Below are 72,089 nucleotides of genomic sequence, written 5' to 3' on the forward strand. Positions count from 1 at the left end.
GAAGGAGCCTTCGAAATGGGACAGGCCTAGTCTCGGCACTGTGACGTAACCAGCCGACGAAGGATGCAGACCCTGAATTGAGACACAGCCAGTGATTCTGTTGTAATGTTCTCATGTTATGATTTGTGTGGCCATCCAGAGGTTGACATGTTGAGGAATATTACCAAGACAACATCAGAAAACACGCCTTCTTTCAGATACCGGATGCTCGGATCTGGGGTGAAGAAATATCTATGTGTCACGCATTTTACTTGGCCTTGTCACATCAGCATTACTGATCAATGTAATCATAACATAACATTCATTTCAAACTTCAGTCATTCAAGCACAGATTAATGAAAGCATTTCATTTATATTATAATTATTATAAGTGACAATAAACAAATGTTTATTTAATGATTATTTAACTTAAGTTTTAAAAGTTCACATTTAATTTAAGAATTCATTCTTTGATTTAGCAACTAATCCGACCTGTGAGTGTTCACTTATTCAGAGGCATGACGGATCCTGTAGAACAATAAGGGAAGCTTGAGCCTTGAGGAGGGATCACCTCGACTTTTATATCTGGTCTTTGGAACTTCTAGAAGGTTCTGGTGGGTGGACATGAGGGCTCGGTTGGACAAGGCCAGATTATAATACAGGCAAACTGGGCACAGGCCCAGGGGCCCACAGCCACAAGGGGGCCCACGCGAGCAGCAATTTATTTATTTTTTTATTTATTTTGTGCAGCAGTCTTAACGTTGGGGGAAAAAAAAGTTGTCAAGCAATTAAAATTGCACCCACATTTTCTAAGTTAAACACATCTCTTTTAACAGTGGTAGTTTTTGCCTCTTTACTGTTTCCCTGCTTCAGCCCTCTCCCCACTACGCCTGCGCAGCGGCCGCAAACACCCTGATGCACCTGCAGCCTCTTGGAGATTTTGCTGCTCTAAACATTAGAATAAGTATTTCATTTTCTGTTCCTCACTTCTGATTACCTTCAATGGTGTCTGTCTGTTACAACCACCAGGTACAAAAACTAACTTGTTTTTATTTGACAATTTTTCTGTCCTGTCTCTGTTTGTTATCTTCCTGCATCTCTTCTCAATCCTAAAGAAAAACTTGCTACCTGGCTTCATATATATTCACCTTATGAGTTCCCTTTGAACTGCAGTTAAAAAAGATCTACTGACCGCAAATATAGCGGAGTGCGCGCCATGTGCTGGCACGCACCAGTGAGGTGAAATCACCAGAGAACAAAACAGGTGATGCACTCCGCTCTGCAGCAGTAAAACGCATCAGGCACAAATAAAAGACAGAAAACATAAAAGGATATGAGCCGACATGAACGCTTGCATGTTAAATTTGTTTTTGAGGTGGCGACACCTAATTTCATACTGTTACTATGGCCCTGCTCAGGACGCAGATGTCTGGAGCGCATCGACAATCAGAACTCAGCACTTCTCAGCTCCAAAAAATCCTCGCAGCATCCACATAGGTGATGTAATATAAGTAGAACCAGGATCGTTTTTGGGCTAAACAATAATCCACAGTCCATCTTCCCTAATGTGTTTGTGGCCCTGCGGATTTTTCTAACTCTACCAGTTACAAATTGTGAAGGGAAACCATCATTTTCACAAATGGCAAGAATGAAAAAATGAACTGAGAACAACGCAAAATCAACAGCACCTCAGTGCACTGTCACTGATGGCTATTGGATCTCAGCTTGTCAGTAATCTGGACTTTGATGGCATTGTAAATGAATTGAATAATAGAAAGGCCAGAAAACAGTTTTTCTGAAGGCAAGAGAGGAGACCATCAAGAGGGAAAAAAGAGGAGGAAGGAGCCAGGAGTCATGAGGAGGAAGGAGACAGGAGGCAAGGCAAAGAAGGAAACAGGAGAGAAGAGGAGAAAGGAAACAGGAGACAAGAAGAGGAAAGCGACAGGAGACAAGAGGAGGAAAGATACAGGAGACAGGAGGAGGAAAGAGACAGGAGACAAGAGGAGGAAGGAGACAGGAGACAAACAAAAAACGTGCAGATATTTCATCTTTGCAAGCATTTCAATAACTGCATAATCTTTTAAATAATCCTCCATTACCTTCTGTTGTAGTTGGACAGTCGGATCTCTTTTACAGCAGACTCACTTAATTTTATTTTGATATTATATTTTTAAATGGTAATCTCTCTCTTTATTGTGAAAAAGGTTCAAGAGTTGTGGTACTTTACCTTTAGGCTCCAAATTGTAACATTATTCATTGAAAGACCAAGTTCACTTTTTATTTTCAACACATTTGCAGTGGTCTTTAGTATGCCTCATCTGTCTAAAATGCCTTGTGAGTCAATCTCTAAGGGGAAAAAAATATCTGGTGCTCCTGTGTCAGGAAGTAGAAGTTAGTTGGAGGAGAGGGAAGCAGAAAATGGCAGGATTTACTGGAAGCACCAGCGGCGCAGAACTGCAGCGGAATGTCACTGCTCAAATAGAATTCGTCAGTCTTTGAAGTGTTTCAAACCAGTCACAACGTGACAATTATTAGACATGCCCAAGAAGTGGCACGGCACATCGCGCTGCTAAGGATAGGATCGGGTTCCGTTTTTCCACGAGCCGCATCTGGAATGCCTCTATGGCTGCAGCTAACATAGGGCTAGACAGATAAACCTCCAAAATTATTTTAATATTGTCAATTAAAAACGCAGCAAAGCATCATTGTATCTGCAGTTATTTACTAGTGAAGCAAAACAAAGTTGATGAGCAAAAAAACACCCTTGAGGCCAACTGCAAGCCAATTGCACAAGTCTCCATCAAACGTGGCATATTTTTTGCCATCTGCCGACTCACCCTCGGTGGCTGCAAGTTGGGTCCAGGCCACTGGGCTCTGACGGGTCTCTATGGGTTGACCGCCCTTGGGTCCTGGGATGCAGAATTCAGGGCTCGTCCTGCCCTGGGAGGTGTGGCTGCGGGCGGGCCAGGTGACTTGCCATTACCATTTCCTTGGTCTTTGGCATGGCTGCTGGTCCTCCCCAGTTTACATTTACCAGCCAATGGAGAGCCCCATTGTGGTTTGCCAAAAACTTCTCTCGGCACAGCGAGGCTAGCACTGTGGAAAATGGCTGACTCAGCAAGTCAAGCTGCGGTTTCTAAAGCCTGATTCATGCTTCTGCGTCTGCGTCAGTATAGAGACATGCAACACCATTATCCGTCCTTGTGGGCCTGTTGGAGAGCCCCGCAAGGACGGAGTCGAGCTCTCTTTTCTAAACATCTGTCCATCGAGACAGAGAACGCAAGCTTGTGATTGGTCAGGGCACCGCTGTCATCTCCACCGCCGCCATTGCGCCCTCAAAAACATAAAGAGAGCCAAGAATAACTAGCGACAGACACGGAGAAGCTTGAAGAATACCTCCCGAAAAAACTCTTAAAATATGAAGGCTTAATTCCCCCATGACTGGAGGAGTGAAAAGATACGCAGCAAGCTTCTTATTTGTGGATGGAAATGACAGGAAACGTCGGATTAGAGGTGGCAAGCCCTTGAAGAGGTGGAGGAGAATGAGAGACAAATTTGTCCGTGTTAAAAAGTCTCTTATGTACAGAAAACACAATATAAATACACTATCTTGGACCGGATACATGACAGGATACCACAGGACAGCGCTACACCCTCTGTTGTCCTGGCAGGGAATTGTTTTACAACACTCCCCAGTAGACGAAGTATGAGAGCCAAATGCGTCCGTCAATCCGTGCGTGTCTGTCCCTTGCGGAGCTGACAGAGAAGCATGAATCAGGCTTAACCCCAGAAGATGTCATTATCCTTCTCAGAAGATGAGCGATCAAAACAAGCGTGGTGGGGTTGTTTGAATAGGAGAGCTCCCAGACACTTTTTCTGTGCAGAATTAAAAAGAGGAGTCTGGCAGGTCAGGCTAATTCTTCAAGAATTCTAGCCAAGCAACATTTGCTCACCCCATTGGAAGATTTTTTTTACTCAAAACAAGACAATTTGGATCATATTTAAGAATATTTACCTCATTTGAAGTAATGCTGTTTTTCTAGAAAATTTATTTTTTGCTTGTGTTGACTAAAATAAATGTCAAAAAATGAGGCATTTTTACTTTCTAACAAATATTTTTTTGCAGTGTGCGCACACACATACACACATGCCTTATACTTTATGCTGTCTAGAATCACCCAGGTACAAAAAGTAATTACCACAACATATTTAGGTAAGATCAAAATTCTCAGTCATCAGCTTATTTTGTCTTTATTTTCAACAAAATAACTAACAGTAAATATCGCATCCCTTCATGTTTTTCATATTTTTTATGAGTTCTCATTGCGCTGTGGTGCTCAGCTTTCAATAAATATGTTTATTAAGCTCATAGTCTGCTTTCTTTGTTTTGCAGTTTAAGAACCAATTGTCTTCTTTAAACATCTCAGTAATTATCTCTTGGATTTCACCATGCTTGTAATGTCAGCATAAAACAATAATGTGTCTGACATGCAAAGTGTATGCTAACATCTGTTCATGAGCCATCCGATGGCCCCCTGTGATATTCACTTCCTATTGAGATAATTTCCAATTGATTCTTTATGAGTCATTTCAAAGCTAATGACTTGTGAGTAGTGAGATGAAGAGGGGACCTGTGAGAGAAGACACCCTGACTGACAGACACATCACAGAGGAGTCTCATACGCAGTGACACCAAAGGGATGAAGGCAGAGCCGAGTGATCAACAATCTGCTGAGAGTTGTGCGTAAAGAACTGCAATCACACAGCTCTTGTCCATGATTAGATTCTAAAGTGCCAATTATAGTGCATCAAAAAACTAAAATGAGAGGTTGACACTCTACAATAAAGCAAATAATTTCCAGTTGGATGAACAGAAAAATGTTAATATGAGGGGTGGAAGATGGGGTGAGGAGGATCTCAGATTAAGGAAGTAGCTAATAAGGTTTAATGGTGCGTGTCAGGAAGCCACAGTATGCTGGGGAAACACAGCTGGCTTCATTTTGTAAACTATTTGATATACACATTTGTCCCGCTCACAATTATCAACTGCTCTTAAGCCACTGGGGACAGTTTACAGACTCCAATCATGAGTGTTTTCTCTGAGCTGTTCAATTGTCAAGGAAAAAGGCATCCATGAAGTACAAGTCAAAATGTATGCAGAGTTCAGTCCAATATCTAACAAGCACTCAGGAAAAAGGTGGACCTCATCATTAATAACATATCATTGGCTTCTTCCATTCCTCTCTCCAAGCAGTATAACTGAGAAACAGCATTATCTATACACCCAAATTATTACTCTTAACCCTTTAAGCGCCAAAGTTGCAGAATTGCGACAAGCAGCAATGTTGGATTTAATAAGCCACAGCAGCAGAAATGAGCCCTCATGCAGTTAATATGTTACACTGCGGGGTGGCAGACATCTGTAACTTCAATCCAAGCTGCATTTGTGGGTGTGCTACTATTCAAATTTTTCGAGTATTTAGAGCTTGAACCACGCCCACCAGTCGCAGAGTCGCGGAGGTTGTCAGAGCAGTCAGATCGAGTGAGAGCGAGTGAGTGGTTGAGGGAAAAAACACAATGCCAAGAGGAATGTTCAGTGTGGACGAAGCTCTTCGTCTAGTACTGGCAGATTTGGATTCGGAGGAAGAATATTTCCTTTCCGAGGATGATCTACTGACTTCTAGCGAGACGGAAAGTGTGGCTTCAGCGCGCAGCAACAGAGAGTCCGTCAGCGACGACACGGTTACACAAGCAGCCCATCCAGCCCATACCTTGTCCGATGTTCCGCGTCAGGCAAAGAGACGTGGCAGGAGGCTCGTACCGGGTCTGATCCTTTTCTCCACTGTGCCGGGGGGGTGGGGGGTGGGGGTGGTGGTGGTGGTGATCGGGTGGGTAAAAACTCTCCGCTGGTGATCAATTCAGCCCCGGGGGTGTAATCCGCGGGAATTAGAGCCAGAGGGGGAGAAACCACTGGGTCAGGGAAAGACAGGTGAAGGGGGGGCCTCAAGCAGCTAGTACCAGGTCTGATCCTTCGCTCCACCGGGGGGGGGGGGGGGGGGGGGGGGCAGTGAAGCTGTGTTGGTGGTCCAGGAGAGGTCCTCCCTGATGTGCGCCCCCAGGAACTTCGTGCTGCTCACTCTCTCCACCACAGCGCCGTCGATGGTCAATGGGGGGTAGTTGTTGTGGCCTCTCTGGAAGTTGACAATGATCTCCTTGGTCTTACTAACATTTAGCTGGAGGTTGTTGTCTCTACACCAAGTGGTCAGGATCTCAACCTCTTTCCTGTAGTTGGTCTCATCGCCCTTGGTGATGAGCCCCACCAGCGTTGTGTCGTCCGTAAACTTCACAATGTGGTTGGAGCTGTAGGTTGGTGCGCAGTCATGTGTCAGCAGGGTAAAGAGTAGAGGACTGACCACACAGCCTTGTGGAGCCCCCATGCTCAGTGTGATGCTGTTCGAGACCTTGTTGCCCACACGCACCACTTGCGGCCTCTGGCTGAGGAAATCCAGCAGCCAGTTGCAAAGGGAGGTGCTGAGGCCCAGTCTGTCCAGTTTACAGATGAGTTGTTGTGGTATTATGGTGTTGAATGTTGAGCTAAAGTCTATGAACAGCATTCTCACATATGAGTCTTTCTTGTCCAGATGAGTTAGGGCTAGGTGGAGGGCAGAGCAGATTGCATCCTCTGAAACAAGCTGGGGATGGTTTCTTTGGTACAGGTATGATGGTGGCAGTCTTGAAACATGATGGGACAGTGGCTTACCTCAGAGAGGTGTTAAAGATGTCTGTGAAGACATTTTTCAGCTCCTCTGCGCAGTCTTTCAGCACACTACCAGGGATATTGTCCGGACCTGCTGCTTTCTGGGCATTGATGGTGATGAGTGTCCTCTTCATGCTGGCAACAGACAGGCACAGAGGCTGGTCGTGTGGAGGTGGTGGTGTTTTCTGTGGGCGTGTGTTGTTCTGTGTCTCAAATCGTGCAAAGAAGCTGTTCAGGTTGTTGAGCAGAGTGGTGTCGTTCTCACAGCTACACGCTGCAGGCTTGTAGTCTGTAATAGCCTGGATGCCTTGCCATAGGCTCCGTGCGTCCTTGCTGTCATTGAAGTGGGAGGTTATCTTGTGTGTGTAGTCCTGTTTCGCTTTCCTGATGCCACGGGACAGGTTTGCTCTTGCGTGTTCTCAGGCCTATTTCATCCTCAGCTCTGAAGGCATTGTCTCTGGCCTTTAGCAGCCTGAGGACATCTCCTGTTAGCCATGGCTTCCGGTTTGCTCGAGTTGTGATGCTTTTCCCCTGTGTAACGTCATCAATGCATTTGGTGATGTATGAGCTCACCGTATCTGTGTACTCCTCGATGTGTATGATGTTGTTTTAGGCAGCTGCTTTCCTGAATATGTCCCAATCAGTTGACCCAAAGCAGTCTTGAAGAGCAGAGGTGGCCCCCTGTGGCCACACTCTTACGTCTTTCGTAACCGGTTTGACAACCTTCACTCTCTGTCTGTATGCTGGCATTAGCATAACAGTGAGGTGATCAGAGGTGCCGATATGGGGGAGGGGAATGGCTTTGTATGCTCCCTTTTCCTGTGTGTAGACCAGGTCCAATATGTTATCTCCCCTTGTTGGAAAATGTACATGCTGATGAAACTTTGGGAGAACAGTTTTAAGATCAGCATGATTAAAGTCTCCTGCGAGGATGATGAAACCGTCTGGGTGTGCTGTTTGTTGCTCACTGATGGCCTGATACAGTTTGTTCAGTGCCACATTTCTATCGCTGTTGTTGCTAGATGGATGTATATAAGTAGCGACCAACAAGATCGAACTTACCTCCCTGGGCAAGTAGAAGGGGCGACACTTCACGATCATGAACTCCGCCAGTGATGAGCAGTGTTTTTGTACTACAGTGGCATCACGACACCACTCGTCACGGACGTAAACACAGACCCCACCACCTTGGGTCTTGCCTCCGTCTACGAGAGCCCTGTCGGCTCTGTAGCATGCAAGCTGCTCCAGCTGTGTAGCCAAGTCCGGAATGTTGTCATTAAGCCATGTCTCAATGAAAACTAGCACACAACAGTCATTTACTCTGCGATTCGCTGATCTCAGAAGTCGTATGCTGTCCATTTTATTGTCCAGAGATCGTACGTTGGCCAAGAGGAGCGACGGTATGGCTGGGCGAGTTGGCTTAGCCTCAAGCCTGACTCGGACACCTCTGCGCTTGCCCCGCTTCCTTGTCCTAGCGCACCGCTTTCGACGTCTCTTGCCCAGCGAGGGGTAGCAGGCGAGTCCTGTGGGTTGTTAGGCCAGCTAGCAGGCCAGCTAGCAGGCTGTCGCAGAAGTCCTATTTCTCTTAACATCTCAACGTTAGTGTTCAAAACTTGGCAGATCTTGCTTCTCCGAATGTGTAAGAGAGCCTGACGACTGTACACATATTCCGATGTGGACTGGCAAGAAATTCTTGCAGAAAGACACTTACTTGACGAACAAAACGCCGCATTTTCAGGAGAGTGTGAGGTTGCTGCGTCTACACGTGCCGCCATCATATTTGTCTGTAACATTCAACAAATGTGCATTCAACAAGTGCAGTTGATGATGAAAATGTAGGTGCCACACATTACATTGTTCGTCAGCTGCTGACCCCATATACAGGGAAGGGGCATGAGGTGTATATGGACAGCTATTATACTTCACCAGCCATAGCTCGTGAGCTGGCAGCTAACGAAATTGGTATGTGTGGCACTGTAAACTGCAACAGGAGGGATGCCAAGCAGCCTGAAACCAGCCCAGTTGCCATTGAGAAGGGTAGATGTTCCCATGTTCATGTGAAATGATAAGCTGCTGGCATGTACATGGCATGACACGAAGCGTCTCACTCTGCTGTCCACCATTCATGGCAACACATGCACAAAAAACGCATCCACACAAGGGAAAATGTGACTGGGTTTCAAGAAATGGAGAAACCAGTGTGTGCTGACAGATACAACTCATTTATGGAAGGAGTAGACAGCAGCTTTGACTCATCCCTTCTCGTGGGATTTCTTTTGATGCTATACATCTTAAGCCCCCTTCAGACAGGCCATGAAAAACGGAAATGTTCCGGACTCTGTCCATAAGACCTTTGTGTCTGAATACAAACATCCGGATAACGAGTTCCGGAATTTAACCGGACGAAGCCCCTAGTAACAGTTCCGGAATTGTTACGGAAAGGGTGGCTGCTTCAGACTGGTGAGGTAAAGTTCCGGACAAGGGGGAGGGGGAGGAGGAGGGGACCGGGGGACGCTGTGCGCACCTAGGTAGCTCGCTGCTGTAGCATGCGGTGAACCACGGCAGCTCGCCTCCTACGGTACCGCCTAGACGCGCGACGGAGCGCTTCACACCGCTTCAGTGATTCCTTTAACCATTGAGCTTCATCATCCAGGTCTCTTATGCGTCTTTGTGTGCGCAGAATTATGCTTAAGCGCCTCGTGATTTTTATCTTGAGAGGCGCTATAGAAATTATATTTTCTTCTTCTTCTTCTTAACATAAGTCCAATTCTCCCACCCCCACCCCACCCCCGCCGTCGTCAGACATCTGGAACTTTTCCCTGCTGTGTGAAGGCAGCTGAAAGGACAAGTTCCGGTATAAAAGTGGTGTGTCTGAAAACACAGTTCCGGTTAAAAACCGGATTGAATTATCCACAAATGTTCCAGAATGTCAGTCTGAAAAGGGCTTTAGTCTCCCCTCCCCCTACTAACACAGGTCCGTTGCAACAACGTAGTCGCAACGTATTTTCTGACACCTGTGATGTTGCAGGAACGTCGCATGTTACGTAGTAGCGACTTCCAAAGTGAAATTCCGCTACGACGTTGTCAGAACGTCACATAGGACATTGTCGCGACATATCCACAACTTTACTGCAATGTTGTGACAACATCACTATTATAACGTTGTGACAACATACCAACTAAATGTTTGTGGCACGTTGCAGAGACGTTTTCATGTTAACTTTTTTTTTCACCTTTATTCATTATTTACCACAGGAAATTATATTGCAAAACTAATGGCAGATTAACCGCAAAAACAACCAGAATGGAAGAACAAATGTATAAAAACCTTAAAAACAAGTAATATAGGACAGCGGTGTCTTGATTTCATTTAAAAGCTCTACTGCATATGTTTTCGTTTCGGAACCACTGGAGGAGATAATGCAAAGGATTCTCCAGAGAATCAAGAAAATTCTGGACAACCCTGAGCATTCTCTTCACAAGACTTGAGGATCCTTCCTGCCAACAGCCATTGTAACATACAACAACTCTTTGAAGACTTGATTATTATTATTATTATTCTGAGCTACTACAGCAGTCAATTTCCCTCTGGGACTAATAAAGTATTTTTGAATTGAATTGAATAGTAAGCAGCAGGATCAGATGTAATTTCACAGGATGGACAATAAACTGACTTTTCAGCTTTTTATTACATAAAGATTTGACATTTGCATACACAATTTAAACAAAACATTTTTATAGCACCTCTCAAAATAAAAATCACAAGGCGCTTAAAAAAATGATCAAAAATATATAGATATATAAATAGAAAAATCAAAAATTGCGAACAAAACTGAAAAATAAAACAGAAAGGGTGCAGGTTCACTTAGTCCTCCTCAGAAGAATGGGCCTCCATTTGTGTGGCACGATGCTGTGCTTCAGCCTGAAGGGAAAAAAGGAGGTATACATTAGTGAGCAATTAGCACATAAATGTCTCCAACAAGCTTTCAGTCATAAATCAGTTACCTCTCTTCTGACTTTCTGGGGAGCATGCTTTAGGACTTCCATTATTTGCACCTCTATGTCCTTATCTGTGGAGTCTGGAAGCGAGGTCTTCACAGCACGTGGGAACAGACAGGTGATATACAGGAAACATTAAGATTACTGAAACTGTTTTACAGTTGTGACAGACAGCTGTAAAAAGATTTAATGAAATTCTATAAAACAAGTCCAGTAAAAAGCATCAACTCACAGTTGATCAGCCTAAATATTTTAAGGTTACACAGCTTGGCTTTCTGCTTCTTCCCATGCAGGCTGTATCCACACCAAACAGCATTGCTGGCGACAGCCAGCATGGTCCTTCTTGTATTTTCTCCCAGCTTCCGTCCTCCAATGAGGCTTAGAAAACGGACCTTATGAATTGTACAAAGTTGATCAAATAAAATATCAGATTTCATTAAAACCATTTTCTGAATGTCTACAATTGTTTACTTACAGCTTGCTGGAAATATGCCTTGTCCTGCAAGTTATTGTCAAGCAAGGTAAAGTCCTCCGCATCTTTACAAGGCTCCAGGCGCAGATCGTCTTGAGTTTGGCTCTCAGAATGCCGAGAAGCCACATTATGGAGCAGCTTCTCCATGGCGTGCATTTTTCCCTCCATCATGTTCACTTTGATCAGCAGTGACTTGCAGATATCTTGGACAAAAGAAGAATCATACATTACAACACAAATAATAGATTTAACTTATAAGTGGACCTTTTAAGAAGGGGGAACTCAATCTCACCTGTGATTGCAGCAATATTCTTTAAAACATCAGCTTGATCTGAAATGATAAAATGATAGGTTCTCAAAAAAAAAATCTACCAAAACATTTTAATACACCACTCTAGGTTTTGGTAGAGGTATTTTAAGTTACTTGCCTTCAGTGGCTTTTTGCCTTGGGGTGACTCTTTGCCTTGGTGTACTTGTGGCCATTAAATCTATGAGTTGACAAAACACATTTTAATAGTCGTAGTGCAAAGTTTTAAAAGGCAAATATACAAATCAGTTGACATTTTAGTTACAGCAGAAGATAAAATGTGTACCTTCACCGTTGAGGGACTCAGCTGGCAGTGTTGTCCTCTTTGAAACAGGAACTGAAGGGGGAAAAACATATCAAAACTAAATTAAACAAATAATTTGCAGTCTAAAGTAGCTGCTGGGCAGTCTAGAGGACAAATTGAAGTATGGCCTGAATAAATTAGATGAACATAAAGGAAAATATACACACCATCTCTGCTGGATGGTTCTATCAGCAGCAGCATTCTCTCTGCCATGGGAACTGCAAAAAATGAAGAAAAAAAAAATAAAAAAATAAAAAAAACATTATTGGGCTAGAAAATTATTATGGAGCTCTGCACCCCACAAAATAAAATTAGATTTAGTTAAAAACACAAGTTCTAGCAGTAGAACATCGGCTCAAAACTAACCTGTCGTTCTCTCAGTAGAGCATGGACCTGAAAGCAAACAGATGTTTTTTTTTTTTTTTTTTTTTTTTGCAATTTTATATTATTAAAAAGAATATACAACATGTTTATGACAGAAACATTACCTGCTTCATCATCGGAGCTGGACAGGTACCGCTTATTGTTCTTAACCTTTCGTTTGGTCACCTCTCTCTCACTCTCGGCTTGGGAATCTTCCAGGTATTGCCTGGCAAGACGCTTGGCTTCTTCATATTCCTCGTAATAAGCATAACAGTCAAGTTCATATGAAAAGCTTAGAAGGAAACCATTTATATTTGATGGCCAAGTAGTAGTTGCAGTACCACTTTGGCGCTGAAATAGCTTTACTCTATGTTGAGTCCAATCAGGAGATGGATGTTCCACATTTAGGTTCCTGAATGTGGTTTTGTTTGCTGTCCAGTAACAATAATGCACCTAAGATTTTGGAAAAGAGATTAGTTTTCAACCAAGTTTACACAGGCACATAGCCACAGGAATTTCTGAATAAACTGCATGTTCAAAAAACAACAAACTCACCCATTGTTTATGAAAATTTAGCTTTTGACTACACATCTCAAACTAAAGCAATACTTTGTGTTACAATGTTTAATACTAGCTAACTAAACAATTTGATTCTCGTTCTTCTTTTGCTAGTTTGGAAGACTGGGTTGCCCAAGTCCAGTCCTTGGGATATTTTAGATACATTCTTGCTCAAATGGCTAAAAGTCCATCACGCCCCCTGCCCCAAACACAAATTTCTAACGCTCCATTAATGTTTAGCTAAACATGGCCATCTCTCTACACAAGATCTCAATAAAGTCGACAGACACAGTGAAAAGGCTTGCTTAAACACCAATAAACATTACCTAATTATTAAAAACCACTGAGCCGCAAAACGTTTAGGGCAGAACATTAGCCCAGAGGTTTACTGATCGAGCAGACATGTGAGAACACGTGTAATGACCGCTTAGCAATGGGGCTACCTAGTGGCTAACGGTAGCTGGACTGCTAACTCTACAAATACACTGGTTGTAGTTATATCAAAAGAATAGTTACAGAGTCATCTTGCTTGAAATTAGATTGATATTTTTCTAAATCAAGCGAAAAGTCCAGTTAGTTTGTTTGATTTTACTTGAACAGACCGAATAAACTACAGTAGGTAAGCTACCATGCGGTAGCTATTGTTTGAGGGCAGATATATGCTATTGCCTTTTGTAAACCAAAATTAGAACTAACAAGCACATGATAAAACTTTTTCTTACCTGAAGCAAGCGAACTAAGGAGTGAGTGGTTGACAAATAAATCCGAAGTAGCCAAATAGCAAAGGCAACTAACTGTTAATCTTGTGGAAAAAAACAAGGGATGAAATAAGAACAAAAAAAGAGGCAGAGTAAGCTGATTGGAAGATGGTCTGGAACATGTGATGACCATAACAAATCAGAGAACTGGCTGGAAACAGGGTTGTTGCAACAAGCCATTCCATTGGAATGCAGTGAGGCCAGTAACATGTAAATTAGCTTACATTTCCTTGCTGGTAGATTTTAGAAAGTAAACATTTGTAAACGGCAAAAATGAGTTTTTCAGTAGACAACGTTTAGAAAAGTTTTTTCATAAAATAAAAAGTCCCATTTTTTTTATTAGAAAGACATTTTAGCTATAAACATGATTTAAGTACTGCAACTACTAATTGTTTATTTAATTATTGTCAAAACTCTAATAATAATAAGTGTTATTTTTCATGGATAAGCTGAAAATCTAATTTGATAAAATCTGTAAAATTTTATTTATTCTGGAACTACAGTTATCACGTTGTAACAACGTAGCAGCAACGTTGTTATTCAAAGTGCCGAATAAGTTGCAGAGAGGACATTTAACAGAGGTTGTAAAGCGACTTTAGGAGGACGTTGTAGTGTGACGTTTCAGCAATGTACCAACAACGTCCCCTGTGGAACGTAGTAACCTAAACGTACCAGCTACGTTGTCACGACGTCACAAACGAAACGTCGCAAAATGCGACGTTGTGGCGACTTTCTGTGTTAGCTGCCACACCTGGTGTGGAGTTTTGTGCCTTGCTCTGCCTGAGTGTTCGCTGCTCCCGGGTTCGGGGGTTTAAGATTTTTAGTGTGTGCCTGATCAAGCCCGGTGGCTGCCTGGTGGGATGTGGGTCCATGGGCTCTGCTGGGTCCCCGGCGAGGGTTGTCGCCCCTGGGTCCCGGGTTGCTGGGTCCCGGGCTCGGCCGGCTAGGGGGTGGGAGGCTGCGGGCGGGCATGTGGGCTTGCCGCTGATATTTCCCGGGACTCTGCCGGGACTCTGCCGGCTGCTGGTTGTGGCCCCCCGGGGCAATCCTCTGCACCTCTCGAGGGGGGCAGGGGCTTTTCTGATCGCAGTCTCCTTGGGGTCCCTGTGCTCTAGGGCAGCTCCTAGATCTCTTGGACTTGGAGCTCCCTCCATCTCCTACACATCTTTGGGGGTAGATCTGTGGCCCCTCACACTCTCTATTGGACGCTCCTATAGATAAACCTTATATATACATGCGTGTGTACACACACAGGTGCTCACATGGTGCTCTCATAAGTATGGACTTGTCTTAACACATGTCAACACATGTCTTAAGGCTGTGGTTGGCACTAAATGCACTGTGATTTATTATCGTGTGATTGTTCAATAAAACAACGTTGATTTTATATTTCTGCATTAGCTATAATCCAATCCAATCCAGTTTTATTTATAAAGCACTTTAAAAGACCCAGCACAGGAACAAAGTGCTGTACAGAAAATACATTAAAACAATTGACTAAACAGAAAACAGCAAAGATAGATAAATAAATAAAACACATGATACATAAAAATAAAATAGCCCTATATTAAAAATAAAAACTTGATAAAACCACATTGAATCACCTAAAACAGCTAAAATAAAATAAAAAAAAGAAACCAACATCTCATAAGGTATCAAAAGCCAGGGTAAAGAGGTGGGTTTTCAGGAGTGCCTTAAAAACAGACAAGGCCTGTCTTATCTCTAAAGGAAGTTCGTTCCACAGTTTTGGAGCTGCTACAGCAAAAGTGCGATCTCCTCTAAGTTTACGCTCAGTCCTGGGTACAATCAGGAGCAGCTGATCAGCAGACCTGAGAGAGCGGGAGAGTGTGTAAGGCTGTATCAGGTCAGAGAGATAAGAGGGGGTGAGGCCATGAAGACCTTTAAAAGCAAACAAAAGAATTTTAAAATGAATCCTAAAAGAAATGGGCAGCCAGTGAAGTGAAGCTAAAACAGGGGAAATGTGCTCAAACTTTTGAGTGCCAGTTAAAAGACGAGCTCCGGCATTTTGCACCCTCTGTAGGTGACTAATACATGATGCACTGACCCCAATGTAGAGTGCGTTACAGTAATCCAGCCGAGTGGTTACAAAGGCGTAGATCACTGTCTCAAAGTGCTGCCGTGAAAGAATTGATTTTATTTTTGCCAGCTGCCTATAAAAAACCAAACCATTAGACAAATAACTGCTATGACATACTGAACTCACTAGAAAATATTTTTCAATATTTTACACGATAACTACTTGAAAAATGTAGGTCATCTACCTAAAGCTGTAACACCAAAACTACAAATAAGCTAGGTTTTGAAAACAAACACGGTCACGGAACAATCACCCCTCCCCTTGGGTATCTTTCCTGAGATGCTTCTGCTGGAACCGTAAACCCACATTGCCAGAGTAAATGAGAACGTACTGAACATTTCTAGGTCCTAACCTCTTTTGTTGTCCATCTCTGTCCAGATTGGTGACTGTGCATCCTCCTGTCTTCCACTGCCTTGGGGGGGTGCCACAAGGTTCCATTCTCAGGCCATTGCTTTTTTCTATCTACCTTCTGCCTTTGGGCAAAATCCTGAATCAGCATGGCCTGAGCTATTACATTTACGCTGATGGTTCCCGGTTCTGGAACTGTGCTGCTCTGGGTGGCTGCATGTTGGAGTAGCTCTGTTGACTATATGTAAGTTTTGACTTTTCTTGGACATTTTTTCTTCTAGTTTCTCAAGAAAAACTGTATTTTTTGGACATTTTACTTTTCTGTGTCTGGTGCTGTGAAGCTTGGAGGATTTTTACTGCTATTTTTTTTCACTTTTTGAGCATTTGTTATGATGTGTAACTATGGCAACAAGCTATTAACAATCGGGAGCAGCTGATTAACATTGAGAAGGCTGAAATAATGGCTGTGTCTCAATTCAGGGTCTGCATCCTTCGTCGGCCGGATTCGTCTGCCTTTTACGTCACAGCGCCGCAACTAGGCCTGTCCCAATTCGAAGACTCCTTCAAATGTAGTCAACGAATCCGGCCTTCTTTTCGCCTGTATGAAGGATGGGTCCGGTGTATCCTTCAATGGTTTACATTTCCCAAGATGCCTTGCGGGCCGGATGGCAGAACTTTTAAAAACAATGGCGGACAGTGAAGCGGGAGCTGTCGGAGAGGATTGTGCATGTAAATGTCAGTATAAACTTGAAAACTGTTAGGTTAAGGACTTTTTGTGATGCATGAACATTATTTTAGTTAGAAATGTTACAGTAAAAGTGCTTGTATTGCGGTCTCGGCTCGTATGTTCGGCCGCTCTGTGTCGTACTTCTCCCGCTACGTTTTCCCCCTGATATAATAGGAGTTTGTATTTTAGGGACAAAAGAGAAAACCAGGGAATTTATTAAGCTTGGGGCGAAGATGGACCACATGATCACTGGAGCAAAGTATTTGGTGGCTGTGGTATGGAGGTACAATAACATCTCATATTTTAAAAACTGTGGTTTGAGTTTATTTTTTTCTGCGAAAACATGAAAGGAATAACCCGTTGTCCTCTTTTCTCTATCTTTTCTCTCCCTGTTTTTTTCTTACATGTTTGTTAAGACTACTCTGGAGAAAATGGTCATCCATGGGAAGGTGACAGCGATAACCAGCTTCTGGAGCTGATCAGGGAGGACATGAGGCTGCAGAGGGAGGCAGAGCAGCAGAGGGCACAGGAGAGAAAGGGAGAATTTTGACAGGCTTTTTAATTTGCTAGAAAAAATGGTTAAGGAAGATTAAACATGTACATATAAAAGATATATCTAAATAAAATCAATTCTGTATTAAACACTTGAATTTTATTTTTGTTTACAAATGTGAATTGTTTAATATTACAGGGTATCCGCTGGGTCTTGAAAAGTCTTAAAAGGGGATAAATCAGTTTTGGTCAAATTAAGACCCTTAGAAAGTATTAAAAACTATTGTCACATCTTTGCTCAGGCTCAGCTTGTCGAAATAATTTTCTCTGAATTAGCCCTCCGACAGTCAAGGAAATGATTAAAAAGATTAATAAAACTTTGTTCTCCAACGTTTAAAGTTCCTTCTCCCTTCTGGTCAGCGGTTCCACGGTTGCTAGGTGACGGAACGTTTCCGAGGGAGTGGCGGGAATTCATGAAGGCTAGGCCTGTCCAAATTCACAGCCATTAACATCCGGTCTACTAGGCCGATTGAGAACCCCGCCCACGTCGGCCGAGTAGGCTGGGTCCTTCGAAGGATGCAGACCCTGAATTGAGACACAGCGAATACCTCAACTGAAGCCACAAATCCCAAATGAGCTAAAACGCAAGAAGCGTGGGTGCAGAGCGGGAGCAAAACGGAGACTGCGAAAGAGGAAATTCAAACCATCTCTTCCATCGATCATAATGGTTAATGTGAGATCACTGGCCAACAAGATGGATGAACTGCAAGCCCTTTCAAGGACTCAGCCAGAGGATCGGCAGTGTAGTGTTATGTGTTTCACTGAGACGTGGCTGCAGGACCATATCCCTGATTCCAGTGTCTCTCTGCCAGGATTCCTGACTGTACGAGCAGACAGAGATCTGAAGAGGAGCGGGAAACGAAAAGGAGGTGGAGTGGCAGTGCTTGTCAACAACAGATGGTGCCATCCATGTCATGTTTCAGTGAAATGTCGTCTCTGCAGCCCAGATGTTGAACTCTTGGCAGTAAGTTGTCACCCATATTTTTTGCCAAGAGAGTTCACCAGTGTTTTCTTGGCAACCGTTTATATTCCACCTTCAGCCATTGCTTAAAATGCATATGATGCCATCAGTTACGTTGTCACTAAGCTACAAACCCAGCACCCCAATGCATTTGTGGCTATATCTGGTGATTTTAATCATGCCTCGCTCTCTGCTACACTTCCAACATTTCAACAGTTTGTCAGCTGCTCCACCAGAGAAAACAAGACATTGGATTTTTGTTATGCAAATGTAAAGAATGCATACATGTCCAAAACAAGACCTCCTCTGGGACAATCAGAACACAATCTTGTTTTCTCTGCTCAGAATACAAACCACTTGTTCAGAGGCAACCTGTGACAAGAAAAACTGTGAGAAAATGGTCACAGGACGCTGAAGAAGCCCTGCAGAGTTATTTTGAGACCACAGATTGGATGACTCTCTGCCAAGGATATGCAGTGAACATAATGCCATGACTGGATGTGTCACTGACTATATAAACTTCTGTGTGGACAACATCATACCCACCAGAACAGTGAGATGCTTAGCTAATAACAAACCCTGGATCACCAGTGAACTGAAGAATTTGCTAAATGAGAAAAAAAAGAGCCTTCAAGGAAAGAGACAGGGAATTATTGAGGAGTATACAGAAGCAACTGAAGATCAAGATCGGAGACAGCAAGGAGGCATACAGGAAGAAGCTGGAGAACAAACAACAGGGGAACAATATCAGAGATGTCTGGTCAGGGATGAAGAAGATCACAGGCTTCACACAGAGGAAGGATTGCACAGATGGCAGCCTGGACACAGCCAATGAACTGAACAAGTTCTTCAATAGGTTCAGTTCAGGAACAAACCCAGCATCCTCCTCACCTATCCTCAGCCAATCAGACATCCCATCCTCCTCTGATCCAACATTTTCCTGTCACATGCCAGCTCTTTTGTCCTCTAACACAGTCATGGACTCTTCTGGTTCTATAAATCTGTCTTCAACCAAGTCAGGAGATGCTGCTGCCCCATTTACCTCCCCCTCCCACCTATCTGTCTCTAGAAGTCAGGTGAAGAGGCAGCTGGAGAGACTGAACATGAACAAGGCTGCAGGTCCAGATGGTGTCAGCCTCAGGGTACTGAAGGCCTGTGCAGAGCAGCTCTGTGGGATTCTGCAGCACCTCTTCAACCTCAGCCTGGCCCAGGAGAAGGTTCCAGTCCTGTGGAAGACATCCTGCCTTGTTCCAGTTCCAAAGAAAACTTGCCCATCAGTCAATGACGACTACAGACCGGTTTCCCTGACATCCCACATCATGAAGGTCCTGGAGAGACTCCTGTTGGTTCACCTGAATAAGCAAACTAGAACATATCAGGACCCGCTGCAGTTTGCTTATCGCCATGGAGTTGGAGTTGAAGATGCCATCATCCAGCTGCTTCAACCAATCCACTGTCATCTGGACAAAGCAGGCAGCACTGTCAGGGTCATGTTCTTTCATTTCTCCAGTGCATTTAACACAATCCAGCCTGATGTACTTTGCCAGAAACTCCAGAAGACACAGGTGGGGGCCTCAACTATTGCCTGGATTAAAGACTACCTGACAAACAGACCACAGTTTGTGAGGCTGAAGAACTGCACATCAAACCAGGTGATCAGTAACATTGGAGTACCACAGGGGACTGTACTCTCACCATTTCTTTTCACCCTGTACACCTCAGAGTTCCAGTACAAATCAGAGACATGTCATCTACAGAAATACTCAGATGACTCTGTAGTCGTCGGGTGTATTGGAGATGGACAGGAAGCTGAGAACAGAGAGCTGGTGGAGTGCTTTGTGGCATGGTGTGGAAACAATCATCTGACCTTGAACGTGAACAAAACAAAGGAGATTATTTTAGACTTCAGAAGAAACAGGGCGGAGTCAAACACTGTTTCCATCATGGGAGAAGAAGTGGAGGTGGTTGAGGAATACAAATACCTTGGAGTTCACCTGGACAGCAGACTGGACTGGAGAAAGAACAGCGAAGCCATTTACAAGAAGGGACACAACAGACTGCACTTCTTGAGAACACTTAGGTCCTTCAATGTCTTTAGCAAGATGCTGCAGATCTTCTACAAGTCTGTTGTTGAGAGTGTAATCTCTTCAGCCATCGTCTGTTGGGGTAGTAGTATCAGAAGCAGGGACCTGAAACGGCTCAACAGCCTAATAAAAAAGGCTGGTTCTGTTCTGGGGACGACTGTGGAACCACTGGAGGAGATAATGCAAGACGGATTCTCCAGACAATCAAGAAAATTATGGACAACCCTGAGCATGATCTTCACAAGACTGTCCGACAACAGAAGAGTGTCTTCAGTCAGAGGCTTCTTCAGTTTCGCTGCAACACTGACCGCTACTGGAGATCCTTCCTGCCAACAGCCATTGTAATACACAATAACTCTTTGATGACTTGATTATTATTATTATTATTATTATTATTATTATTATTATTATTATTCTGAGCTACTACAGCAATCAATTTCCCTCTGGGATTAATAAAGTTCCATTGTGAGGTCTTGCTTTTATCAGCTTTGCCGCCTTACTCGCCTCAGATAAATCTTGAAACGTAGGCATTTGAAGTCAGTCATCCGTGCCTTCATTACCTCTCGCCTGGACTATGCAAACGCCCTCCTAGTTGGTGCGCAGGTCTCTGCCCTGAATCTGCTGCAGGTCGTCCAGAACTCTGCTGCCAGGTTCTTGACAAATACGCACCGGCGTAGCCATATTACCCTTGTCCTGGCACATCTTCACTGGCTCACTGTCATTTTCAGAGTGCAATTTAAGTTATTGACTTTTGTATTTAAAGACCTTGCATCTCCATATCTCTCTGACCTGCTCACTCCCTATGTACCCACACGCACGTTGAGTTCGGCTGACCTCCTGCTGCTATGTATGCCCCGGATGCGATACAAATCGTGGGGTGAACGAGCATTTGTGCATGGTGCCCCAAAGCTATGGAACTCATTGCCCATTGGAGTTCAGCAGGCTCCATCACTGGCGGTTTTTAAATCTCGTTAAAAGACCCACTTTTATGATTTGGCTTTTTAGACAGTGCATCATGTTTTATCTGCTTTGATTGTCATTTTTATCTTCTGCTTTATTTCCTTAGATTAGTTGTGTTTTTTTTAACCAGTGCAGCATTTTGGGCAGCTCCCATGCAGCGTTTTAAACGTGCTATATAAATAAACTTTGGTATGGTATGGTATGGTATGGTATGGTATGGTATGGTATGGTATGGTTTGGTATGGTATGACTTCAAATGTGTTTTTCTTTTTGGGACTCTGGTAGTTTGTCCAAAAGTTGAAGTCGTAGCAGCTGGCTGTTTCACATTCTGTGATATTATTGACATGCAAACCTTTCATACCAGTGGTGTTCTGTTGCTAAATATGTGAGTGATGAGTGGAGGGCCCAGGGGACTGCGGAAGGTCCAATAGCTGCTTTCAGTTCAAAACGTGTTATTGGTGGAGGTTTTTAGACTAATGCGAGATAACCATTTTATTTTATTTTATTTTTTATTTTTTCATATTTTAATCTTCACCATATATTTATAGATATATGTTAGATTGTTAAGATGCATGAAAAAAATGTTGTTAATTTGATTTTCAAATCTGGCATTGCAGTTTTAAGAAATTAAAGTTTTTTCGCTGAACTACAGTTGCCAGAAAGAGCAACTGGGCAGGGCCTTGGGGATAGGGTCCTAACTTGTATGCTGTCGGGACGAAGGTAGGAACATGCGGCAGTGCATGGCCCAGAATCAGGGGCCTCAGGTGGACCTTGGCTCCTCTGAAATAATAACAACTCTGTCCCATCACAGGGAAAAGGGATGTTCAGGAGGGGGAGGACCCAACCTTACCTGGATGTCTTACATATTCTGGAAGTTGTGCAAATGCAGGGATGGGAGTAGATATTCTGCTTGGATGGGGCTGGGTTGGTACCCTCGGACTCCATGGGGCTCTGTGATGCAGCTGCTTTGGGCCATGGCGAGGTATGCTGGGGTCTCCATACCCTGGGGGGCATTTTGGGAACAGAGGTGCCTATTGGGGCCAGTGGGGGTGCTAGATCCCTGGAGGGCTTAGGCCAATCAGCCATTCCTCCCCATTCCCATACATTTTTCTCCTCCTGCTCCTTCACATCATTACACAAACATGCACATAGGACCTTGGGGGGTGGGAAAGTCAGGGGGTGCGGGTATGGATCCCATTTCCGCATTCCTGTGGCAACCTGCCCCCCAATTTTATTTTTTTATAACACTTCCACCAACGACATTCCTCGCTAACACACAATTAGGGCCTTGGGAGTGAGCACACTCAATGGCATTTGGCATGAGGATCTTTCAGCCTCATCCCAAGTTCCAGTGCCTACTTCCAATTTTAAACTGCACTTAGACACAGAGGGCTGTGGGGGGAAGTGGGGTTGTGTGGTGGCATCAGCTGGCGTAGGCCAGACAATGACTGCACTGCCCACTCACCACAGCTATGAAATACACCTCATCAACACACACTAACACTGTATTGGAGAGCAAGGAGGGAGACTAGGGGTCTTAGCACACCTTTGTTGTCGCTTGACTTTCTGGGGCTGGAGGCTAGGAGGGGTAGCTGGCCGTCTGGTTTGGGGTCTGGGGTGGTGGGTTGCTTTGCTCAGCGTTGGGCGGAGGAGCCTGCTCATCATCACCCCAGGAGAAAGGGGTAAACTCTGCGAACCGGTGATGATTGTACCCCTTGTGCAACAGTACCGGGACCAGAGTGAATAGGGTGTGTATTAGGGCCTGCACGACTTTATTTTTTTTAAAGTCGACAGTCAAGTAATGAAAGTCGAGTCGACTTCGACTAGTCGTTGATGACGTCATACGCCGGAAGCGGCGGCGGGGGAGGGGGGGAGGGGGTGGTAGGTTCGCTGGAGTTTTTGACAATAAAATTGCGCCCACATTTTCTAAGTTAACACATCTCTTTTAACAATGGTAGTTTCTGCTTCCTACTTCAGTCCTCTCCCCCCTCCCCCTGCGCAGCAGCCGCAAACTCACTGATGCGTCTGCAGCCTCTCAGTGTTCCTGCTGCTCTAAACATTAAAATAATTATTTCATTTTCTGTTCCTCACTTCTGATTACTTTCAGTGGTGTCTGTTTGTTGCAACCACCAGGTACAAAAACTAACTTGTTTTTATTTGACTATTTTTCTGTCCTGTCTGTTTATTATCTTCCTGCATCTCCTCTCAATCCTAAAGAGAAACTGCTACCTGGGTTCACATATATTCACCTCATGAGTTACCTTTGAACTGCAGTTCTAAAAGATCTACCGACCGCAAAAACAGCGGAGTGCCGCTGCTCGCCGGCCGACTACAACGGGACCGTTTTTGCTGCGGAGTTCATGCCGGAGCGGAGCGGAGATAGTGGAATCTTGGGGGTGTGTCACCGGAGGACAACGGGTGATGCGCCTCGCTCCGCAGCAGCGAAATGCATCAGGCACAAATAACAGACAGAAAACATGAAAGGAAATGAGCCGACATGAACGATCGCGTGTTTAATTTGTTTTTGAGGTGGTGACACCTGATTTGGCCGTGCTCAGGACGCAATGTCTGGAGCGCACGTCAACGATCAGAGCTTTGCATGTGCAAACTGGTTAATATTAGGATGGGGGTGAGGGGAAGGTTAAATTGCAAGAGGGTAAAGGTCACAGTTTGGTTAAATGTCCGTTTTACCGCCGGTGTCAGTACCGCACAGCGCGTCGCCTCCGCCTCGATCCAGACGCGCAGGGGCTCATCACCTGCTGTCTTTTCCGAGGACTGCATCTTGTCAGTCATTATCACGTGACAGCGACTAGTTGATGGCAGGCATAAAAAGTCACTACAGAGCCGTGAAGTCGACTAGTCGACTAGTTCGTACAACCCCTAGTGTGTATGGGGAGTGTGAGTAGGTGTCTAGTGTTCATTTTTGTAAGTCTTAGGTTTTATGTGTATGTGTGAGCATGAGGGAGGGAGTGTGTGACTGTCTGTATATGACTGTATATGTCAGGTGGGGTCTTGGACTCCTTCTCTCTCCTGGGACTTCTTGTACTACTACACATCTTTGTCTGCTCCCCCACCCCCACCCCGCCACATTTGGTGTGGAGTGTGGTGCTTTGGTCTGCCTGAGTGTTCGAGGCTCCCGGGTTAGGGGGTTTAAGATTTTTGGCATCTGCCTGATTGATCCCGGTGGCCACCTGGTGGCTTGGAAATCAGTATTAGTTGTGAAATAAATCTAAGGCAAAAATCAACTAAATCCCAGAACTCCTATTCCACATCCCTAATGGCAGAGAAACGTCAAATGTAGCAGTTCTTCTCAGTTCTTAACATGTTTTCCTTCACATTCTGTAGTTTAGTTGCAAACAAATACAGATTTAGAAAAGAAACAGTAAAATAAGCTATTTTTTTCGATGTAGTGCCTCGTACGTGGGCATTTCAAATATTTTAAGGCGTTTAAAATTTCTACAATTTTCTAAATGACATTTTTTTTTTTAAGATTTTGTTTGCATGGTGAAAATGCAGCAAAATTATATTCTTAAACCAAAAACTGCAGTGAAATCTAAAATTTCATTTTTATACATGTGTCTGTATGAAATGTGCTATATAAATAAAATTGCCTTGCCTTGTCTTCCCTTCTGAAGTTTTGCAAAAACACATAAATCTGTGTTGTTGTGGATAGCCTAAGAAGGATAAAACACATGTAAGGTCGTCAGAATCAACTGGCAAACATGTCGAAAAAATTGTTAAAACAACACTAAACCTAATCACACAAACTACTGACAAAAATGAAATTGAGCATTTCACCTAAAACCAGTTTCTTTTTCTATTTTAGAAAGTGCATCTAGCTTTTTCACAGATATATTTGAAATTTTCTTGGTTCTGAATCTCTTTTAAAAGTGGGTACGTATATAATCCAACTTCTCAGTCTTTGCACATTTGTGGCATTTTTGTTGCAAGTTTAACTTCCTCACAATGGTCAAATTACTGTCACCAGCAGATTTAGTGACAGAGGCACAGAAGGCTAAACCACTAACGGCGACAAAGCTATATTCTCTGTCTGGAAGGATTTACACTGTACTGCAGTGAGAACAGGCTATCATTAAATCATTATGATTGCAACCTTTAACTTCAGAGGGTTTTTTCTCTCTTTTTTTTTTTTTTTTGCTCTATTATTTACAAACTGCAGTGTTAAAAAAATGTTCTCTGAACTTCCCAAAATGGACAATGTCTAACTCTTGGCTTTGATGGGTCTAATTTAAACCATTATGTTCTTGTGGTTTCCTGATCCTATTATAAATATTTGAAGGGAAGTTTTTATCATTGAGATACTGTATATCAGCAGAGATGGATTTCCTGTGCAAGCAAAGGCCAGCGGTTTAGATACATAAACATGTTTATGGGAAATCCTCAGTGCCTTGACCTGGAAATTGTGGCAGTAATGACAAACAGGGGATGTGGTAATTCGCTGGTTATATTAATAGTTTAGGTTAGAGTTGGAAGATCTGGATCTCACGTAGGAACTTTCTTTTAAAATTGTGTTCAGATTTGTTAGCGTGGATGTTTTACTGCAGCTAAGTTCCTTATCGCTGCCTTCAGAATGTCTTTTATGCCAAACCTCTACCTCACTGGCGCTGTGGTTGTCTAAACAAGCATCACAAATGCTGCCGCTAGCCACCGGTAACATCGAGTGTTTATAGGCATTGCAGAGAGTGCAGGTGACAGTAATTGTCAGCAGCTGACAGTGGCAGTCCCCAATGTGGACCAGATGGTGATACAGGGGTCATGCCCGTGTAGCCACAGGGGATAGAGGACAAGGTAGAGCGTAGAACAGATCAACGTGAAGGCAGGAGAGTAGGACAATAAAGCCACATTAGGGACTCAGCAGAGAGGGTGCATGCTCCCCGTTAGGCAGGATGAAGACGGAAAATAGAAGTATAATTTTAAACCTTTGAGAAACCAGAGGAGGCGAAGGAACAGGTGATGCTTCACTTAGCATCATGCTAATCAGTGCATTACTCAATGAACTTCGAAAGTTGGCTGTTGTAAAACTGCCAGCTTCCTGTCGTCATGTGCCCTCCATGCCACGTTAGCTCTGAAAGCCTGTGCTCACTCTGTGTAAACCTTATTCTGGGGGGTAAATGCTCACATATACAAACACATATGCAAAGTGCTGCTCTGTGACAGTCATGGCCACTCAGGCAGATATGTGATCAAAACCACACAAAGTGGCAATCACTGTCTGAAGTCAATTGTGGGTGTAAGCCAGTGTAAGGAACATTAACGGCTATTAATATGGTACTTAAGTCACAGATAACAGGATGTGGGTTTGCCTTGCCGTCAGTGAAGAGTTTGTGTGCTTTCTCTCCAGGCTTTCTCTACAAACTGTTGACTCTACATTTCCATAAATATGAGCTGGAGTGTTTTGTCTACATTTTCAGCCTTGTGAAGGATGATTGTCTCAGTGGACTTGGACGTATACAAGACAGTGAGTGGCTGAAGATGTTCTCATGCATCAATAAATCTTCTGCAAGCCCGCATTTTGTTGAGTTTAGTTAGAAATAATATTATTTTTCTTCAGCGCAGCCACTTCAGATGTTGTCTGCGTTGTGTTCTCTGGTAAGACAAGGAAACCGATCAAATGAAGGCTGATGCTTTACACAAGTTCTGTGGCAAGTCTTTGCTGGATTTATTTTCCTTATTCAAGTTTCAGTTTCTGATCATTTGTTTTTAGTCCTTTAAATTTCATCCCTTGCAGGTCATGTTTCCTTGGTTCTTTCTAGACAAACCATGCACCAAACTACATTTTAGTAGTTTGGTGTATGTTCTCTCATTTAACAAGCAATGATGAGTTTTCTTGTTGCTTCTGCAGAAAATATTTAAATAATAAGATGACTGAGTCAAAAAACAAGCTGTTCAATTTTTAATTCTGATAAAAAAAATGTCCGATTTTGTTTAACACCTTTATGTCTGCCAAGAAGTGCACAGGAACTGTATACCGAATAAAAAATGTGATACTGTGACTGTTCTTTCCATGGGATTAGATGTCTCGTTAAATGCCACTCGAAAATCCCCATTAGTTCATTTCCCTCTTGGTTAATTAACATCTGGTCTTGACCTTTCCAGTGGATAGGTGCAACTTTATCTTGAAAGTCAAGGTTACAAAACTATGCATCAAAGCAGACTGATTAGTGATCACCAGAGTGAAGGAGAGAAGCTTTGGCACAAAGCCCTGGCTGCGAGTGACCTGGCTAGGATCAGAAGAGTAAGGAAATACTAAGAAGAAATGCATAGGGTAGACCCCAAATCTGTTAGTGTGGTTTCATTGAAGTGTTTTTTTAATTATTTATGTACTTTTTTTTGGTAAATATTCAAACCCTCTAGTAGCCACTGAAATCAGCCTTTTAAATGCAAACATCCTATTTTAAAGTGACAATGTGCAGTTTTTGCCATTAATCTCTGGAAATGTCCATCAAAATGTTGTAAATGAATTAAAAGATGCCCAGTTGTAGAAAATTATTGGCAGTTTCATAACATATACTGTAACCATAAAAATCTGTTCTAAAATACATGGGAGCGGGTCTAAGTATCTGGGCGACGCCATATTAGATACCATGTTTCCTTCTACGCAAGCCAGTGAGGACAAAACACATTTACTGAGTTGTAACAAATGGTTACAAAACCTTCACCATTACTAAACATTGTTGTTTTACACAATTCCCACTTGCTTGTTATTTTGCTGGAGGTTGCACTCCCAAGGATTTTTGACCCTAATGGCCATCCGTTGCAAAGGTCTTATTTGAAATCAAAAATAATGCTAGCTTGCAGTGATTTAGGTATTACTACCCCTATCACTAGGGAAACTACACACTGTCACTTTAAAAGGAACTTAAGCTTTTACTTGAAGGTGTTTAGAAATTGTGGTGCTTCAAATACGACTGAAAGCTTTAGGACAGCATCTTTGCATCCAGGTTTGTATTAAGAGGCAGAATTTCTTTAGTTCATTGCTTCCATAATGCTAGTTAAACGTTCCATCTTTAGGGTTTTAGAAATGACAGATACTTTTCTTAAATAGAATGGGTTGCCAGACTAGTGTCCTACAAGAGTTTCATTCTTTCAGCACAAATGTAGTTTTACTGTAGTTTCGACAGCGGTAACCTTAAGAAACACAAACACTTGTGAACGTTTCATTAAATGGGTCTGATTGCGCATCTAAGATGCATTGTAATCTGCTCTGCCGATCTAGTCACATCCCCAGTAGACTAATTTCAAAGGATTCTTTTTGCAAGTGCTTCTATAATATTACTGTTGGGTTAAGTTCAACCGTCATGAGGCCTGCAGCTTTCAACGTCCTTACCTAATAGATTGGATCTTGCACTTTTATTGTCTTCCATCCATTCATCCATTTTCGTCCGCTTATCCGGGGTCGGGTCACGGGGCAGCAGCAGAGAGGCCGAGACTTCACTCTCCTCATCCACTTGGGCCAGCTCTTCTAGGGAATCCCAAGGCCTTCCCTAGCCAGGTGAGAGACATTGTCCCTCCAGCATGTCCTGGGTCTTCCTTTAGGTTTCATCCCGGTTGGACATGCCCGGAAAACCTCACCAGGGAGGCTTTCAGGAGGCATCCTAATCAGATACCTGAGCAACCTCAACTGGCTCCTCTTGATGTGGAGGAGCAATGGATGTACTCCAAGCCCCTCCCGGATGACCGAGCTTCTCACCCTATCTCTATGGGAGAGTCCAGACACCCTGTGAAGACAACTCATTTCATCCGCTATTCCGTCTCATTCTTTCAGTCACTACCCAAAGCTGGTGACCACAAATGAATGTAGGAACGTAGATTGAGAGCTTTGCCTTCTGGCTCAGCTCTCTCTTCACCGTAACACTGTCGATCTCACGCTCCATCTTTCCCTCACTTGTGAACAAGATCCAGAGATACTTACACTCCTCCACTTGGGGTAGGAACTCACCCCTGACCTGGAGAAGGCATTCTACCCTTTTCAGACTCAAGAACACGGTCTCAGATGTATTTACTTATTGTTAATGAGATCCTGAGCTGTTTTCTTATTTTAATCTTAAACCCCAAATCGGAACAGATGAGTGACAAGATAAACTTTATTTATTTGTGTTACTGAGTTTCCTTAAATTCTTCCTGTTTTACACTTTCTCCTCTTTGTTTGCAAAGCAGAACGTCAATAAAACAGCTTTTTGTTCCAACTCTTCTCAATTCTCCCACCTGGAACAGCCCCACCCCCTTTTTTAACACCCTCTGTATGAGAATAACCAGGGATTTTTCAAGTCTGCTGATTGACCATAATCCATACACGCTGCTTTTAAAACTGGTCTCTGATTCCTATTCATTGCGTCAAAGTGTGAAGGAGACATTTCTATGACCACACCAGATGTTCAAATCAGTCATGTTGTTTCAGTGCTTACTGCGCTCGGCCTCCCCGGTCCCACCGTTTATTTACGTAGGGGATCTGTGGCGGCTGGGGAGGTTGGTCCGGGCTAATTGTGAGCAGCTGTAATATCACAGACCCATCATTAAGAGGGCAACGGCTTTGCACACGCATTCATAATCCACCCTGAAGTGGAATAACAGCAACGTCCGCCGAGCGCTACTGAATTACCAGATTGTTAGTGTGGCCTAATTGTTACACTTTGTATATGAAAGGCTAAACCGCTCAACGTGATTAGCACCCACAATAGTGCACTAGTTCTCCAGGGCAGCAGTCAGAAGCATGGGAGAGGCCTGAAGTAAAGCATCAGAAAGGGAGTGAGGGGTAAATCCTACTCACTGTATGAGAAGGTATAACACGGTTTGTGATAGAGGAACATCTGAGATTTTTAAGTTAGAATAACACGGAAACCCCATGTTGGTTTACTTCTAGGAGTTCCAGCTGTTTATACGACAGACCTGAGAATAGAATGATGAAATATAAACAAATAATGTCAGAATAACCTTCAATTCCTGTAGTGTTTACCAGAGCATTGGCAGACTGCTTCGGGTGCCCTGTTTGTCATATCTCCTTGTTGATATTTGAATTTGTCAGTGCAAGTCAGGACTCCAGAATGTTTTCATAATCTGGTTTTATTATAAGCAACACCAGCTAGTGTTGAAAAATGAAGTCAAAAAGACAACAACGCCACCGCCGTGTCCATTTGCTCGGACAGAAGTGGACCACACACAGTGTTTCAGTAAAATAAAGTAGATATTAGAATACAAGCAAATCACAAACGAGCCTGCGCCAGATGCTCGCTGTGCTTTCTGCTCGTGTTTTGATTCATGTAAACAGCATCAGTGTTGCTTTTGAATATGGCTCTTTGGTGTCACATGTAGACAAAAACAAACTGGTTTGTGGAACATTAGAAGAAGATGCACATCCTGTCTTTTAAAGTGTGTTTTCTTGAATTCTGATTGTTTGTGTGTGTGTGTGTGTGTGTGTGTGTGTGTGTGTGTGTGTGTGTGTGTGTGTGTGTGTGTGTGAGAGAGAGAGAGAGAGAGAGAGAGAGAGACATGGAAAATCAAAGAGTTAAGACCAGCAAAATTAAAAAAGCTTCTCATTGCAAGCATTTGGGGAAACCTATTTATATTTGTTTTAGATTCAGTTGGTCAAGTCCTCTAAAGTTTTACATTTCTTTCCATTTCACGTTACCAGAGCACTGTCGTATTGAGAAATCCCCCATTTTTCCTGCCACACTCAGGATATCCATCTCGTTCTGTTTATACTGAAACGTTTATGAAGCCGGACATTCTGTGTTATTTCAAGATGGCCCTTCTCCTTTTACTCCAAAGAGCAAACGTAGATTATCGTCTCTACCACATCTCAAACCAACCCTCTCATTACCGGGGCTCCACGTAGAAGACACAGCATCAATATTAGATGTTAATAACGGGAAGAAGAACAGGAACTCTCATAAGCTTACATGCTGCACCACCCGTCGTCACAGCACATTGTGCCCAAACGGGCCAATAGATCCACGCAACATGAGACTGTGTGAGTCACGATGCCTGGAGGAGTCACATCCAGCATTTTATAATGTCCTTTCTAAGATAATGGCCACTCTATATCCTAGAGCCACTAGGTGCATCTTTTATGTAATGTGTTGAAATTTAATGTGCGGTTCTTGAGTTGTGATTCACCTGCTGTGACACATATTACTGTAACTTCTCCACAGCCATTATTACTTAACAAAGATGTCTGACTCAGCAGAAACGTGACTGAAGAAATTAACTCCACATACTAAAGTTCCGTGTAATAAATATATTTGCATAATGTAATATTTGAATAAAATATAATGTGTGAAAAATAATTGTGTAAGTCTATTTTGAGATGAGGGTTGTTTTTCATGTCTATTATTTGTGATTGTTTGTACTGATTTTACGTAAAATTAAGTTCCACATAATTCAGTGTTAGAGATTCCTTGAAAGGATTAAAAAAATTTGTGCCAGCATTGTGTACAGCTTTTGCTTTTTATCAAATAAAAATGATCAATTTGATAATGAATGAATGTGTATTTTTATAGCGCTTTACAAAGTGCTTAACATTAAATATAGAAAGAAAGAAAAAATAAAAAGACAATAAAACAATTAAAAACCACTGTGAAAAAGTAAATAATCAGAGCCAGTTTAAAACTCTTTAGGACAAATTTAAACGTAGTAAAAAATAAAACCATTATAAAATAATTTTTAAAACCACTGTAAAATAGTTTACATCACTTCAGGATGTTCAAAAGCCATGCGACAGAGGTACGTCTTTAATCCAGACTTAAATAAAGTTACATCAATAGTCTTGCTTAGGTGAAGTGGGAGTTTGTTCCATAGCTTCACAGCTACCACCGAAAATGAGCATTACCCCCACTGACTGCATTTAGATCTTGGACCATGAAGATAAAATTTACCAGAGGACCTTGTTTCTCTACTCTGCTTTTGCAATGAAAGACTGTCACAGATGTAGGATGGTGCAAGCCCATGAAAACCGTTGAATGCAAGCATTATAACCTTGAATTTAATTCTGAATCTAACAGGGAGCCAATGAAGTAATGAGAGAACTGGAGTGATGTGTTGACGCCTAGGGGTGTTGGTGAGCAGACATGCAGCTGCGTTTTGGACTAGTTGTAACCTGGAAAGATGTTTCTGAGTTAGACCTGTAAACAAAGCATTGCAATAGTCCAAACAGGGGCTGATAAAAACATGTATGGCTCTTTCTAATGAATGAATAATGTCATATCCATTTCACTTTTCTTTACTTTCTTTAAAACTACATATACCTTGTCCTTTTTGAATATAGGCATCTTGGGGTGTTAGATAAAATGTGCAAAAAAGCTTTTGTTTGCAACTTAACAATGTCGTAAAGGCATCGGAGAAATGGTTCATTCCATGAAAAGCCAGTTTAACATCTCAAAAGCTTAGACACACATTAGCTATATGAATGTTGATCACGATGATGCTAACCACAGAACAACTGTTTATAGAAGATGGACGGTGCCTCTGTAATGTCACCTGTAGGTGGGCAGATCCTCCTCCATCTTGGCTGAGTCACGAATCTCGTCACTCCCAGAAAACACTTTTAACGTAAAAGGTTGAGGCCTTCCCAGGACACCTGTCAATCAAAAGGACATGCCCCTAAGTATTTATAGTTCCAAGCTTTAATTATGTTTATGTTTATTTATTTGGCAGACGCTTTTATCCAAAGCAACTTACAATTTATAACCTAAAGGGAATTACATCTAAACAGATGAGTGACAAAAACGTCAACCCCCTCACATTTGTCGTGAGATAAACTTGATCTATTAAACCTAAAAAAATCAGAATCTGGCTGTAAACATGTTTATTTCTTCTGTGAAGTTGACATATTTGACATGGGAGTCAGTGGGAACTTGCTTCTTTCTTGAGCCAGCCCCCTAGGGGATGACGGGGAACTGCCCATTGACCATTTCAAGTCAACAGAATTTCAAATGTTATAGAGCAGTGGTACCCAAATGTGAACCGCGGGCTGGGTTCAGTCTGGGGGCCTCCTCTTTGTGGGCCCTGGACCTTTCAGTGCAGGACTGCCATATTGTCAGCTCCACATACTCTAGCAGCACAACCCATATGATATTCTAAATGTGGCCCTCGGCCACTTATATTTACTTACCCTGTTATAGAAACTAAAAGAACAGTTACCAGTTCCCATTTTTTGATCATACTTTTAAAAATTGCCTAGATTTGGTGTCAAATTCACTATTTCTGGCAAACTTATGAGCCACACACAGCATCAATAGCATGTTCTGTAGATGAATTCTGCAGCTAGGTTGCTGACTGGAGCTGACAGAAGACAACACATTTCTCCAATTCTGAAATCTCTCCACTGGTTGCCCGTGCAGTTTAGGATAAACTTCAAAATTATGCTTCTCACTTACAAATCCTTGAACCATCAAGCTCCTCCATATCTGTGTGAACTTGTCCATTACTACAACCCGCCGCGTGCTCTCAGGTCTGAAGATAAGCTCCTCCTAGCTGTTCTGAATGCACGTTTAAAAATCCGTGGAGAAAGGGCTTTCTCTGTCTTTGCACCGAAGCTGTGGAACGCATTACCACTGCTAGTGAGGCAAGCACCAACAGCTAGCATTTTTAAATCACGCCTGAAAACTCACTACTTCAACCTAGCTTATACCACATAATTATGAACCTCACTTACATCTGCACTGTTTAAAAATGGACTCCACAATTATCGACTTCCGTACTATTGAGGTTCTATTTTAAAATGTTTTTCTAATTTTTTATTCACCCTGTGTCCTATTGATTTTTAGCTGTTATTTTTGGGAATTTTGTTGTATTTCTTTTTTATCTTTTATCTGTGTTCGACATGTTTGTATAACGCCGGTTTAATTAACTAACATTTTTAGTGTACATCGCCTTGTTTGGTTGTAATGCCTTGTGAATGCGCTTTATAAATAAAGTTGGATTGGATTGAATTTACAAAGAAGCTCATAACAGGCTTGTTTGAAGACCAAAGTGTTCTATCAGGACAAATACTAAAGATCACAAAATATTTTTCTCATTAGATGTGAAATGTCTTCTTCATCATTTGCTGTAATTACTGCAGCTCTATTGACACTCAGGCTCCCTTTGTGCTTCATTGTTCAAGCAGTGCCCAGTCTTATGCCATCTTTAAGAAACATCCCCATCAGATTTGTTATCTGTCCCAACAATTCACCTTAGCCTGGAGAAGAAAATGCAGACAGGAACAGCCAATAAATCTATACCTAACCCTGCTAGTCTGCGTCATTTTACAGCCTTTGTCATGGAGTTTTACTGGGTAGAAATCACAGAAGATTTGAACGTTGTGGCTGTGGCAAACTTTTTTTATTATGTGGGTCATTCCTGGGCTGTCCTGGGGTATTTTCTTTTTTTTTTTTATGAGAGTTTCTGATAAATGGCTTGTTGTTTTCAACCTTCTTAGCATCTTGAGCCTCCTGTAAGAGGACTGCTTCCATGTGTCACACTATTTTGTTCGGCCTAGACTCGCAGTCTTTATTCAGAAAAACACATTTTCATTTTTTTTAAACAAAAATATCAAATCAGGCAGTAACTTTGTACTTCAGGCATCTAGATATAGTGAGTGTGACTTGTTGATCTTCAAATGACCATCAGTATGAAAAATAATCAGCTGTTATGTCACTGTAGAGCGGAACCTCTAGAAAAGGTTTCCAACACCTTGCTGGATCAGTGATGTGAAGAATTAAAGCTTTTTACCATCTTGATTCTGAACATCTGAAGCAGCATTTTGGGTTAACCATTTCAACACATCAGTTGAATATTCCACAAAGGTCTCTGTGCAAAAAGATACATCACAATTCAGTTTAAGCTGTCAGTAGTTTCATCTCAGTGCTAACAGTTTGTACCCATTGTATCAGTGTTGAGAATGCATTCATGTTCCGACAATAAAACCAGTGACCTATGATCCTGTGTAAACTGCAACAATGTTTACTTCATATTCCAGAAATGATTGCAAATCGACACTATTCTTTTATCTTCACAGCACCAGTTGCAGTTTCCTCCTTATTCACAATATGAAATAAATACAAGTAACAAGCTGACTTTGAAATAACATTTCACATCTTTCTATTCATAAGACGTGTGCTGCAGCTGTCTGGATTTTCAGAATGCAGTTACAAAGTTCTTCAGCTGGATTCTCCAGAGGCAGATCAAGGTCAGGCCAGGAGCTGCAGCAAGCTATGGGACAGTGTGTGTGTGTGTGTGTGTGTGTGTGTGTGTGTGTGTGTGTGTGTGTGTGTGTGTGTGTGTGTGTGTGTGTGTGCGTACTGTATGTGTGTTGGGGCTGGGGGAGGTAGACAGTGAGAGGAATGCCTTAGGACCCTGACGGCTCCGGTTGCCTGAGCCATGAACGCCGGGCTGGAGGAGGCTAGCCGCAGATCGATCGTCGCCGAGCTGGGTCCCTGCAATGGAGGAGCGATTGGATGTGGCTCGCTGGGACTGAGTGACATAAGCTCAGACGTCTAAGTGTCCCATTAGCAAGACAGCCATTCATGTCCTGGTACTCACCCCTCCCACTCCACCACTCACCACATCGCTGCAGAAACTGGCATCGCATGGAAACAGCTCAGGTGTACCCATCAATTGCTTGTGGATGATATGAACACAGAGGACAGCAGCTGACACTCAGACAGTATAACTCTCTGCGTGTGGCTCTTCTGATCCTCCATATGTGACCACAGCAATTATATCTTTATGACCTTTGCAAATCATCCAGAAAAGCTGACACTCCAAGTGCTTGTGCATGTGTGTGTGTGTGTTTACATAAATGTGTACGTGCATCTGTTTACAGCTAAACAAAGCAGGAGACACCATGAACGCGTGTGTGCTTTCTCCACATTAAGCACCCTAGATGACACACTTTGGCTGGATTGTTGCAGACAGTTTCTAAACACGTAAGAAATTATGACAAAACAACGAGGCCACACACAGAGATTCTGCTGTGACACACACAGCCTGTTGGATGTAAACACAGAGGCAGGGCTCAGTCAGGCTCTGCTGGAGGAACAGCTCAAAGGCTCTCTTTTCTCACTGCAAAAAAACTCAAATTTACATCACCTCAAAACGTGGCCTCAGAGATTTTCAACAACATGTTCTGGCCCTGAAGAGAAAAAGAATGATGTTGAGATTTATCTGGAAAATTAGAAAAAAAAAGTCTAAATTACTATTTTGAGAAAATAGTTAAATAAAACAGTCTTTATCAAAAGTTGAAAATAAGTTTTTAAGCAGGAAACATTGTGCTCCCAAACCAAATTATTACTATCATTATCATTATTATTATTATCATAGACACTTTTTTAGTACAAGGTGTGTTCTCTTGGCCACCTCCATAGTGGTGTCAATGGCAAAACTAAAGTAAAATATTTTACAATAGGAGTCCGAAACATACAAACGTCTGAAGCTCATAAAATATGCTATTAATAGTCCATTAAAACTGACGATAAACATACAGAGTTACCTCTGTAGTTATGCTGCTTTAAGAGGGTCTTTATTGGGTCTTTGTTGACGTCTCTTTTCATCTTTGTGCACATGTGCGAGTGGCTGGGTGGCAAAACAAACCTGCCATCAATACACGACGTAAACTTTTAAGAGAGTTTGTGGGCGAAATCCCCGATAAATTAACACTTCAACATTTAAAGACTAGAGGAAGTTTAGAAAGAAGCTTAAAATCCATGTTGAATACAAAATTAAATGTATTTAAAGCCCACATGAGCTCTGGATGGTATACATCGGTCCGATTCGCTGGTGTTTATTTATTTTTTATTTTTTTCAAAAATCTGCAGGAGAGACATTAATTCCTATTCAACAGAAAGCCATGGAGCCTTCACTCGTAAAAATTAAAGACTTTCAAACATCTGGAAGCCTATGATTATTTTGTTTTAAAGAAAGCTTAGCCGATCTGTTCTGAAAACAGAAAGCTATGGTCATAACAGGAGTTAGCTCAGATGAGCAGAGCCTGTGTGTGATGGCCAAAGAAACTGATGGCCAAAGAAAACTGATAAATCCTTACAGCGACGGCCAAGCCGGGTAAGTCTGTCTTCTTATTTATTTCTTTATTTTGATCGTGGATTGAGACACCTGAATCAAAACGCGAAAACAACATGACTCTGTGGATCTAAAAATATACCAAGATGAAAGTTTTCAATGTTTTTAACAACCTTTTCTCTAACAAATAAGGATTTACCATGAACTAAATGAGCCTCACAAACTGTCCGTTTTTGCGGGAGTCCAGGTATTCTTTCTGATGTCCGGGTTGCTTCCTGTCATCTCTTTTGTAATTTGTGGTCGTTTATGGAGGACATTCCAATCAAACTTTTTATGAAGCCTCCCACGGGCCAAATAATCAGCCACACAGCAAGAAAAATCTATCTGCTTCGCTGAATCCTCCTCCAAACATGCAAAACTACCAAATTATAGGCAAAATACGTTGTTTTCTGCCACATATTTCTATGATGCAATGCGAGAAACGTACACACTGATGTCACTAATGATCCTCCTTTAGGCTTAGACTGCTGGAGGACATACTGACCACTTTTGACATTCTACTCCTTTGTGTGTGTGCGCATGCACGAGTGTGCTCTGTCTTCTTGATCCCCAGTGAGTCATGGTGGATGGCTGCTTATACTGAGCCAGGATCCTCTGGAAGTTTCTTCCTGTTAAAAGGGAGTTTTCCTCTCCATTGTTGCTAAATGCTTGCTTAGTATGAGGATTGCTGTAAAGGCTATGACACTCATCAGTGACTCAATGCAATCTGCTGGGTTCCTTATATAGGAAACTTTTTACTGATTGGCTAAAAGAACTGGCCTGTATAGGCATGTTTACTATATGAAGTGTCTTGAGACGACTCTGTCCTCATTTGGTGGCGTATAAAAGAAAGGGTAAAAAAAAGGCCTGTATTGATATAGCGCCTTCTAGAGTCCTGGAACCCTCCAAGGCGCTTTACAACACAATCAGTCATTCACACATTGGTGGGGATGAGCTAAAATGTAGCCACAGTTGCGCTGAGGCGCACTGACAGAGGCGAGGCTGCCGAGCACTGGCGCCACTGGTCCCTCCGACCACCACCAGCAGGCAACGTGGGTTAAGTGCCTTGCCCAAAGACACAACGACAGCTCAACACACGAACAATAGAACATAGATAGGAGTGTGAGAGAGAGAAACAAGTCGAAAACACACAAGAGCAGCAAAACAAGAAGCCGAAAGCACAATAAAGAAGTCAGCCGTAACAGATTACTGCACAAGAAAAAACCATATAATGGACTGGGACAACACGAGGATCATAAACACCGAACAACAGAAATATAAAAGATGGATAAAAGAAGCTATAGAGATAAGGAGACGTGGATGTGGGACCATGTACAGCGACTATGGGGTCTACACATTGGCTCGTGCATTGGACTGCATCATCGGGGAGGGGAGAGCGGACAGCAGAGGGCGACAATGTCCTCTGCTGCCCGCTAACAAACGGAGTAGGAAGTGACGCCATCATCAGCATCAGCTCTGAAGATGTTTGCTGTCGCAAACGAAACCGTCAGCAAGGTGAAGAGAAACCTTATCTGTGTTTTAAAAAAGAACCAAAAATGGAATAAGAACGGATAAAGCTCGAAACGCGCAGATTCCTCCTGATGTAAGAGGTGAGTCTCTGCTTTGTTTTGGTTGCTTTGGCATTGACATCATCCTAGCGTGCAGCGTTCTGTGACTCTTAAAAAACAGTAAAATCGGTGAGAAACGCTGGCAGCGAAGGGCTTTACCGATCAGGAAACGGCTGGCAGTGAATGAGTTAACTGCCATTTAAAATCCAACTATTCACTGCTAATTGCAATTTTTTACTGCGTGGGCGTTGGAACGAGCCCCCGCACCGCGAGAACAAACATCCCAGCTCTAAAGTCGATCTTCATCTGCGTACATTATACTCCACGTGACCAGGAAGCACAAAATCCATGTTAGGAGATCATTTTGGGCCGCTGCTGTCAAAAAGTGAGGCGCGAACCGGAAAAGATTCTGCCGATCACAATTCGACAACGGATTATGAAAGAATGGATAAAGAACGGATAGAGCTCGAAACGTGCGGATTCTTCCTGATGTAAGAAGTGAGTTTACTCTTTGTTTTGTTAGTTTTAGTGTTGACATCATCCTAGAGCGCAACGTTCTGTGACTCTTAAAAAAACAGTGAAAACGCTGAAAAACTCTGGCAGCGAAGGGTTTTTCTGATCAGGAAACAGCTGGCAGTGAATAAGTTAATCTGGACGCCTCCTCCATTAATAAGCCTGTCCAAACTGCTTTCTGCAACAATTAAAACATTGTTAAACCGTAACCGTTCCAAAGAAAAACATTAAAACATTCTTAACTATTTAATACTGGTACAACATTCAGTTCCCTCTATGTGCTTCCAACATTCTGTGAAGTCTTTGATCCGACCCTGATGACATTCAGCTCTCCAACAGGGATGGTCGAAGTAGCCTCAAACACATTTTCACATTTCGTAAATGTGTAATACTGTCATGTATGACAATATAGAAAAAAAAATCAAAAAATTAATAATCCTTAGTGCAAATAAAGTGCTACTGACAGAATACACCTAGTGATATATACTGCACTCTAGGGAATGAAAATGTGTTGTCATCATGTCATTTCTATGATAATATAAGGATGATGATGATGATGATGATGATGATGATGATGATGATGATGATGAAAATGTGTTGTCAAGTCATTTCTGTGATAAATTAATGATGATGATGAAAATGATAAGAATCATTCCAACTCTGAAAATTGGAGGTATTTTAGTTTATTGCAGTGAATCGTCTGTTCAGAAACTAATGGGAGTTTTTAAAGTCTTAAACACCTGAGGAGAAGAAACACCATTAATTCAATGAATATGCTGTGAAGTGTAGGTTGAGCGTGTTTTTGAATTAATTTTTTGGATAAAGTGTTGATGGGTTTCTTTGGTTTAAAATTGGCAGCCTGTTGCTGCAGGATTTATGTTAATGATGACATAATTTGGAAAATGACAGCAATGAATGAATCAGTACAGGAAACACACTCTTGCTAAGCTTCACTTGTGGCCGAGAGAGATGATTATAAACAACGCTCTTCTTGTAGCTCCTCTTCACTCTCTGCTGTGTCTCTGCAACATGGCCACACATGAATCCAGCATATAATCTCTGACTCTGGATCTGTTTGATCAGTTATGTTTAGCCAGCATAATGAATTAACCATTGCACAATGAGGGTCTAAAAGCTCAACACCACAAAGAAGTGCCTGGACAGAAATGTGGGACTCTTCGGGGAGCAAAATGAAAATAAGTAAAGTCCATTTCTGAATTACATAAATAATAAATACATCACAGAGAATGAACTCCAAGCAAGTGTCAACACCAAAATAGTCCTGGAGAGCGCTGATCTTGAGAGCAGATGGTCAGCAAGTTATTCTTTTAGTTTGGAAGTTTCAAGATGACTATGAACAAAGCAGCCTAGCATTCACTATATGCTTACACTTAAATGTGTTATTAGGTCTCTCTTTCTTTCTTTGCATTTTTATCACAATTGTCTATTTTTGCTTATTTGAAACATATTTTTAATCATTTTTAAAATCTTTTTTTTATTTAAAATTTTTTTGTTTTTGTGAAGCGCCTCGAGATTTTTATCTTGAGTGATGCTATAGAAAAAACTGTTTTCTGTCTTTCTTTCTTGCTAACTTCTAGACACAGCTAGAGACAAATTTACCGCTAGAAGGTCAATAAATTCACCTTGTAAATGTATAGGTTAATTTGATTTACAAAAAAATAAAAAAATTCTACCAAAATAACATCCAAAAGTTTTATTATTCAATAAACATTTATTTTTATAAAATGTCTTAAAACACACTTTTATAACATACATAACAGAACGTTTTTAAATCAATTTGTCCAGCGAAATCTAACAGCACTATTTGAGGTTCTAATGATGTGATTTCTTCATCCTACCTGCCTGGGCATGGCTGATGGACCAAATTCAGATAGCAGATGAGGTTAATAACATTTAAAAATCAGATTTTAGAAGTGGGATAATAACTTTGTTCACACAGTGCTGGGTTAGTTTAGATAGCTTTTTCTCTTATTAAATAAAATCATAATTTGAAAACAGCTTTTCATTAAATTTGTTAGTTTTGGTCTGATAATGACATTTGTTTGTTGATCTGAAACGTGCGAGTGAGGAAGAAACAGAAACAAATGTAAAGGAGGGAAATGTATTTTCATTACACTCTAAGACCTTTATCCTGTGTTCTGTAAGATCAAGGACAAAATAAGGCACAGGCATGACAATAAGCTAAGAGACAGAGATACCATTGCCTTGATTGTCTTTTCCACAGCAGCAGCCTAATGCATTCTCCCTCTCACTCACTGTAATTGCAATGCAATGATGTCAGCATGACAGCTGAGACTGAACGCGAGACAGCGTTGAATAAGCAGCCGCCACCGTATCAAGAGCACAAAAATGCATCTGAGACACTCTATGGGGTGTCAGTTTAATCATGCTTAAACCAGGTATCACCTTGCTGCATGATTCCACCACTGACAACGAATCCTGCATACAGCGTTGCACCTACTTGATACGGTATCTGTGACTGATGCTCGCATGTACATGTTCAACACTTCCCAGGCTGCAGGCAGTGAGGTGCTGAGCGTCTTCAGACTTTGATTCAACCAAAACCACAAAATTACGATATGAAAATAAAATTCATCCAGGCACCAGAATTAGCTGTTAAAACAATGGAATCCATGTGATATTGGTGCTGTTTGCTGTGTAGCTCCTATAATGTCAAAATGAGTCATAGAACAAGTCCTCGCCACCACTCGGTAGCCCCCTCCAACCATCACTGGACTCCTGCCACCACAGTCCAGCAGGCAGACAAGAAATTATTCATACAGCTTCCCACACAGGAGCGGGTGTCCTGTATCGGCCTGTCCGCTCCACTGCCTATCTGTTATCACTTGCAATTGAAGTAATCCACAAGACTATTATATTGTGGCTTATTGTATGGGAGAATATAGTGACTGCACCACCACCCCTATCACAGTTGAATCATACCTGAGGAAAGTCGACACCTGCCAGACAGACACACTCTCTGCAAGCAATGGATAAAGTGCTGCATGGTGAATGTATCATTGTGACTCTCCAGTTAAAACAAAGCAATTACTTTATTTATTAATTAATATTTTTTAAGTCAATAATTATCAGCACAAAATGATGTAATTTGAAAGAGACTTTGTGAAACAGGTTCCTAATGCTTAGTATGCATTACTAGTACCGTATTTTCCGCAACGTAAGGCACTATGAAAAACCTTTGATCTTCCCCTGAACCGGCAGTGTGCCTTTTAACATGGATGTGCCTTTTATACATGTATTGAGGACATAAGTGAAGCCAGCCACACCTGCATCCGCAGGAAAACAAAGAGCTGGCCCGTAGCACCGCCCACCCTTTGCGAGCAGCGAGCAGAAGCATCTCCACCATCTCCATTCGTCTAAAAGCTGCAGCATTAGCACGAGAGATGGACATTGCGGACTTCATGGGAGGCCCTTCCTGGTGTTTTCACTTCATGCGGAGGCGAGCGCTTTCTATCCGCACCAGAACTACCGTCTCGCAGCAGCTACCTTTCGACTACGCTGAGAAGCTAGAGTTGTTCCGCTCCTGTTGCACTAAGAAGATGGCAGACAAAAACATCCAGCCCCAGCACATCACCAGCATGGACGAGGTCCCGCTTACCTTCGACATCCCGGTGAACCGGACCGTGGAGAAAATGGGGACCAGCACGGTGTCTGTGCGGACGACTGGCCACAAGAAGCCCCGCACATATGATTTGATTCTAAGCAGTTTCTTTACTCAACATCAACTTACAACAAAAGTAATCTAAAGTTTTATAAAAGAAACAACTGAGTTCGTATCAGTCCGGTCCAGAGTTCAGCAAGAACTAGTCCGAGAATAAGTGCTGTTAACACTTTTGGTAAATTGTAAACTCAACAAGGAAGAGTTTGCGTTAATTGATAACCCTGAACTGAGTGTAGTTTAACCGTTTTAAGTCTAAAAAATGTACTTTAAACTAACATGGTTAATGTCAGATGCTGATATAACAATTTCATAGTTTGTTTTTTGCTTTGCAATTATGTAACACTCACTCAGATTAATCTTATTATGATCTTTTCCTGAATAGAGATGGTACCTAGCAGTCATCCATGTCCACAGTCCATCACAGGGCTGCATAGAGACAAACAACCATTTGAACACTCACTTACATAGGGACTGTTTAGAGTTGCCAATTAACCTAACATGTATATTTTTGGTTTGTGGAGAAACACAGTCGTGGATAAGAGGATTCCATTTTTGGTTATTTTTTAAAACACAAGAAAGGTTTCTCTTTACCTTGCTGAAGTTTCGTTTGCGTCTGCAAACATCCTCAGAGCTGACGCTGATGGTGGCGTCACTTCCTACTCCATTAATCCACGAGCAGCAGAGGGTGTTGTCTCCCTCTGCTGCTCGCTCTCCCCTCTCATCAGAGAGGAACAAAGGACTTCTGCCGTTTGGAACGTTTACATCAAAAAAACGCACGTCTAAGGAACCACCTTCACTTCAATTTAAGATGCCGGGACGAAAACATCACACTAAGGAACAAAAGATGCACAAGAGGATCATGTTAACTCTGTGCAGAATGGTTATAGGCAGGATTTCAACCAGTACCCTTCTCACTGTGAAGCAACAGTGCTGCCAATTAATCCACCATGAGCCAATTAAATAGCAATCCAAAGGGTTTTGATTTAAGGCAGCTGGACTCCTTTGGTTTCTTGAAGAAGTTCTGCTTCTCATCTTTGTCAGCTCTGACTGGAATATGGGAGGGTCAAGTTTAAAAGCTGTCTATTGTTGCTTAACAGCTGAAACTACTTATGAATACCCCTCCTCCCTACCTCCTGAGATGTTGGTAGCCTCTACACTATAAAAAGCAACTTATCAGAACTATCCTATAAAACTGAGGTAACAGTTAGCTTATTTAATGTATCACTGGTTCTGTTCATTACCTTTATGGACAGAATTTCTAGGCGCAGCCGTGGTGTGGAGTGTCTCAAGTTTGGTGGCAGGAGAATCTCGTCTCTGCTTTTTGCAGATGATGTGGTCCTCCTAGCTTCATCCAGCTCTGACCTTCAGCTCTTGCTGGGTAGGTTCACCGCCAAGTGTGAAGCGGCTGGGATGAGGATCAGCACCTCCAAATCTGAGACCATGGTTCTCGACTGGAAATGGGTGGTGGTCTGGAGCTCCCTAGTTGGGATGCTGCCCCCGCGACCCGGACCCGGATAAGCGGAGGAAGACGACGACGAATGCATATTCCATATATGTTTGTACATAGTACTTTATATTCACAGTTCAGAAATACTTGAAGGATTTGGGTAAAATCTGACTGACTTAGTTGCTAATTTTTACTAAATATTTTCTAAGCTAGAAAATAATAAAGTAAATTAGAATTCTCTGCTGGGAGCTGGGATTGATCTTGCAAACCTACACCTGTTGATGTCTACAAGTGCTGTGGGTGGGCTGGTACCAGCACATTGAAGTTTTAACCCTCAGTGTACCGGAAATTGTTCCAGCTTAAATCAAATACCTCCAGGTCTCGGGTTCCAGAGCCAATGCAATGTGTCGAGGTGAGTCCGACTATATCTAGCCGGTGCCGCTCAACCTCTGCCAAAAGCTCCGGCTCCTTCCCCGCCAGCGAGGTGACGTTCCATGTCCCAAAAACTAGTTTTCTTGTCCGGGGATTGGACCGCCAAGGCTCCCGCCTTGGTCTGCCACCCGATTCGCATTGCACCGGACCCTTCATGTTCCTCCTGCGGGTGGTGGGTCCACAGTTGGACGAGCCCATGTATCCGGTTCGGGCTGGGCCCGGCCGGGCCCCATGGGCGAAAGCCCGGCCACCAGGCGCTCGCTCACGGGCCCCAACCCCAGGCCTGGCTCCAGGGTGGGACCCCGGTAACCCTCCGGGCCGGGTACTCCGACTCTTCGTTTTAACCGCCATGAAAGATCCTTCGAACCGTTCTTTGTCTCACCCTTCACCTAAGACCAATTTGTCATGGGAGACCCTACCAGGGGCACTAAGTGCCCCAGACAACATAGCTCCTAGGATCATTAGGGCACTCAAACTCCTCCACCACGATAAGGTGACAGTTCAAGGAGGAGCTTGTGGCCGGGCTCAGCCTTAGAGATAGGGTGAGGAGCTCGGACATTCGGGAGGGACTCAGAGTAGAACCGCTGCTCCTCCGGATCGAAAGGAGCCAGTTGAGGTGGTTTGGGCATCTGGTCAGGATGCCTCCTGGACGCCTCCCCGGGGAGGTGTTTCGGGCATGTCCTGCCGGCAGAAGGCCCCCGGGTCGACCCAGGACACGTTGGAGAGGTTACATCTCCAATCTGGTCCGGGAACGCCTTGGGGTCCTGCCGGAGGAGCTGGTGGACAAGGCCGGGGAGAGGACGGCCTGGAGCTCCCTAATTGGGATGCTGCCCCCGCGACCCGGACCCGGATAAGCGGAGGAAAACGAAGACGAAGACGAAATACCGCAACTTTTTCCATCTTCCCCCACCTTCCCTTCACACAACAACTGGAGTTGTTCTTTTTTACTTAGGAATACTCGATAGTGTTTTTCTACTGATTTCCAACCACCGATAAAAATCGATACAGATATATGCCTTGTCTCCTTCTCATAAAAATGAAACACTAAAACATTTTAGGTTACTAGAGTCACATAACATAACACCACATACAGCATGTATGCTTACATTTTTGTGCAAAATTAAAACTACTTCAGTTTAAATTATTACAAGTGTCATATTTATTTTGTCTCCAACAGCAGCTGCATCTCATTCTCCCTAAGCGTGATGCTGAGATGTTTATAGTAATTATTATTGTGTTCAGCGATTTAGGCTTCTGCGAGGGTTTTGGAAGGTGCTCTATAAATGAATAAGTGAATGAATTGTGTTATTTCTTTTGCTGTACATTGCAGTGATGGTGATAACACATTTATAAATCTAAGCTAACAATTATAAGCTTCAGCTAAGAAAAGCAAACCTTGGGTGAAGATTCTTGTCTTTGTTTAAGTCATTTGTTAGCTGTCAAGCTCCACACAGCGTTGGGCAGATTTCTACTTCAAACTTTGTACCAAATAGTAAAATGGCTTGTATTTGATATAGCACCTTCCAGAGTCCTGGAACTCCCCTAGGCACTTTACAATGCAATCAGTCATTCACCCATTCACACACACATTCACACCCTGGTGGTGATGAGCTACAATGTAGCCAGCTGCAATAATATCAGACATCCCTAAGGAAACTATCTATCTATATATCATTAGTTCTAAACAAAACATCAGTTATGTTTCTGTCCCATATTTGAATGACAATAAGGAGAGTACCAGTAATAATTTCCCCCAGTTGCAGGACAATAGTGGCTAAAAATGGTGACAAAAATGGTAAATGGCCTCTACTTTATATAGCTTCAACAACCCCCCAAGGCACTTTATAACACGCCAGTCATTCACCCATGCACACACACATTCACACGCTGATGGTGATGATCTACATTCTAGCAATCGTTCATGTCAAAACATGTTTCTAGTTTGACATCAACTGCACGTGTTCAACTTTAGGAAAAAGAAGTCTTCAAATTTCTTTTGACCGAAAGAAGAAAAAAACTGACACCAACTGCAATAAAACAGCATTTGAGGCACTTAATAATTCAACATACTAAGTTGCTAACTCACACAAATACCCATGCTCCCACAGCTTCTCGGGTTGCCATGGGGCCAGAGAATGCATTGTACGGGGAATTGTCAACATTCCCATGATGAGCCTGCAGGCCCTGTGGTCCAGGGAGGTGTCAAGATGAGGTGGGGGCCAAAATTGATTGTAAATGCTGAATTATTCAGCCAAGCCCTCCGCCATTTGAGTGAGTTTCTTCGGTTACGTGCAGAAGAGCTTTCATAGCAAAACAGGAGAAGATTATCTAGCACAGGCCCCCGTGGAGGCCTCGAACGCCTCTCATTAATGAGACAAAGCATCTACAGCCCAGACACACAGATACTGACACACTGACACAAATTTACAAACACACACACATAGAAAGAGATTCTGACACACAAGGGCACACACATGCTCAAAGTGCTGCTGACACTGATATCTCATGGCTGTACACATTTATTGGCCAATTTCCAAAAGCTCTCAGACCTGCTGCACAGGATTACACAGGAGTGGAAACAGCAAATGAGCGTGAAACTGATAAATTATCCAATTTTTGAGTTGTTTTAGCACACTACACGTCTTTAGACACTAATCCCTTAAACATTTAGAAAGCTCATCAAAGTGTGCTTCTTTGTGCTACTTTGGTGTGCTTCACTCATTCAAGGGTGACCGAGAATCCTCGTGCTCACTTAAACAGCAGCTACTTTTCCAAAGAACAAAAGAGAAAAAACAGACACTGGCTAATCCTTGTCCCTAAGCTGTTGAAACATCCAGAAAACTGTCAGCGTATTATCTCAATTTGCATATAAAAAAAAAAAACTAAAAGTCTTATATATGATATTTTTGTCACACTGTCAACAGTGTATGCCGTCATAGGAGGTGTTTGTGCATGTGTGTATGTGTGTATGTGCACACATGCACGTGTGGCAAGGTGGAGAGGCAAGGGCCCGGGCAGGATTCGATCCCCCGACTCCCGGGTGAGAGTCATACACGCTAACCAGTCAGTCAAATGAACATCCCCTTGGCCAAGTAGCCAGGGCGCATGATCAATCGGGACACTGTGACAGGATGCTCACACTGCCACACACGTGCGCACGTGTGCTCTGTCTTCTCCATCATGGCAGATGGCTGCTTATACTAAGCCAGGGTCTTCCTGTTAAAAGGGTGTTTTCTTTACCAAAGTCGCTACATGCTTGCTTAGTATGAGGACTGCTGTAAAGACACTGACACTAGCCTGTGACATGATGCAATCTGCTGGGTTAGGACACTCTACTAACTGGCATAGTGAAGTGAACTCAATTGGAATGTTTACTTTGTGAAGTGCCTAGAGACGATTCGTTGTGACTTGGCACCATATAAATGAAATGAAAGGAAATAAAATGAATTGAATTGAACAAAGATTACTTTTTTTTTCATTTAGTGTTCTGTTTTCATTCTATTTCATTTAGAGCTGTCATATCATCCACCTTTAGTTTAAAGACATAAAACTTTATCATCTTATATCTCATACAACATACATCTCTTATTTTGCATTGATGGCCCCCAAACTTCTTTGTTTCACATTCATTTTGTACAAGAAAAGCCTTTTAATACCTAATATTAGTGGAAGAGTAATAAGCATATTTATTATTATTGTTATTAGTTACCAGTAAATATGCGAAAAAGCTCTGCAACACCCATTTTTTCTCTAATGATGACACATCCAGGAATCAATTCTGGAAGGATTTCTAATTAAATAATCAAAGTTTAATACAAACTGTGTACATCTAAAGCTGCAATGGCACATTTGGAAATTACATTTGCTTAAAATGTTTTCTTCATGCCTCTTAACAATGTTCTTATATACAGGTAGCATAGCAATAAATATGTTGTGGAAATGTAAAAATTGGAAAAAAAATAATGAAGTGGTCCTCTCGCATTGGTCTAAAAACTGCCACCAAGAACACCAAAAGCAGCACTGGACCTGAACCACAGCACTTCCGCACTATCCTGGGTCCTCCATTCATTACACACTCATGCATTTAGCAATAGAACCACTGGTGCGAGAGATTCTCCGCTCAACAACATCAGAGAAGGAGAAACAGCTGGCTGCTACCACTATAACTTTAGTTCAAATTACCGTAGTCCCAAAAAGAAAAACATAATTTGAAGTCAAGGACAACAAAGACATTTTAAATGGCGACTGGTGTTTAGCACCATCTCGTCTACTCTGGCAATGTGGGTTTCCAGTTCCAGCAGAAGCGTCTCAAAGAAGCGGGAAGGGTGAGTGCTCTGTGACCGTGTTTTGCTTTTTAAACCTGTTTGTCTGCAGATTCACCATAACAGCTGTAATGTGAGTTCCCCCACCTCTTGACCCAACTAAAGAAAGTCTGAATACCTGCTAAACATCCACAGCTAAGAAAAAAAATAGTCAATATAAAATCTAAATGAAACCCACAAAGCCGCATTAGCAGCCATGTGTTAAGTGCCCTCATTAACATATTTGTGTCAGTGTGATTATGGCTCTTACACTGATCAAACAGCAACTTTTGAACGAGAAATCAAAGATGGATTCCTATGTGAGTGCTAATCTGCTGTACACTGGATTACTGGTTGAGGTCATCCAAACACACAGCCCTGTCAACATCCGTCTGACCTCATCAGTAATTACAGGCCAAGCATTATGGAAATGAATTTGTGTGTGTTTGACAGGGTCAATTTTCTGTCAATATTTTTAATGTTTGATCACTCAGCGTCCTTCTTTAGTCCTTGTTCCATTAAGGACATCATGCATGAAAATAGAAGTTTAGCATTTATTGTCCTCAGATTTTACTGATAACAAAAAAATGCTCTTAGCAACATCTGCCAAATCAAACCAAACAAAGCAGAGACCTTCGTTCCTTCTGGCAGCTCGATGAAAGCGACACCCCCTGAGGTCTTAGTTCAGGAGAACGGTTTGTAGGGATGCTTTTTTTTCTCTCCTCTGTCTAATTGATACTAGTTTTATCCTGTTTCAGCCCTCTGGGAAGCCAAAGGTGATGTTTTCATAAGACAATCATGTAAATAAAGGTTACACAAGAAGAGGAACCCTACCAGCGGAGCATCATGGGAATGCACTAAAGGCAGAGCCCACACAAGATGCTGATCTGACATCAGAAGGGTAAACACAAACGTTATGGTTGGGTTGGGCTTCGCTCTGACACACTAACTACGTTCTGATGATAAAAAAAACATGTATGAGAAACATTGCTATTTTTTATATTTTTGTCCTTTTCTTTAATTAAAACTCAAACAATAATAGAAAATGTAACCAGTTTATCATTATTTTAAATTTGGCACTCGTCGTTCTTTTCTAAATGAGGGAAGGACAATTTGAAAAAATATAGACTAAAGTTTCTCAGGTCTAATGTTTAATCTTTAAATTTGGTCTGCTAGCATGACTGTAATTGCTAATTAGCACCAAATGGAACTACAGATAAAGCTGATGGGAATGCAATTAAGTTGAAAAGTATTTGTTCATAAACCAAACCTATTACAGTTCACCTGACACGCACACACACACACACACACACACACACACACACACACACACACACACACACACACACACACACGCACGCAGCATTTTCAAAGCTGCAAAACAATTTCCAGAGCTTCCTTTATACGTGCCTGAAGAAGAATGCAGACCTTATTCAACACGACTCTTTTGGTTGTTTCTTAAAAAGGTGACAGAAATCTGAGGATGGAGCTTGCAGTGCTTTTGACCTCTCAGTGGTATTATCTGATTACACTGCTGGCAGCCGAACAATACTACTCCACAGAGGAGCCAGGACAGGAGCCTGACATACTGTGCACACATCCACTAAACTCATCTGGTGAATGTGCAGAAAAAGGCTTTTCTGTGCTGAACTTAAAATGAAAATAAAGTTCATGTTTGCCAAAAGAGATCGTAATCAGTATTATCGTAGTAGGCGAAAAAAACAAATCTGCTGTAAAGTGGTGATTGGTAAACAAAAGTTTAACTTTTTCTATAACAAAAATGTGTCCATACTGTCATGTTTACGTGGAAAGTAAATGTCTTTTTTTATGCAAACAACAGTTTGAGCTCTTTTGAAAACAGTTTTGTTGAGACTTTAAAATCTTAGCAAAAAAACAAATAAAATAAAATAATAATAATAATAATAATAATAATAATAATAATGTGACACATAAATGTATACTGATCTGGAGCCATTACTTTCAAAAGTTTTTTTTTTTACAACATTTTGGGTAATATAACAGTTAGTTGGCTTTATTTTAATAAAACAAGTTGCCACTACAGAGTCTGTAAAATAGCACACATTTTTCTAAGCATGAACTCAACATCAATATTTGACCTGAGTCTGGACTTCCTGCAAAACTAAATTTTAAGTTTGATGTGACTTTGTAATTCACAGAGCTTTTGGGGTTAACTGGACCTGGATCACTTAGAACAATTAACAATTTAAAAAAATAAAACAAATGTCCTGATTGTTCCTGAAGTACATGATTCATACAAATTAAAACATGTAAAACTTATAGGCAAAATTATAAAATGCTTGACATGAACAGAATGAAGAGGTGTATGAGGCCAATGTTCTCATAAGTCTCACAAGAACATGATATGCTGCCTTTTGATATTTTACTTAAAACAATAAAACAAAAATTGTTTCAACTTTTCACAATAAAAAATAAATCTATAAATTATGAAAAAAGACCCAAATTAAATAATGTTTTTATTGATGGTGACGCACCAGGGCTTTTGAGTCATATCGGTAACAAAGAGATGCTGTAAACAGAAGGCTATTCTGTTTCATACATCCTGAGAATAAGCTAATTGTCAGAGAGTTGGCAGAGAGTTTAATCTGACCACAATGACATGTTTGATTGGTCAGAGCATGGCTGGGTACAGAGGGTGGGGGGTGTAGGGGTGCGGGGGTGAGCGGCCCTCTCTAGTGGCAGTGGAGAACAAACATAAATCTTCTTCAACAATCTATTTTCCATCATACTTATTCACAGGGGACATCTCAAAGTGGTCTTTACCCTTTCTGTCAATGGCTGCCCTCATCCATCAATTTCATAGAGAATTATACCCAGGATCGATGTAGTTCACGACCGCTGAGCATTTGTCGAGGGGTGGGTGGGGGTGGGCAGGAGGGGATGGAGGGAGGCGGAGGTCCGGGTGGATGCATCACTGCTTGTTCTCAGCACTCACTTCTTGTTGGCCGCCCGCTCAGGCTCAGATAATTCACACCATGTAGTGAAAACAAAACAGTGTTTTTCCTCATCATTAAGGTCTCTTTCCCACAATTAGGACTCAGAAGTGACCAAGTAAACACAAACAGAATCATGAGTAATAAGAAGTAATCAACTCAATTCATCCTCACAAAAAGTGTTTCTTTTTTCTTTTCTTCCAGGAATTTTTTATGTGGAAGTTTAGTTTTTAATCAAATTAAAACGCATACCAGTGATCATCATTAGCCTGGCGGGCCATCAAATATCTGTGAATATGTAGTCTGGCCACGGTCCAAATACTCAGTCGTGGGGCAGGATCTATGGTTGTGTTTCATACTGTCGCTGCATTCTATTGGATAACAAACAATGCTATATACTCACATGTCAGTCAATGTGGAAGTCCGCCATACTAGCATGCAAAAAATCCTTTTTCTAAATAAAGGACTTAAGTATCGAGCTAGATCTGAGTGTTTTTTTCTGACCCGAATGTTTCTTCCTCTATTTTGTTTTGGCTGCTTCTGCAGGAAATAGGTAGCCTAGCAAGCCATCCTATATATGTGAAAATATAGGATGGCCACTGTCCATTGATTTCTCTAAAGCCTGGTTTATGCTTCTCCGTCAGCTCCGCAAGGGACAGACATGCACGGATTGACGGAAGCGTTTTGCTCTCGTAATTCTCCATCTCTTGGAGAGTGTTGCAAAGCAATTGCCCGGCAGGACAACAGAGGGCGTAGCGCCGTTCTGTGGTATCCTGTCATGTATCGGTCCAAGATAGTGTGTTTATATTGTGTTTTTTGTATATAAGAGACTTTTAACACGGACATATTTGTCTCTCATTCTCCCACCGCTTCATGCGCCCCCCACCTCTAAACCCACGTTTCCTGTCATTTCCGTCCACAAATAAAACGTTTGCTGCACATCTTTTCACTCCTCCAGTCACGGGAGAATTAAATGTTCATATTTTTAGAGTTTTTTCGCGAGGTATTCTTCAAGCTTCTCCGTGTCTGCCGCTAGTTATCCTCGGCTCTCTTTGCAATGGCGGAGCTGTAAACAAGAGTGGCGTCCTGACCAATCACAAGCTTGCGTAATCCGTCTCGTTCGACGGATGTTTAAAAAAGTGGGCTCGACTCCGTACGTACTTGCGTGCCTGCCGGAGCCCTACGCAAGGACAGATAATGGCGTTGCGTGTCTCCGCACTGATGCAGACGGAGAAGCATAAATCAGGCTTGAGTCATGGCCGGGATCTATGGTTGCCTTTCAAACTGTCTCTGCATGCTATTGGATAACAAACAACGTGACATACTCACTGCTATGGGAGTAATTGGCAGTGGAGCAGTTTGACAGACTTCGTCTAAGTAGATAAAAATACATCCTTTTTCTAAATAAACTTAGGTACTTCTATCTGCTCAAAGGAAAGCCCAAGCCTACATAATCCAAAATTGATGCCAGAGCTGGGATTGGCCCACCAAACCAATGGAGCACTGTCACTGGACTTCTTCAGATGTCAGTCAATGAGGATATCCGCCATTTCTTAGAAGAAGAAGAAAATAGATAATTTTTCTAAATAAACACGCTGATTGGCCAGCCACAATACTGGCTGGGCTGTGGAGATTCCAGTGGAGCATTACTAAACCAACATATATTGCAACGTGACTTTGCTTCAGCAAATGACTAGGGAATAGGGGTATAAGACTATTTTTACATTCTGCATGCATGGAAAACTCAGTGACTAATTACATTTAACAAAAAGAAAGATGTAAAAACTGTTTTTTCAGTGAACCAGAGTTCCTCACTGGGCTCTAACTGTTGGCGATAAATACATTGTGTCTCTGCAGACGCATGCGGTTTGCTCAGGGTCTCGTACTTGTGGCTAGTGAATTTTCATCATGCTCATGAAACTATCACAAAACTCTCTCAATTGTGGCATTTGTTAGGAACCTGTCTGGAACCGTTTAGTCTGGAACATCTACATATGAATAACTGGGAGAACTTTCCCTGCCTTCTTTCATTGATGAGTGTAAAGCCACTAGATCCCATTTACAGCTATTGCTTTGTGTTTGGAGCCAGAGACAAAGATCTGTTCTGCATGCTCACTACTAGGGGAATGTCCTGTTGGAGATGTTCTGGTGACCAAATCCGTTTACTTCCTTTTGGTCTAAACGTTACATTTTCTGTGTAGTTACTGTTCATGCAGATGGAAGACATTTAGCAAAAAAGTTCTTCATTTTAGATTTTGTGTCTTAAAGGAGCATGGGGCAGGATGAAGAAACGAAACTCATTAGCGACGCACTCGGCGCTGTGAGTAACTGCAGCCCGGCACGAGAGCGCGCACAAACTCTTCACTAGAAAAAAAAAAGTTACAGTGATGTACGGCCAGAGCGCGGCTCGAACAAGGCGCCGTGTCGAGCGATGAAGTAAGTAACATTGTTACTTTAGTCTAATATTTGTAAAATTCCATGACAACATTAGCATTTTAATTTAGCCATGACACTCGTGATGTAAAACAATGTCTCCTTCCTATGAAATATTCATAAGCCAGTTTTGTGACTGGCGAGCAAGACAGTAACATGATGCTACTTTATCAGCATAAGGCTTTGTGGCTGCAGGTGATTTCTGATGTTTTTAGATAAATTACAGTTATTATTTTGCACTAAGCTTACTAACAAGCTAATGTTATTGTTTGTACATCATGTAAGAACATCCAATTTCAAGTCACTGACATCATTTGTGAAACCAATTTCATTACAGGACAGGCATCACAACAATGTAAATAAGAACATAAATATGAATGTTTAGTTAAAAAATGCATCAAAATAAAATCATAATATCAACAAGACCTACAGGGTAATTCAGTCATTTTTCCATTACTGTCATTGATTTTCAGGAATTCATATTGGAAGCAGTGATGGAAGACAGTTCAGATGGAGTGTGCCCGAGCCTGCCACAGACTTTGATGTGTCGTGGGAAAGTTTGAGACCAGGGGCTAAAGGAAAGGGGAGAGGAAAAGGTCGCTCCGAGGGTCGGGGAAGGACACGCTCAAGGGGTGAGGGCAGCAGGTTGAGGTCCAGAACTCCTTCAAGAGGACCAGGGCGCCGGGGTAGGCAGCGAACAGCTTTCAGAGAAGAGGACCGAGACCGGCTTGCACAGCTGAGAGCTGCCAGTATAGCTGAGATGCAGATTGGTTGAAGCCATTTGTGTAAAAAAATAAAATAATAGATGCCAAAAACGAAAACATCACTCACTGGAGATATGAATCTAGTCATGTAAACATATGCTCTTTAATTCCTAGACAGCTTTACAACACCTGAGCCAGGAGGAGAGAGATTATATTCTCGAGAGAGTGGTGACCCGTCTTCCAGGGGTGATGCTGGATATCCTGGAGTTTCGGCAAGAGACGCCAGGACACCGTCTTCCTGACTGAGGGCAGCCTAACCCAAAAATCCTAACCGTTTATCTACAACTACAGTAGTTCCAAAACAGCACAATACCTCAAAATAACTTTAGCTGAAGACAGCATTTTCACCCAAAAATAAACAAACAGTTTGTGCAATATATTTATTTTTATTTATGTACAAAAAAGTTCAGTTATTTGCATTTGTACATAGTATTCTTAATTTCTAATAAATCTGTGTGCATGAAAGAAGTCATTCCTGTCTTTTGATGCTTCACGTAGCTGGGGCCTTTATGGAGAGGAGAACAGCAGCATTAGATCATACATAGATTACATGAGAATGCAGTTCTGGAAACTCTCCAGTTCTGAAGTTGACCTGTAAAAAAACAAAAGCTACAACTTTATAGATTATTAGGAATCACACCTTTGATTGCCTTTTCACCCACAATTGTCATTTCTATATGTAAATTGTCAGCTTTGATATTGACACTTTAGCTTTTTTGCTTATGAAAATGTTATTAATATACCTGAAGGTCAGATTGGTGACATCCTTCAACCAGCGTCCGTTGAACATGATTCGTTGAAGAGCCTCGTGTGGTGGAGATCCTGGCACCATGAGCTCTTTATCACTGGTCGTTGCATCAAGTGGTCCATGGTCACATTTGCCACGGGTCCATTCATGCTTCCCTGTGACATGGTGAAGCACACCCACCCACATGTCCTAACAGAAAACATAAGTTTTATTTGAAAACTTTACATGTGACAGAAGCGCTCACCAACAGAAACACGAGAGCTGGCACTATTATGAAAAGAAAGGTAATTATGTCAATGTGCATTGTTGTCTTGTTGTCCAAAAGATGTCACAATACTTACATTAAACATATCACGATGTTGTGCTTTCTGGCAGATGTACCAAAATTGGTTGAAGATGTCCTTCAGCCACACAAGTAGGATAGAAATTCCCTTTAGGATCCCAGCCTGTGAACAAGGATAAAACAACAATTCCATCTTTTAGTTCTTTTAAAACATAGAAGGGTTTTATTTACCTGCAATGTTTTGTTTGCGGCTGCAAACTTCGTCAGCCTGACAAAGTTTTCATAACAGTTCTATTCTGTTATGAAAACAATAAATAAAAGTAGAATTAATATATTGTTTTAAGACTTTGGAGTTTAAAAAAAGAGTGTAGATAAGAATAGGGCTGGGCAATATGGCCTCAAATCTATATTGCGATATAATCTGAAGCATGTGCAGTAACGATATATATTTTTTCATCTGTTTATAGATGTCAAATTGACATGCTTTTAGATATCCTCATGTGGCAAATATATGCCACTTGAGGCATATAGGCCTCCTCCTCTGCCCACTCCATGCTTGCAGTCACTGCCATTCTGTTGTCCCATTGTCAGCAGGGTGCACACCTTAGTGACGTCATGTGTTATCACAATATCGCCGTATTGCGATATAGCCAAAAACTATCATTACCCAATTTTATATCATTTCTACCTTATATCGTTTATATTGCCCACCCCTAGATAAGAAGTCATTGCAACTCACACACTGTTGAGTAAGTTGTTTGCTTGGTCCTCATCAATTTGGACTGCATCCGTAGCTAGATCCATGGATTTGAAACTACAGACAACACAATATTTGTTGTACGTAAAGATAAATACTGGAACTTACCTGAAATGGTACTGATTCTAAAGAGATAAATGTGGAGCCTAATACATCTGTCATTAATTATTTCTGCAAATAACAACAATCTGCTGTGAATTGACACTTCACAACATAAATAAATATATATAATCACCTATATTTGCTTATCTATTGTGTTTTTATCTTTTTTGCAGAGCAGTAATTTCCTGCGTATATGGCAAGACTTCTCATGAACAAATTTACCTTTCTTCAAAAGGATCCAAATCTAGGTCATCAGCTAAGGCCTCAACACCAGCCATTAGAAAATCTTCCCTGTAAAGATAATGTCAAAAGTGTTTGGTGGTGTGATGTTAGTTCTGAACCAAGTGTGGATATGCAAGGTGTACTTTAATGTATGAAATATCATAGCACAAAAACGTGAATATTTGTTTTACAGAAAAGATACTAACCCCTCAGACACAGGTTCAGTTGGAGATAATCAATGCCACATTTTAGCTGCTGTTCTCCCTGAATTGCAGTTTCAGGAGCCTGCTTCTTCCGGTAGCTGGAAAACACATTTTAAAACAAAAATGTCAACAAGTTGGTTGAGACTCTACACCTTCTGTTTACATAGATCAATAACGGCTAAGCTTCTTTACCTGTGGCTCAACTAGTAATATGAAAATGCAGGTCAGTTATAAAAAAATTATTTATCATTTTCACAAACATATTTTATTCTGACCTACATTCAACTGGACAAATTTAGAAAAATAAACACAAACTTCTGCATAACTTTACTTTTAGTCAAACGTGTTGTTATGGCTGACTTATTATTTATTCTTATGAATCCTAATTTTATTTATTCTCAGCAATAGCGCTAGGGAAATATATTCTGAAAATATATATCTCTCATATAAGCTCTTTCATATATTATTATAAGCTCTTTTATATGAACAAATATGTATCTCGCACTTATGCTCCTTATATATTATCATAAATACATTATTATATGCCTTTTCATGGAATCTTGTTATAATATCGAAAACCTCTCTGTGCCTTTTCTGCTCAAGCTGAACAGCTGCATGTTTTCCCCTGCACAGAAAAGGGAGTGAAAGTGCTCCTTCCTTCAGTTCCTCAATACAAGAACAACTGTCTTTGTTAGCAAAGGATGTTGCAGGATGTGTCCTGGTCATCTCAAGGTTGCATGTTCTTGGGATGAATTGGTCTTTCATTAACAAGGCTACTAGCTGACGTGCGTCTGCATGTGCAGATGGCAGAATTACGTGTGTGTGCATTCCATAGTTGGTCAATAAAAATAGCTGCTGAGCAGAGAGAGCTCAGAACACTTGGGTGCAGCAGACATGAGCTAACCGCGGGGTTTAGCTGGAGCTGCAGTGTTCTCCCTCTGCAGCGGTGAAGAAGAGACTGGTCTTCTGATCATTTTGACTCCACATTCTACCAACGAAAGGTGTTTCTCTCTCCATCTGCTCCGAACCTGTATGGTCTAGAAAATAAAGACCAACAAATTTGGCGTCACGAACAGGATTTTTTCTTTTTGAAGAAAAAGGAGTTTTTGGAGGACGATTTGACCAACCGACCCAGTGAACGATCTTGGCACAAAACACCGCGGTGGAAAACAAGGTGAGCAGAACCTTCTTTCTAAAAACTGCTCATTGGATTTATCCAAAGCCTTTGTGTCCAGAATCTTAGTAGCTGTGGTCCTAAAATCATCGTTTGAGAAGAACTTGGAGGCAAAGTGCAGAAATAATAAGAGACTTTTTGCAAATGGTTTAATGATAAATGAGAATAGGAAATAGTACAGAAAAAGGGGTTGGAGGCCCGGGGTTATTTAAAAAGCCCTAAATTCCATAGGGGTTGGAGGCCCAGAGCATTAAGAAGCTCTAAATTCCATTTAAAGAAGGGTTGGAGGCCCAGGGTTATTAGAAAAGCCCTAAATTCCATTTTCCAGGTCGTGGCGGACCAAACTATTTACTGACGAGTGAATAGAAATATAACGAGGTTATATTACGCCAGGTTGGAGTCCTTCAGGGGGTGGGAACCCTAAAATTCCACAGGTCAGGGACCTGTTCTAGGTTATAATAAGGGGTTTGAGGCCCTAGGAGGTAAAGAGAACTCCTAAAATTCTACTACAAGGTCTGGGACCTTTTATGAAACAAGAAAAGTTGGGTTTGAGGCCCTAGGAGGTAAAAAGAGAACTCCTAAAATTCTAACAAAATTTTTGGACCTTTAAAGGTACCAAGTAACTGATAAAAGTAAAAAAAAAAGCACAGCTGTAGAGAAGCTTCACTGTGTGTGTAAGCTGAGTTCAGCCTGTGCGTGTGTGAGGCTGCTTACGGCTCTGGATTGAAAGTGCAGCACTAGGAGAGTGCAGAATGCAGAGCTGAGTTTTGGGAGCTCCGTGTGTGTGGGGACAGCGCTGGATGATGTGTGTGTGAAGGCCTGATGCGGTACCAGAAAATAAATAAATAAGATAAATAAGAGCTTTAAAAAGTTGCAACTCGTATACGTGAATTGCACTGCAGTGCTAAAATTAATGTTTGAAGCTACGCAAAATTCAAATTCTGCAACCCTGTTCTGATCAGTCTTTGAACAGAACACCATAAGTTCATAAATAAAAGGTTTTTCAAGTAACATGTGTGTATGTATGTGTGTATGTATGTGTATATGTATATATATATATATATATATATATATATGTGCATATATATATACATATGTAGTGTACAAGCGTGATAATCATTTGTGTGCGGGGCAGCATGTGAGTGACCCCGATCTGGGGGTTAAGTGGCCTGGAGATGAAAAAAGGGAAAAAAACAATAAGAAAAGCAAGTAAGGGTGTAAATGACAACTTTATTTTAGAAATATATAGACATACATATACATAAAGTCAGATAGCTGCTAAACAGTAAAATCGAAACAGATCTGCAGAAAATAAATATATAAACTGTTTCTCAGAGCGCTCTCAAAAATTGCAATTGGATTTGCTCTAATGTTACATAAGGCCTGCTTAAAAGCATAGTAAGCATTAAATTCTGAGAATAATCAGTGTAGTGTTACATAATTTCTGTGCTTAAAATATTATATAAATATATAAAGAGAATAAATAAGTGACGGACTGACTTACTTTAAAAAAAAAAAAAGACTGTGACAAACAAAGAATGTCGTCTGTGCCTTGTGAATGAGTGGATGTGTGTCTTCTTGCATGAGAAGTAAATGCTGCTTTCGCTGGATATTCTCCTGAATGACTCAGGTTTTAATAGAGGGAGCAGCTGCTTGAGAAACAGGGTGCGGTCCATGTTTTTGCTAGACGGTTATTTAGTTCAAGAGACTGTGGAAACAATAGAAAAAGAATTTATAGTTAGTGTGATGACAAGAAAATCCTTTAAAATACAAAAAGTTGTATGGTTGTGGTTATAAAGGAAGTATTTTGTCTGATTATGGGCCGTGAAGTCAGCTGGACTCTCTCGCTCTCTCTGTTTTTCTGTGTAACATGCAGTTTTAAGCAATTTGAGACTTTAGAAAGGATATTTCTCGGTGTTTTGGACGTACCTTAGGCTTCTGGTTAGGGTCTTCAGGAGATCCTTCCTCTCGGACAGATCTAGTGAGAATGACTGGAGTTTCAGCCTGGGGACCTGACTCCACCCACTTTTACACACAAGAATCCCGTAGTCTAAAAATAGCACAGGGTGCTGCGAGAAGCATCTCTGAACTTCTCAGGATCATCTTTATGAAAACCATAAAATTAACAAATAATCAGTCAGGAAATAAAATATTTGTTAAATCTTGCTATAAAACAAAATCCAACAATTGTCTTGCCTCAACTTTAAGAACCATTAACGTTAATGGCTGGATTTTGAGATGCTGAATAATGAAAAAAAAAAACAGATAAACTAAGTATTATTTCCTGTAACATGGCTAGAAACTGTACCAGGCTGTTTTGAGTTAAAAACTGGTAGTTATTTTCCCAAAATAAAATAGATAAATAAAAAATGAAAGGAGGGATCTTGCATTTGGGATAGATTGTGCCTAATGTTTAAAACCTGTGTAGAACTGATTTGATGATTCAGAACAAATTGTGCATAGGAAGTAGTCTAGATTTACCTTTGAGTCAATAAAGTCGACTAATTATTAGAAACCATCGTTGATTTTGATTTGTAAAAGAGAAAGTTCTGTCATTTCAACCCAATCAACATATTTAAGGAAAACGTTTGCTGTGCATTGTGGCGGCATGAACTTTACTGGGTGGGCCTGTCACAACCAGCTGCAAAGAATGTTCTGGTCTGACTTCTATACAAAGAGAACCTGGAAGCCCTCACCAAAAGCTGTGAATTATAACATCGAGACGGGGGAGCACTACAAGATGGACAAAGAGGCAGAAACTTATTTGCCCTGCTGCTGATGAAACAAAGTACAAAGGGGAGGAGCATGTGTGCTAACATGTGAACTTCAATCAATGACGGTGGTCATCCTGGACTTACAAAGAGAGGCTCAAAAGAGACTGTTTCCTATGGTTACACCCAGTAAAAGAGTGCTTGCTGCAGTCAGGTAATGAACAAGGCTTTTTGGCAACAACCAGTTGAATTGATGAAATGTCAGAATTGTGGAAAATTTACTAAACTACTGTAGTACATAGTTAACTGAGAAGGTTAGCCTAAAAAAAAAAGATAATAATAATAACAATAAATAAATAAATGATAGGATTAGTAACCTGGATTTCAGCCCAACTCACCATTGGACGTCAATATAATCTGTATTATCTTAGGATACTCAGCTGCAGCGGACATGCAGTAAAGCCTCATTTTCTTTTCAAAAAGGAATTCATCAGCGTCATCACTTATCTTCATTAGTTAAGGGAACGGTGTCTATTTATAAGTCAGGAGAACGCTTTAGGCTTCAACAGTTCTCTCCTTCGAGCAAACATGCGCAAATTTCCGGACAGTTTATAGTAACGTTCCATCCCATTCCATTCATTGCATAAAAATAAACATTAAATGAATAATTTGGCATTCAGCTGACTAAATGATTCATGGAACATCTCATCCGAGACAACAGTGTTGTTTCAGCTCCGTTGAGTTTCCCAACAGATCTAGCCAAACCTAGCTGATCCTATATTTTTCTATCAGCTGTAAGTTCTAACGTAGAAAATAATGTTACAAAATATTGAATAATTGTACCTCTCATTCGATAAAAATTATGTTCACATTTTTTATCTTGTGAAATCTTTAACATAACATTTTTAATTGGTCTTTTTGACGACAATTGGCTAAAAAGTCTTTAAGTTTATCATCACAGGATGGCATGATAAATAAATAAATAAAATAATATAAATAAATAAATAAAAATAAGAGAGAAAAAGCAAAATTAATTAAATGAAACGTAATAGTAATAAAACGTTAAACTGATCTAAATCTGTCGTGGAGTCAGTGCCACTGGAAAAAGGAAGAGGATAGGGGAGTATTTCTTAGCACAAATCACGTTATTGATTTAGCAATGCAGCTTAATTTCAGACGCTTTAAGGATGATACTAACTTGTGTTATCGATGGAGAAGTAGCACAGAAACACACTTCTAGATGAGGAGATAAGGAAAAACTGCTGATTACCAATACTATGCACAAACAAACCTGTAACTGCAGTTTCGTTATTTATGAATTAACCTTAAGTAGTGAATTAATTCTTAGGATTTCTTGTGCGAGTAGTGTTCTTAAAGAAAAGAAAGAAAGAAAGAAAGAAAGAAGGTAAGAAAGACAGGTAGTTTAGGTAAGGGACAACCTGAAACTATTTTGTTGAATTGATGGTAAAGTGGTTGTCCTAATTTCTAATTGGAGAGATCACACCGCAACATGAGTTTAGAACAGCAGTTATGGGAAGTGTTGTTGGATTAATTTGATCACACGCTTTGGGTCTTATTTTTTCTTTCCACTGATTTAGCGTTAGGTTAAGTGTTTCACACTTTCGCTTCAGTCTGACATTTGCTTGGTGTGTGAGGGCACAGAGACGTGTATGGACCGTGTGTTTGACTGTGTTTGTTTTGTTTGTTTGTTCATTTATTTATATGGGCATGGCCGAGCCTTGAGAAACATCAACAAAGCCATTGGACTATTCTGAGTAAATTAACCAATTCAAATTCAAATTCAGGATCCTGAAACAATTTGGTTATAACCTCTAATTGTTGAAGGACATCTTAAGAATTCATTGTACAAGGCTTCCTCTCCAGTGTTGCCGGAACTGTTATAAAACCCATGCATGGTTGTATATTTTAGTTTGATCATTTATACTCATTGAATTATTGTTGTTTGCTTTATGTTTTAATTTCTTTGTAATTTTTTCTCTGTGACACAGGTGGAGATGCTGGTGGCAAAGTGGATCCCACTCATTTCTTTCTCCCACACACATTCTTACTCTCTCTTTCTCTCTGTGTATGTGCATGTGTATGTGTTTGTGTGTCCGTGTGTGTCCATGTCGTGATGTCACTGTACCTTTAATTGCGCTTGCTGTTTGTAACTGTATGTGTCTGATGTTGAAGGTATCAGAGGCTAGGGTCAGTAAGAGTTAGGACATTTTTGTGCATAACCTTTAATCCCTAGGCGATCGGTTTGGGGGACGTCTGGTCCGGCCGGAGTGCGAGTCTTCCTGGTGTTGCACGGTGACCAAGGGAGAGGATGGAAAAAGATGAAGATTGGACTTTCATGAACTCACGTCGATACCTGAGACGAGGACTAAAGGACAGTGTTGCTTCTCATCTTACTGGGACTAGATTGACTAACATAAGAAGAAGTTTGCTGAGTCTTATGACGATTCTTGTCTTGAATGCTGCTAGGAACCGTCCCTGATAAATTACAATGGGGTTTCTGCTGGAGGAGGTGAAGAGGATAACCAATGACAAAAAAGGAAAAGATATCACCGCAATGTATCATCGTTTTATAGGCCTTCTGACGACCGCGACACCAATAGAGGAATTGTTCACAATGGAAAGATGAGTAAAATGCAACTACTCTACACCCTAGACTGGTTTCCATACCTGCATTCACACCGTTACAGTCACACCTGCAGATGACAGGACTTTACTAGCAGAATAACCATACAATGCCTGTGTCACTTAGCTGATGTTTGCTTACTTTTGTTCCAGTTTTACAACTTTGAACTAGTTCCTGGTTAGTGCTAGTATTGTTTTAATTGTCCAAGGGAGGTTACTGCAAATGGGGTCATAGTTTTAAAATGTATGTAACACCGTTGTGTGGGCCAGAAGGGCCGGATAGATCTGAGATTATAAAAAAAAAAATAAATAAATAAATCCTAACAGAATATAGCATGTGTGTATTCCTGGTAAACTGCCAATAATGAGCCCAGAACTAACATTTTTCCGGATAGTGCTTAGAGAACGTTAATGACAAAGTTATAGATCGTAATGCTGTAGATTATTTCCTCGTATGCAGGGGATTCAGAACTACAGAGGATAGGCGACTTAACGTGTGAGTTTACCATATAATCTTAGGTTTCACAACATTTTGTTCCCGTTTGTGTCAAAATTATCTGACTTATCAATGTGATAACATCCCCATGACTGTTACTACTCCATTTCAGGTGAGGCAGATCTTCTGGTGGGTGCTGGATGTCATGTTTTGACTAGTGTTTTGTTACTGTTATGGGACAGCATGAGTTCATTTTTGTGAGTGTGTGGATGTTGCATGAAGGGTTTTGAATGTGGTTTCGAAGGTTGAGGGACAGAATAGGTGGTTCTGGCTGAGTTTAGGTCAAATGGGCTGGATGACTTTTAAATTTGGTTTTGAGGACTTATTTCTGGTCGTTTTATCGAGCGGCCATTTACATTACTCCTAGTTGTCAAGACAATCAGGTGAGCTTTGCTTTTACCTTTCCCATGAATGCTTACGTAAATCATTGCATGCCTTGCTAGCAAATTAACCCTTTCATTTAGGATAGTGGGTAGGATTAAATGGGGGTCTGAATGTGGGGCTGGGTAGCCTAGTGAACTGGACCAAATTTTTGCTTTGCAAAGAATGGTCTAGGCATGCTCCATTGGAACCTCAGCAGCTCCTACCAGGACTCTGGCTAGCCAATCACAGCTCTCTAGAGGGGTTTCAAACACATAAAGAGCTGTGATTGGTCCATAATGGTGGGCCAATCATAGTGCTCTATCTGCTTGGTGAACAAATCACAGAGCTTTATCCGCTTTGTGGGCCAATCAGGGCACTCTATATGCCTGGTGGGTGGGATGATGCAACAGAGTGAAACAAGAGTATGTCACATTCATTGTCCAGTAGAATGTGGAGATCATTTGAAAGACAACGGTAGATCCCGCCCCACAACCGAGAGCCGTCAATGGAGCGTGGCCAGACTAAATAATACATTTATTTAGTCTGGCTTGCCAGGCTAGGGGCTGGGTGCTTTGTCTATGGGTCTGATACTTAGGAAATTTTTTGTGGTAATAGGTTTATAGGCAATTGGCGTGCTAATTCAAGTTTTTCTTGTTGACATGTTGCGTTTTGCTCGCCGTGGGGAGGATGACGTCGGCACCACCACGCTGTGTGCAGATGAACAAAGGGAGGACTGGGCCAAGGACTTCTGCCTTTGCTTTGCTGACTAATAAAGGACACTTGCCCATATAAAGCCCTCCTCAAGCAAAAGACCTCCAACGACGACGTGGATGCTGAACTTGTTTTTCCGTTTTATTCTTTTAAATGAAATCTTCAACCGGATTTATTACTGTTTCATTATGTCTTCGCTAAAGCTAATTGTTCATTATTCATCATATATGTCACCTGTTTATCTTCATGTGCTTTTGTTGTTTTTGTTGTTTTTCTTTTGACCATTGATGTGGATATTTGTCCTCAAGCTAGGCATGCTCGCTCCGTGCTAAAAGGCGTTCGTCCCGAGATCGGGAGGACATGGGGGAATTTTCCCTGTTAAAGTACAATGGACAGGGTTTTTCGCCCTCATACGGGTGTGCATGCGATATGTTCATGACGTGATATGTTCAGTTAATGCTAAAGTCATGTTTCATGTATTGTTTCACAGTTTCTCATAGTCACAGCTGTGCATTCATCTGCTTTTTTTTTTTTTTTTTTTAAATTTCTAGATCATTACATGTTAGAGCTGATGTATCATTCTGGAACTTTATCCTGTGTTTTGAGATGGGCTCTTAGTAGTGGCATTTGGTGTTTTTTAATTTCTTTTTACCATTTACTGATCTAATCTTTGTTGAACTCTTAAAAGAGTTCAAAAGGGGGATTGAAAATATATATCTCTCATATAAGCTCTTTCATATATTATTATAAGCTCTTTTATATGAACAAATATGTATCTCTCACTTATGCTCCTTATATATTATCATAAATACATTATTATATGCCTTTTCATGGAATCTTGTTATAATATCGAAAACCTCTCTGTGCCTTTTCTGCTCAAGCTGATGAAGATATAAGATATGTACTTTTCTCTGTAATGCTCTCTCGTCCAGTTTAACTAGAAACTTGCATGCCTTAGCAGAAAGCCAAGTGCATGTTATATCTTGCTCGGTACTTTCCACCCTGTGCTGGTAAACAGGAACTAGGATTTCCTGTTATTTCTCGACCTTTAAGCGCCTAGCTCGTATTTTGTGCAAGCTGTCAAAATGTCTGCGGTTGAGTGCGGGCGTGTGGAGCTTCAATAAATACAGCCGCTTCAACAGAGGAAGACAGAATCTCAGAGACAGCTGTCAGGACAGAGCGCGGGTTCTGTATGAGGCTGTGAGCTTCTCCACTGCTGCGGTGAACTTTGAACAGGTTTCTGATTCTTGACTCCAACCCTTGAAGCAGAGAACAGAACATCTTCCATCCTCTTCTGATGACCTCGTACCTGTATTGGTTTTAACAGAGCATAAAACCAACAAAATTGGCGTCACGAACAGGATCCTCTCTCAGCTGATGAGAGAGGGAGGCAGAAGAGACCAATTCGAAACCAGACCCAGGAGCCGGGACCCAGACACAACGGCCGACAAAGATTAAGGTAAGCAGACCTTGTTATACAAAATCTGCTCATTGAACATATTCAAACTAATTTGTGTCGAGGTTCCTGGCAACTGAGGTCAGTAAATTTGATATAATTGTAAAGAGTTGGAGACAAAAACTGAAACTCTAAAAGAACAGGTCTGGGATCTGAAAGAGTTTTATAGAATAGAAAGATAGAATTTCTGGGATTGTCACGAACTACAGCTGACGAGCACAAGTTCCTCTGACAATATTAAAAGCCCGGAAAAGGTCGGGGACCTTGGGGGAAAGCCTCCTAAACAAAACTTTGTACAAGATCAGGGATCTTAAGGTCGGGGACCTTGGGGAAAAAAAAGTCCCCTAAACGATTGAGAAAGATCAGGGATCTTAGGAAGTGTTACTACAGGTCTGGGACCTGTATGGTTGTGTTCTTCTATTTCTGTTCACATAAATACACAAAGTGTGAGTGCTGTATTTCAGGGGAAGGACCCTGTCCTCTCTGAAATATCAGATTACATAACAAGAAAGGACCTCACATCCCCTTTCTTTTTCACATTGGAATCGGCTCACAGCTAGCGGAGCCAAATTAAGGTTAAAGTGAAAACACATAGATTATTCACACTCATATACTAAATAATATTCATAAGCGGACGCGCAGCATTATGAGCCGCAACTAGGAGGGTAATGCATGAATGAACTGTTGAACGAATGAACTGCTGATATTAAGTGTAAATTACTGAGTGAGAACCAATATAGTACGCCCTTGTGGATGCACAGGTAAGAACTTCCCGCCTGAAAAGGTAGAAGCTTGGAAGTTACCACAACGGTTTTTAGTACTATCTCACGATAAAAAATCAGTGATTAGAGTTCAATGGGAACTAAGACCTCGCTGATCTAAATCGCCACCAAAATCAATAAAGATTAACTCCTACCATTAAAAGAAAAATGGACGGAGAGTTTGATAAAGAGCAAATAGATGATGGATGGGGACCAAACGAGATCCTGAACACACTGGGAGAACAACTAGCGTGTTTAGAAACAGTGATCAGCACCACAAATGCCCCAGCTGAAGCGACAGAGCAGAAGAAGCTATTAAGGAAGACAGCGGAGAAGTTGATGAAGGAGAAAGGAAAGGATGTAAATAGTGCAGGGAATTGGGGAACAATTTGGGGACAGAAGGTAACAGAAACAGAAAAGAAAGAGGAGGAAGCACGAAAACTGATGGAAAATGCTGGGATGTTTGGGAAGAAAAAGCATCAGAAAGAAGTAGAAAAATTGACAGCACGCAAAGCCAAATACAATCAGTGGGCCCTGCTGTGGAAAATGGCAAAGCCTAAAATGAAGAAAAGAAAAATAGAACAAAATGTAGCGGATAAACAGCCACCACCTTACTCAGGCATATACCCGGTACTTAACATAACCGGAGGAGTGATGTCCATAGAGGAGGAACAGCCTACTGCTCCTCTATTCTCAGTGTCGCCTATAGCCCAGCAGGATAAAAAAGATATTTTCATGAGTAATCAACAGGCTTGTTCATCCCTGTCACAAGCAAAACAGATTAACGATGACAGGCCCTCCACCCCAAGGTCATCCTGTCCCTCCGTGACAAACGGTGACGTTTTGCCCTTCACCGGCCGAATGATCAGACAACAGGTAGAAGAGATGGTCAGACAACAGGTAGAAGAGTTGGAAAACACCATGAGGGAGGCTAGGGAGGCCCCTATACCCAGACCACAACAAACAACACAATGGACAGGTAGTTTTACTCCTATCTGCCCACCACCACCAGACTCCTTAGCCACAGCTTTACCATTCAACCCGAACAACCCTTTCACCGTTAAAGGTGAATTGAGAGCTGCCGCTCAAACTGAGCAGATCACACCACAGAACCTGGTGGTTACCATGAATCTGATAGGTCACAATGAACTAGAAGAACAGACATGTTCCAGCACGGACGCTGGCTCAGATAAAGAATGGTCTAGACAAGATGATGAGGACCCAATAAATGGAATAGAGGCTGAGTTAGTGGACCTAAGCCTTAAACACAAAACGTCACACCATAGAGATCAGGTAACTCCGATCCCAGGCGGACACTCTTACCACACCAGATCAAAAGGGACTGCGTCGAATCTACCTGGACAATATCCTCTTGTCCAGGCCAAAACAAGTGGCCCAAAGGTATATCAACCATACACATTTGGAGACATCCAAGCTCTGGTTGATAAGCTTCCAGACATTGTAGAAGGAGGAAATGCCTGGTTGGCAGATTTGGATAAATATACCTCGGGACAGGACCTTGCTCTGGGAGATTTCAGGGCCATCATCACCAGATGCACATCCAGGTCTCAGGCTGCAGATCTGGAACAAAATGCAGGAACCACCCTATATGGGAATGAGGTACCATTGTTGCAGGTATTAAGGACTTTAGGACCAGCCCTACGCAAACAATTTCCACCTAAAAATCAGGGAACCCTCCATAAATTCAAATGGGATGGGAAAACCAATCCCACCAATTATTTGAACAAAGCCATAGATGACTGGGTGAACCATACAGGACATCACCCCAGCAGAGAAAGTTCCCAAAGCCTGTGGTTTAGGAAAGCTGTCCTTAGGGGAGTCCCGGAAACCGTTAACAATAAAATGGAAGACAACCCTGAATTGGCTGACTGCGATTTCAATAAATGGAAAAATCATCTGATTTTTAACCTCAACAAAGTCCAGGTTACAGAGGAAAAGGAATCAGACAATCTAGAGGAACTGCAGAAACAGCTCCTTAGAGTGCAGCTACAAGCCGCAAAAAAGACTCTAGGTGAAAAGGGGGACAAGACCAAGAAACAAATGGTTGCCACCGCTGCTCCTCCCCCAGCTGTACCAATCCCTAATCAATACCCAAACCCCTGGCAGCAGCCGCCGCAGTTACCAGGATATAATCCACAGCCAGCTCCAATTGTGGCTCAAGGACCCCCATACGGAGGTCATAGAGGAGGTTTCGGAGGGCGGGGTCAGGGGCGACCTGGTAGAGGCCGAGGCATCCCAACGCCCAGAGACACTTGTTATAACTGCGGGCAGCAGGGACACTGGGCTAGAAACTGCCCTATGCCTCCTAACACCATGAGAGGACAAGGAAGATTTGGTCGTGGACAAAGAGGTCCCCGTCCGGGCCCCCAAGCGCCACTCCCAAACCAAATGCCTGTTATGGGTTGGGAGTACTATGAGGGTGGTCCACAAGCATAGGACACCCCACAGGGAGCCACGGACGGTGAGGGGACCACGGCAGACCCCATGCTGTCTATAACTGTAGATGGAATAAAGAGAGACTTCCTGGTTGATACAGGAGCCACGCACTCCACCATTCAATCTGCACCAGCTAACAAAACATCCAACCGCCATACTACAGTGATGGGCTTCTCTGGGGAACCACAAACTCTGCCCTACACCCTGCCTCTTCCAACTAAGGTGGGGGAACAAACTGTGTTTCATAGCTACGTGTGCTCACCATCAGTTCCAGTGAATCTCCTGGGACGAGACTTGCTCATTAAATTAGGGGCAACAATTCTGTGTTCCCCCAATGGACTAACTGTGACCCTACCGGAAGGTACGGTGCTGCCCTGTGACGGATCTATGATGCCAGAAGGAATATACCTGGCTCAGACTCTACCCTCAATACCTGACTCTGCAGATATCTACTGGGCCTTGCTGGATCCTGAAAACCCACAGGCCCCTGGAATTGTGTCCGCCTACCAACAATGGAGGCCTTGGCTTTGTCAGGTTCACCCGTATGTTCCGCCCCCTGACCCTCCTCATGTAACACTCTTTTATGACAGACAAGATACCAATTGGTACCAACAGGCGTTCCAGAACTCCTGTGAAGGAAATGCCTGGGAAATTAGGGTGTCTGACATTTTTGTCGCCCCTGAAGGTGTGGCAGCTGCTGTATCCCTTACCCCTGACCAATTACCCTGGTACATGATGGCAGACGAAGCAGTGCCCCATGTTTCCCTGGCCCTACATCCTTCCCATCAGGCCAAGGAACTGGGGGGAATGGTGAAGCGTTCTCTGGCAACCACCGATTGGAGCCCCACCGCTCTTCCTCAGGTTTCCTACTCCCCTATGACTAAGACATATAGGATCACACACAGCTGCACAAATACATCTGTTCTCGCACATGAGGTCATTAGCAGAACTCACGGACGTGAAAAAACGGATCATCATGACACGGCCACTATGTTGTCCCAGCTTCCGGACACCCTGTGGTCAGCAGGACCAACTGATGTAGGTTTGGTTAGAACCCCACCTATTCAGTTTACCCTGACCGATACCTCTCCCTTGTGGATCCCTCAGTACCCACACAAACCAGAGGCTGAGGAAGGGATTGCGGAAACCATTGCGGGTCTGGTGACCGCAGGGGTCTTGGAACCATCTAGTGCAAACTGGAACACCCCCATTCTACCTGTAGAGAAAAAGGGAACAAGGAAATTCAGAATGGTTCATGACTTAAGACGGATCAATGCCCTATTAGCAACAGATTCCCTGCCTGTCCCTAATCCATATGTTGCCCTGACCAATCTACCTCCATCTCATGCCTGGTTCACCTGCATTGACCTGGCCAATGCTTTTTTCTGTTTACCCCTTCATGAGGACCTTAGAGATGTCTTCTCATTCACCTTCCGAGGCCAACAATGGCGCTATACACGCCTGCCACAGGGCTTTGCCCTCTCGCCCGGCCTCTTCAATCAATGTCTAAAACAGTTACTGGACACATGCCCTCTGCCTGAGGACTGTGTACTGGTCCAATATGTTGACGATCTCCTCTTATCAGCTCC

General features: G+C 42.0%; 3 long non-coding RNA genes across 3 annotated transcripts; all 3 read right to left on the minus strand.

Moving 5' to 3' along the window:
• Positions 1 to 11,634: 11,634 nt before the first annotated feature.
• Positions 11,635 to 12,039, minus strand: LOC139069924 (uncharacterized). The gene is made up of 3 exons (XR_011520594.1): positions 11,986 to 12,039; positions 11,801 to 11,851; positions 11,635 to 11,695 (listed from the first exon to the last, which is right to left on the minus strand). It is a non-coding gene; the product is annotated as an uncharacterized lncRNA (long non-coding RNA).
• Positions 12,040 to 12,186: 147 nt separating this feature from the next.
• Positions 12,187 to 13,525, minus strand: LOC129163484 (uncharacterized). The gene is made up of 3 exons (XR_011520595.1): positions 13,462 to 13,525; positions 12,307 to 12,634; positions 12,187 to 12,211 (listed from the first exon to the last, which is right to left on the minus strand). It is a non-coding gene; the product is annotated as an uncharacterized lncRNA (long non-coding RNA).
• Positions 13,526 to 57,182: 43,657 nt separating this feature from the next.
• Positions 57,183 to 57,826, minus strand: LOC129163370 (uncharacterized). Its single transcript, XR_008563233.2, has 3 exons — positions 57,732 to 57,826; positions 57,526 to 57,594; positions 57,183 to 57,258 (listed from the first exon to the last, which is right to left on the minus strand). It is a non-coding gene; the product is annotated as an uncharacterized lncRNA (long non-coding RNA).
• Positions 57,827 to 72,089: the final 14,263 nt, after the last annotated feature.

Source organism: Nothobranchius furzeri, chromosome 5, assembly GCF_043380555.1.
Source record: "Nothobranchius furzeri strain GRZ-AD chromosome 5, NfurGRZ-RIMD1, whole genome shotgun sequence".
NCBI classification, from domain to species: Eukaryota; Metazoa; Chordata; class Actinopteri; order Cyprinodontiformes; family Nothobranchiidae; genus Nothobranchius; species Nothobranchius furzeri.